Source organism: Artemia sp. Qi Xiang Cuo, chromosome 10, assembly GCF_049724085.1.
Source record: "Artemia sp. Qi Xiang Cuo chromosome 10, ASM4972408v1, whole genome shotgun sequence".
Classification (NCBI taxonomy): Eukaryota; Metazoa; Arthropoda; class Branchiopoda; order Anostraca; family Artemiidae; genus Artemia; species Artemia sp. Qi Xiang Cuo.
Window position 1 is genome coordinate 60,869,829 of NC_142803.1, and position 72,089 is coordinate 60,941,917.

At 35.1% G+C, this 72,089-nt stretch overlaps 1 protein-coding gene across 7 annotated transcripts; it reads left to right on the plus strand.

Moving 5' to 3' along the window:
- The first annotated feature begins 6,211 nt into the window (after nucleotides 1-6,211).
- Nucleotides 6,212-56,021, plus strand: LOC148947983 (uncharacterized). 7 transcript variants are annotated; one of them, XM_089095626.1, is made up of 4 exons: nucleotides 6,212-6,324; nucleotides 14,904-15,039; nucleotides 42,122-42,289; nucleotides 54,685-56,021. In XM_089095626.1, exons 2-4 carry the CDS (start codon nucleotides 14,997-14,999, stop codon nucleotides 55,449-55,451), a joined length of 978 nt encoding a protein of 325 aa, XP_088951752.1. In that variant the 5' UTR covers nucleotides 6,212-6,324; nucleotides 14,904-14,996; the 3' UTR covers nucleotides 55,452-56,021. The 7 variants fall into 7 exon arrangements, with proteins under 7 accessions (XP_088951752.1, XP_088951750.1, XP_088951749.1 ...); XM_089095624.1 differs by having other exon boundaries at nucleotides 6,225-6,458; XM_089095623.1 differs by having other exon boundaries at nucleotides 6,225-6,444; nucleotides 54,685-56,020.
- Nucleotides 56,022-72,089: the final 16,068 nt, after the last annotated feature.

The following is a 72,089-nucleotide window of genomic DNA, read 5'->3' on the forward strand; positions in this document are numbered from 1 at the left end:
TTTTCAAGTTTTAATGCTGTTCCTTACTTTCAGTTGAATTTGTATTTATTTAATATTTGATCGTTTTTAAATAATACCGAGGAATACAGCTCCCTCTCCATTTTGGCGGATGATTTAGGGTGAAAAAAATTTCTTATCGCATTTCATTTTGAAAAATGCTTTAATTTCGTATTTTTTTTTAATCATGCCGAAAATCCCCTCCTTGCCGAAAAATTTCTTAGGGGGTACGCGGCCGACCAACCAAAAAATAAAACAACTCGTTAACTCTAGGACTGGTAATTTTATTTATATTTTAGCTATAGTTTACTTATTACCGGTAGCTGAGAAAGGATACGTAAAATGTTTTTTGGATAAAAAGGGGTAAATTGTCTAAATAAATTTGAGAACCGCTGCTCTAGACAATTCCAACACGTTAAAAATTTCCCTTGGACAGTTCCCCTTAACATTCCAAACTGAATCGGCAAAGAAAAAGTAAAACAGATAAAACGAATTTGGTACACAAATTATGACAAATTCACATTGTGAAATTTCCTCTGAAAAGTTGATCCCCAGAAGCTTCCCGACCTACGGAAAAAACTCCCCCTGGAGGATCCCTCTAGTATAATATTCACCCCATCTCCCCCCACCCCATACTCCAGACCCTACAAACATTGAGAATCAAAAAATTGTAACAGCCACTTCTAGACTACCATCAAGTACATTTACTTCTAGTGATGGTACTATGATCTCTGTAGGATCACCCCAGCAGAGTGACCCAAATTGTCAACTACCAGATAGTGTAAACCATCTGGCATGGGATGATTTCCAAGTTGTCCAAAAACATAAGAAAAAGAATACCAAAAACCGTAAGGTTGATGGCCTTAGACTATCCGCAACTTCAGATGATTCAACAGCCCCAACACCTGATAATGAAATATCCATCCCAATGTTTGCTGTAGTAATTGCACCAGCTAAGACAAATACAAATACCCCACTCCCAAAATTTGAACCCAAAAAACACATTGATTTTCTGAGAATGAACATTTTTAAGAAGTTGAAAAAGGAATTTGACCTATTCTTTAATAGAAGTGAAGAAGCTGAAGTATTTGCAAATGATGCAGCTTGTCTGACTCCTTTACTGGATCTGAAACTGATTGGTAACATGCCAGTAACCTGCAAACCAAAAGAACAAATTATTTAAAAAGAAACTAGGCTAGTCATTTATAATGTATCAAATCTATATGGGGATAGTGATATCCAAGAAGGCCTTACTGATAATGCCCTTTCAAACTACCAATTAAAGTCAACAACAAGACTTAAGAAAAGAAATAATAAAAATGAACTAGTACCTAGCAACTCAGTTCTGTGTGTATTTGAAGGAGATTATTCACCAGAAAAGTTATTCTTATTTGGGGGAAGAGTTGCCTTTAGACACTATGATGAAAAACCAATCCAATGTAAACATTGCTTAAAATTAGGGCACACACAAAAATTTTGCCCATTTGCCACAACTCATGTTTGTAAAAATTGCACTTTGAGGGGTCACTTGGAAACCAATTGCCAAAACCAAACAAAATGCACAAACTGTGGTGGTTCAGACTTTTCTGAAAACAGAATTCTATGTACCAAATACAAACAAAGAAGTCATATTATGAAAATAGCTCAGGAGAAAAATTTACCAGTACCTATAATTGCAAATGCTATTAGAAAAGAGACTAGACAACCTCAGCTAAACTTTTCCAACACACCCTCCAGAACATCAACTCCGGCCCAAGATCAGAGAAGACATCCACAGCAAGTATGGAAAAAAAATACCCTCTACTAGCTTTAATGAGACTTACTCCCTGTCAACTACTGAGTCTTCCATAGGTTTGACTAGCCCTTCTTTCCCCAGACTTGACCAAAACGTAGGAAGACTTTCAACAGGTTCATCCTCTATGCAAACAATAAGACCGACCTCCTTATTTATTAGAGGCACTGAACCTCCCAGAAGAAATATAAAACCCCCAACACCCACAATTTTAGTTGGTAACCAACTTAGAAATTTGTCAAAATTCATTATTACACAGGAACTTAGTCAAACATCAAATTATGACATACAGATGAAAGGCTTATTAAGTGAGAAAGCACTAGAGAAGCACTTTCCAGAGTCCTTGCTGAAAGAAGTAACACATGAATTTATGGAGCTAGTTGCTATAGTTGCTGCCAAAAATATTCAAATCCCCCAATGATTAAAAAAATGCCCACCCAACTGACTAACAAGATTAATATCAAAGATAAACTGATTGTACTGCAGTGGAACACATTCTCACTGAATAAAATGAAAATAATGGAACTCTGCTCATATTTAAATAAAGAGAAAGTGGATATAATTTGCCTCCAAAAAACAAATCTTAATAATCTTAAAAGAGTGGCCATACCAGGATATAAATGCTACCGCAAAGATAGAGATTCTGGCAGAAAAGGAGGGGGGTGATTATTTTTATCGATGAGGATTTAGTTCATTCACCATTACCATTATTGCAACATGATCACGAAGTCGATGTGGTGTGAGCATCAATTACTTTAAATTTAGGTGATACACTAAGAATTAAATCAATGTACAACCCAAAGGGTGACGTAGATGTATTTAATATTTTGTCAACTGAAGCAGAAGGGCAAAACCTCTTTATTTTTGGTGACCTAAATGCACACAGCCCATATTGGGAAGATGTTGAGCAGTCAAATCAAGCTAGGAAAAATGTGGAAAGACTGTTATTGGAAAATAATCACATAGTAGTTCTAACACCATATAATTTACCAACATATTACAATTCCAAAAATAACAAACATTCAACCATAGACATCCAACTAGGTCCTGCTTTGGCTATTGATCAGGTGTCAATTAGTAGAGTACCAGATCTACATAGTGATATAAAGACAATTATCTCACACATGTCTTGTGAAACAAAACCACGTAAAAGGAAATTTATTAACAAGAAAGGTAAATGACCAGTGTTCAAGCAAATGCTGCAAGAAGCTGATTATACTCTGCTGGAAAACTCTTTCCTAATTGATGATAAAGTGAAAACCCTAACAAAAATTATCATGGATGCCGCCCAAAAAACAATCCCTAAGACAAACAATAATGATTGGACCTCCCATGGCAATAAAAGAACTAAAGACTGGTGGAATGATTTATGCAATGCTGCAGTGGAAGCTAAACACATAGCAAGAAAGGCATTCCAAAGACATCCATCAATGATCACAGTAATTGAATATAAACGCAGCTCGGCAATAGTGAAAAAAACATGTCTACAGGCTAAAAAGGAGACATGGAATAAATTTATGACTAGAGTAGACCATTGCACTGCAGTATCTAAGATTCACCAATATGTAAGCAAGATGAATGGCAGCAAAATGGCACTTGATGATCACAAGTATGAAATAAAACACCGGGGTCAGCTGATAACATCTGACAATTTAAAAGCTGAGATATTTGCAAAAACATACATGAAGAATAATGTAGAAACTTTTTCGCCAAACCCACCTTTATGTATCCTCTCTTCAGTAGCACAACATAAGAAGTCTTTAATCTCACCTTTTGAATTACTTGAGCTAGACACAGCCATTGAAAAGTGCAATCAAAATTTAGCACCAGGGCATGATAAGATAAACGTCAAATGGCTGATTGAATCACCCCATACCGTCTGAAAAGATCTTCTGGAATCATGTTATATGTCATGGAGAGAAGGGAATTTCCCTGATCCCTGGAAGATTGCCCTCATTCACCCAATCCTCAAACCTGGGAAATCTCCCAATGACCCAATATCTTATTGACCAATATCAGTCCTCCCCACCATGGGCAAGATATTTGAACGTATGATTTTAAAGAGATTAGAATGGTTTGCAGAGGTCAATCAAATGATACCCCAATCCCAAACAGGTTTCAGAAAGGGTCACAGTGCAATGGACAACATAACCAGAATTGAAGTAAACATAGCAGAGGCTCTGCAAATTGCTGAATTTGGAATTGCTGTGATGTTTGATTGGAGAGATGCTTATGGAAACGTCAAACACAAGAAGTTACTAGAAGTTATGAATAATAAAAATTTTCCATCGATAGTGGTATCAATGATAAATGATCTACTTTGTGATCGATCTTTTCAAGTTCAGATAAATGACACTCTGTCTTCAAGAAAACAAGTTAAAGATGGTCTCCCACAAGGAACTGTCATAAGTCCTCTTTTATTCACACTGTATATTTCAGAATTGATACTTGAAAGTCAGTGGAAAAATAGAGTATTTGCTGATGATCTCCTGGTGCGGAGTAGAAACAAAAATATTATCTTACTCCAAAGCATACTTCAGGAAGACTTAGATGATTTTTCCCTGTTTTTTAAAGCTTTTGGTCTACCAATTTCGGTCCTAAAAACAAAGGCAATAGTGTTTTATAACTAACAGACAACTCCCTCTAAACCCATAGTGACAGACGGGAATAAAATAGCTTATATGCCATCTGTCTGTCTAGTGGTCATTACCCTTGACTGCCGTTTAAAATGGCAACCACATGTGGAGATGTTGAGAATTTCAATCTTAAAGCGACTTATCATCTTAAAGCGACTTGCAGGATCTAAATAAGGATCCTCACCAAAACTGATTATTGATTTTTTTAAACTGTATATTCGCTCAAAAATGGAATATGGCATTCATTTCCTTGTAAATGTTCCTGCAACTATATTCAAAACTTTTTAGACACTCCAAAATTCAGCCATAAGAATTGCATTGGGACTGCATAAACATACTGCAGTAGATAAGCTGAAAGAGCTCTCTGGACTACCTGCTCTGAAAGATAGAGCTACTATGCAGAAAAACCGTTACTTTACAAAAATACAATATTATGGTGATAAACATGCAGTCTTTCCAGCCACTTTTGCAAACTCTAGCAAGCCTCAGCACCATAAGTCTTCTTGGTGTCAATGCCTGAAAGATCATCCAAATTGGAAAAATGAACATGCAGATAGCTACCCTTTTCCGAATTCCCCGCCCTGGGAACTCGAGGCCCCTGAGTGCCCCCGAAGGCTCCAACTGCTCCCGAAGGATAAATCTTTTTATAATGATCGGTTTGTTTGTCAGCTTTTTGCCAATAAAATTTCCTCATTATTCCCCGGACATACTCAAGTTTATACTGATGGCTTAGTAAAGGGAACAAATACAGGAGCAGGGGTCTGCATTCCGTATGTTTCCTTGAATATTTCAGTAACTCTCCCATCCAACGCTTCAATTTTGTCAGCAGAGTTGTTTGCCATTCTAAAAGCACTGGAAGTTATGGTCAACCTTAGACCAGCTTCAAAAAAATTATTAATTCTCACAGATTCTAAGTCTGCCATCCAAATAATCAAAAAAATAAATTATGAGGCTGCTGATTCAGATTTAAAATCTGTTAGAGATTCTCTCCTAAGCCTTAAGAATATGGACACTTCAGTTTGCTTCTACCATATCCCTAGCCATAAAGGACTGACCCACAACATGACAGCTGATAGGCTAGCTAATGAAGGAGCAAATGCGTGCCCCCTTCCAGACTCAAAACTTGGGAACCTTCGAGACATTATAAAACACCGTGGAAAAACAAAGTTCACCCCATTCCTGAATTCCCCATTTCAATCAAGGGAAGATTCGGTGTGGTATTACAGGTTAAAATCTGGATACCTGTTGCTGAATTCTCTTTGATTCCAATGGAATGAATCTCCATCATTCACTGCTCTGTAGGTGGTGTAAAACATCAGTGGAAACCCCCCAACATATCTTTTTTGAGTATTTGGTACTGGCACCACAAATCACTAAGATTAAACTAAGCTGCCAGAAAATGGGTGTTCCAGAATCATTTGATACCATCATCAATTTAAAACTCCATCCTAACACTGAGAGACCAATTTATAACTTGATGATTCAGATCAAGAAGACAACAAGAGAACATTGATAGAATTCTACAGTGCAGAAGAGAGCGAGAATGAGTAGGAACTGGTACTGGTACTAGAAGAGAGCGTACTGGTACCGGCCGGCCTATGGCCTTAAATTGCTGGGCACAGGTAGCTCAGGTACTCGCGCTTCCCACAACCCATCATCAAAATTATGGCTTCAAATGACATGCCTAGTGGAGTGTATTTTAATTTTCAGGTACTGCTTTTACAAAGATATAGAATTACTGCTAACCATTTCAAAAACATAACTGAGCTGAAGAATAAGAAGGATTGAAGATACAAAATCAAAGGGGTGAAAGGACTTCATGGTAGTCCATATACCCGCATACAAATTCTGGAATGGAATGTTGGTTATTACGTAAATAAGCCCAACTGGCCTACGGAAGTATTTTTTAGACTCATAGTACATTCAGGTACTCCAGTCTGACTCAGAGTAGCCTAACAGGAAAGCATTCACATGATGTGTTCATGCATAAATCTCAATCCGGAATATCTGAATGAGTCAGTAGGTGGCCCTAGGTCTACTTTCTTCATCATTTAATACTCTTTGTGTCCTGTCTGCTGCAGTAGATAAATTTGGGTAAAATTCTACTTTTGGCTATCTTGGACAGGGGTTATGTTAGGAAAATGAAACTTTCAGGGATGGGTCTATAGGCTAAATTATGTCCCGGGAAGGTATTTTGAAATACCAACATCCACTCCTTCTCTCTTTAGAGGATCCTGACCTTTAAAAATTTGTGTGTTATAAAAGTGAAACCTTGCAGAATAGATCTTCTGCTTAGATGAAGTACAACAAAAGTGTTTTCAGCTTCTACAACTTTGCTCAATCCCAATTTATAAGGTTTTAAAGATATGCAAATACATTTCCTAAATTTTGAAAAACAATATTTACATGGCTCAAAATTCTACTCAAATAATAGGAATTGTATCTTAGGAACTAGACTAAAGCCAGAGAAAAAGAAACTGATACCTGAAAATTAAGGTAAAATGTTGTTTTGTCAAAATTTTAATAGGTATAGACCTGTCATGTGTGCAAATTTCAGGACCTTCTAGAGAGAGAAGGAGTGGAGGTAGGTACTTCAAAATACCGTCCTGGGCCATACTTCACCCTGTAGACCCATCCCTGAAAGTTTCATTTTCCTAACTTAACCCCTTTCCAAGATAGCCAAAAGTAGCTAAGGTAGAATTTTACCCCTGAATATAACAGTAATTTCCAGTGGAAACTCCTTTTAGAACTTTAGGGTGAAGGTGAAAATTAGCTACCCCTGTAGCATAGGGTGCAGAAGTCCTGCCAAGAGAACCAGGATGTGTAGTAAGAAGAGAGTTCTTTATATCTTGCTTCTGCTGGACAGTATCTGGGCAACTTTACAGCCCAATTGGCTAAATAATATACAGTAAGAAATAAGCTGTTTTTATAAGGGGTCACTAATCTGTACCTTTATGGTCCTATATTCCAAATTTACTGAAATGACTGTTATATTCAGGTAGAGCATTGAATGGTGAATCCCATGGCTTATAAATTTCTTATCTATTTCATAATTGTCCTAAAATCAAAATTTACCCCCTTCTCTGCACCTTTACCAAAATCAGATGTGACTGTTATTTTAGCATTAATTTTCAAAGTGGCATTTGTGAATTAGGTCTCTTGTAATCCAACGTAATTTTCACAAATCAGGCTGTATAAATGATATTAGTAAATTAATGACTCTACACTTACATTTCAAACCTAGAAGAGTTTCTTCATTACTGTGATAATGCATCAGTTCAATTAAAAAGTCTCAAATTTTCCATTGACAATATGTTGGCAAAAGCATGTTTCACTGTAATTCTGAATATTTAGCTTTTGTGATGTCAGATTGTGGAGTCCTTTTCCAACATCTCTTCTAAAAAGTCTGTCTCCAAAGGCCTTCCTCAAGGTGCTGTCCTCAGCTGTTTCCTGTTTTCACTATATTTATGGGATCTTAATTTACCCCATACAAATATTCAGTTTGTAAATGATATAGTCCTGTGGTCTACCTCAAATAATTTTGAACTGGCCCAATCTAAGTTACAAAAGTCGCTTTATGCCTTGTAACATTTCTCCAACAATTCATGCTTACCCACCACCCCATCAAAATCAGCTATAGTACAGTTTCATAATAAGAGAGACTCCCAATCTGCCCTATTAACCCTAAATGGTGTTGTCATCCAAGAGCAACAACACATCAAATATCTAGGCCTCACTCTAGACCAAAAACTAACTTTCAGGCTCCATATTGAAAATGTGAGAATAAAATGCCTCAGAAAAATGTGCATCTTACAAAGGCTACTTCATACGCCTTGGGGTTGCCATGAAAAAACCAATAAATTTCTATAAGACTTATATCAGATAACAGATTGATTATGGACTAATTGTCTATGGCTCATGCTCAAAAACCCTATTAAGCAGTCTGGAGACTGTCCAAAATACCATGAACCATGCCATACTTTGCCTCAGGAATCACACCAAAACCAACTTCCTCCTCAGCAAAAGTGGTCTCACCTCTATTGCTATGTGTAGAGAAAACTTACTTGCCTGCTACTTTACAAAAATTGAAGGTAACAGCTCCCATAGATTACATGATTGGCTAAGAAACCCTAGTACTTTTAGGGGCCTTGCACAGGAATTTGCAACCACCCAAATGACCTTCCCCATACCTTCATCTTCTTTATTTCAAATATACCCCCAGATACCATCCTGGGCTAACCACTACCCAGAAGTGAACCTTATGTTTGTGCCATATATTAAGGCAGATCTTTCCCTTGCCTATTTAAAATCATTATTCCATGAATTTGAGTCTCAGAGATATAACCACCACCTCCCAATTTTTGTGGATGGCTCAAAAATGGAATCTAGGACTGCTTGTGGAGTCCACTTCCCATCTTTATGTATAGCAGCTGCAGAAGGGCTCCAAAATGATGTGAGTATCATGACAGCCAAAATAGCTGCCATCAACATTGCATTGGAAACCATTATAAAGATGCCAAACCCTCCAAGAAACACCCCTCTTATAATTTATTTGGACTCAAAATCAGCCCTTGCCTCAATATCACCAGAGTATTCAGACTACCTGACAATGATACTCATATCTCTACCACTCTTTTACTATTGAACCAACTACATAAACAAGATATATCCACAAAGTTTCAATATATCCCAAGTCCTAAGGGTATTAAAGGAAACCACAAGGCAGATGAAATAGCTAAATCTGCCCTTCAGCTTGAAATAATATCTGGAAGGCCTATCCCAGTGAGAGATATAAGCCATTGGTGCCTAAAAATTTATCTAGCAAACCAAATCCCACCAAACTTTTCTCTATGTGTATCCCAAAAGATTCAAAGATGTACCATAGATTACAATCAAGTGCTACTGGTCTTAACTGCCAAACTTATCATTTCTAAATCACAACCACTCCAATGGTAACCCTGCCTCTTTGCCACCTATGCCAAACCCATGACAAGACCATCAACCATATTCTTTTTGTGTGCCTTGTGGCAACTCTTAACCATAAAAAAGAATGGCTAACTTTATCCACTATATTCAAGTGCCTTAAACTAACCCCTAATAATGACCAACTAACACAAAGCAAACTCTCTTCAATTGATGATGCCAAATTGTTCAAAGCTGTCTTTAACTGCTTGAATATAGGTGGTTTTATCAATGATATATAAATTCTTTTATTAAATAACAATAGACTAATTTTATAGTTGATTTCCCTGGATGCCCCTGACATAATCAGACAATACAAAAAAGGTTAAGTGGATTTTTCCAAAGCCTATAACTGAAGAAGAAGAAGAAAATAACTTAATATTTAGTTTTATGAATTGATGCATGGGTATGCTAGTATTTATCTTTCAAGTTGGGAGCTGTGGTTTCTGGGTGCTGGGTGCTAAAGTATTAATGAATTTGGGTTTTTCGGGTGCTGGGCTTTAAAGTATTGTTGGTTAGAGTGTTGGGTTAAAGTAGCATATAGTGGAAGAACACTCAAAATGTATTAACTACAATTTTCTGCATAATATGAAGTAAGAATTATTTTCTTAACATGTTTCCTTCTCAATAGTTATGCACTAATACCAAGCAAGAGAGTGATGTAATGAAGATGGAGATAATACATAAGGAAATATATTGTTTGAGCTATGTATTTGTACATTAGGGAGTGGGCAAGGGATAAGGTAAACTGAGGAACATTAAGGATTGATAGTATTATAGGATTTCTTGTTATTTTCAGATTATTGTGTTTTCCTATTGAGCAGGCCTAACAACAAAAACACACAAAAAAAAAAAAAAACAAAAAAAAACAGAACAAAAAACTAAAAATTAGACACTGACAATGGTCATTCCAGTGGTGTAATTTTCGTTTTGCTCTGGTACCACTTTCAAGGGCTTTCAGACTTGTTTTGAAAGTTCCAGCAAGTGTATTTACAAAATAACACTTCAGCGTAAAATTAAGACTCATCAAAATAATACAGTATTTATCATTTCTGAATCAGCAACAAATGCTAGTTTTTTCACCAGACTTTTTTTTTTTTTTTAATACAGTACATCTTTAAACTTTTTGTTAATATGCGCTGTTTTGAGCCCATTTCATGATACAAAATGGTATATCTCTGGGAAGCAATTATTATATTTGGAAAGAGTATAAGAAAAGGAATCAAGTGATATATTTACTTTTGACCGAGTTAGAATATAAGAAAAAGGAAAAATTTAAATCACTCTTGTGCATGACCTCTTCTGGACTAGGATAAACAGCAGGGTATGACCCCCAGTGCTTGAACAAACATCTTGATTGAAATGTATCTTTCCTAATTATTGACAACCTGCTCCAAATAGTTGACATGGTTTATATAGGCTTAAGAACCTTGAGTTGCATGGTTGTAAGGACTAGGCTAGGCTAGCTTGGATTGGCTTGTCACAATACCATATCAGAAGACTTTGTTTTTCAACATTCAAATTTAGCCAAACAATAAGGTAAAGTTGCAAAATACTGAATCCAGAAGAAGGCATGCTAGAAGATAAAGGGAGAGAAAGGTATAGATCAACCTACAAAATCAGCTAAACATTATATAAAGAGTTTAGGATTACAGCAAAGGTTCCAACAATTTGAAAGTGCAATTTTTAAACCAGTGTCAAAATTCTCCTTCAAAACAGGACAACTCTGCTTAGTCATGACTTGGAACACCATCTCTTCAAGCCATTGTTATATTTTGAAAATGCAAAACATAGACACTTTACACCCAGATAAGAAAAGAATATTCAATTCAATCAGTTTCCTGTTTTTAACTCAAAATGAGCTCCCAATAATTTTTTAGCTTTGTAATGTTCAAACTGTCATAACTTAATAATTTTTTTTTTTTTTTTTTTTGCAAAAAAGAAGTTCGGGATCAGCACCAATGCATCAAGATACATGTGATCTTCTCTAAAATGTACCCACACTGGCTTTTTCTTGACTAATTAAATAAGAATGACAGCAAATATTATATTGACAAAACTATTTTCCAAGTATCAAATATTCTTCTCTGATGTAGTGGAATACCAGGCCAACTAAAAATGTTCCTTCAGCTGAATTCAAGTGTAGATCTTGGCTTCTATCATGATATTCATTTCTTTTGTGAATATCTTATAGTAACCTTGTCAAAATTTTCAACAGGCCCTCTCAAAATATAGGTGATTATGTCAAAACATCTATGAACATGTAAAACATAAGAAACAATTGTTGAAATTTAATGGTCCTCTGACAAAGACATTGTTGTCAAACTTGTGGGTACTTTCTCAAACGCAAGAGATTTATTCCAGACGATTTATTCCAGAGGTGATTATTATTCCAAACAATATTTCATATGAAAAACGTTTAAAAATGATACAAAACACTAAAAAAATACAATTTAAAAAGGTTTTTAAAATCATAGTTTTGCTGATTTGATGCTAGATGCTAGGATTTTCTATCATTTGAGGAACTGTCACTTGGCCTCATACCATGTTCATATTTTAAAGCATTTGACTTGGTTGATCACAACATCTTAATCTGTTTATCACTGAATAAATTTGAAATAGACCCTCTCTTTGTAAATTTTTTATATATTTTCTTTCAAATAGATCCCAAGTTGTAAAAAACAAAAAAAATCCCTCTGAACCCCTTCCTACCTAGTGTGGAATTCCTCAAGGAACCTTGCTTTTCACTGTGAACAACAAAAAAATCTTTGCTGGATTATTTAAACTGAGAGGAAGTGGGCCAATCCAGATAGCATTTGGAGATGCTATTCTTGAGGTGTATATGCAACACTCTGAAAAAAAGAAAACAGTCATGTGACCTAGGTCACACGATTAAACTCCATATGAATATCGAATTTTGTTCCTATAATTGAGGCAATTTTTTCAGTTTTTCTGCTTCCACTATCTAAATAGTGTTTTATACATTAAACAAAGTTGAAGAGAAGCAAAAAAAATAAAATAAAAAGAATAGGCATGTCAAATGCACCAGGATCTGCTCACAAGCATTCCCCAAGTACGTCAAAACATATTGAACTGGGTTCCGACTTACATTGATAAAAGGTAATTTTTTTTTTTGTTCTGGCAAATTTGTTGGTGAAAATGCTTCAATTTCAGAAAATTGGAGTTTTTTACCTTTTTCTGATGAAACTTTAAATTTCTAATCAAGCAGTTAGATTCCTGGATGTTTTTGCTACACAATGAAACCCTTTAAATTTACCATCCTAGAGTAAAAAAGGTGGTTTTTTTTTTTTTTTTTTTTTTTTTTTTTTTTTTTTTTTTTTTTTTTTACAAAAACTCAAATCATTGATGCCTTTACCCTAAATCAGGCCAATTGGAGCAGAGGATGTTATTTGTTTTTGATTATAGCATATAACATATTCCTCTGGAAAATTTTTTCCTGGAAAATTATTCCCAAATGTAAAATTGAGGAGGCAAAGGGAAACTAGGATAAATAATGAACCCACAAAAGTGTTTGATTGTATATTACCTATTTTGAAGAAGAGTTTGTGTGTTGTTTAGGGAGTGTGAGGGGGGAGGTGGTCAGATGCTTCAAAAAGTGCACTTTGATGCCAAAACATCCTAACTCTCATATTCAGACAAATACAGTGTGAGTTCTAGGGGGAGGGGGGAGCTTTGAATTAAAACCTAATTTTTATAAATGTCTTGGCTTATTTACAGTCTATGCCTTTATTATTGGTGAAAGAGAAAGGTAGTAATATTGCTTGTAACCCAAAGATTCTAAAAAGCCACCAAAGGTCAGTTCCCTTTTGAGGAAGAAGAAGTAAAGGTAGGTGCTTCAAAATACCTTCCTGGGAAATCATTAATGCTCTGGATATATTCCTACGAGTTTAGCTGAACTAAACTAAAAAATATCAAGCCCCTAAAAAAGAGTCTTACATATAACATGGTAAGTTAGTGGTTGGCTTCTACAGAAGGAAATATTGTATAATTCTAAAAACAAATTGAAAAAAGTTTTAAAGACTTAGGTTATTTATATTATTATTTTAGCATATCACTTCATTTTACCCAATTTTAATACATAGCCAAAATTATATATTTCTGTTTCCTTCTGGAGAAACCCACTACTAAACTAGTACCCAAAAAATTGGCCGTTTTTCACTCATCAATGTGCTAAGATCTTACATCTCTTGTCAGAAAATGCTTAAAAGTGAAATCTTTGAACTAAGATCTTACATCTTTTGTCGTTTATGCAAACGTCTTTCATCATTTTGCTCTCTGATCAGCGGCCTGAGAACAATGATGAGTATATCATCAAAGTTCTCTCATCATTGTTCTATATAGCAGAAAGATGGTGTCTTTCACACTTTTTTGCTAACATCAGTGAGCTGTAAGATCTTAGAACAAAAATGAGCTAAAAAACGATAATCTTTGCAGAAAGATGCAAGATCTTAGTGCTAAAAAACGGCCCTATTTACCATCCTCTCATTATGACTTAAGATAAATATAGCATGGGTTCTAAGAGGGGAGAGGGGGGGCGGTAGAAATCAATCTATATTCTATCTTGATTTCTGAGCTTATCTATGGTCTGTGCAATGCCTTTATTATTGGTGAAAGAGGGGGGGGGGGGGTAATAGTACTCCTTCTACTACAAAAATCTGTTTCTATCAATTATAAAATATTATATTGACAAGTCTAACAGCACAAAGAAGAAAAGGGCAAGATAGGGCATCTTGAGCCTTGCTATAATGTTTTTTCAACTTAAAAACTTGGGGTTTGACTTCATGTTTATTAGATTAAGTTAAAGTATAATAATATCATAAGGCTTGTCAAGTTATACAAGTGAGAATAATTCTGTGCTTCATATTTTAATGACTGCGCGCACATCGAGTGTTTTTGTTCACTCTGTTCCTCCCCTCCTAATTCAAAATTTGAGGTCTAACTGACATACACCTGTCAAATTCACAAGGACTGGGTTTTATCAGTGATGGTAGCAATTATTATTTTTGGAAAGAGAATTGCATGGAGAAATGTGGGATAGTAGGCCTAGTTTTTTTTATTATTGTAGTTATTTCATTAAAGAAATCTTCTATACAAATATCTTGTTCCTTGTTGAGTTCAGTGGTTTGTATTTGTTCTGAAAAGTTCTTTTTGAAGTGTCTTCTATCATAACCCAAAACCGAATGTTATGTTCAGCAATGCAATATTTGTTCCTTAAAATTTTTACCAATAGATATCTTACTAATTTAATCTCTTGAAAGGTGTTCCGCCCTTTTATTCTGTTTTACTTTTTATGCTCGACAGCTGTGTCGTTTTTCAAAGTAAGCATATTTTTTATACTTAACAGTAAGTCTGTTTTCTGTGCTAATGTCATCTTTTTGCTTCATTCTGTTCAGTTCTAGAGAGTTTTCTTTTACGGTATGTTTGTTTTCGTATGTTCCTTCCTGTTTTTAGAATCCTAGAGCTATTCAATTATAGTTCTTCTAACTGTTTTCCAGGTTTCAATATAGTATTCAGTTCTGCTAATTATTCTGAGCCTGAACATTTGAAATTACCCGGAAAAGTAGTGTTTTTGACTTCAATGGTAAAGCATGGATACAAGTGACCTCTCCAAGTCTGCTGATATTAAGCAAGGTAGTATATGTTTCTGGTAAATAATCCATATAATTTTCAATTTGTTTTTGCTATTTTTTCTAGAAAGCTACTTCCAAAAAAGAAGTTTAATTTGGAGAATCACCTACGAAAACCATGATAGAGGTTAGGTTACCTTCTATAGAGGTTTAAAGCTCATATCTACAAGTCTGTGATATTTTGTATTTTTCGCCAGAAGAAAGATCACAGAACTGTTTTTTTTATATATATTTATTCACACTGGTAACTGCATTGAATAATTAGTCCTAAAAGATTAGGGCAGGCTCATTTCAACGGAAATTAAAGGCTTAGCGCCCTTTTTAAGTGACCAAAAATATTGGAGGGCAACTAACCCCCCTCTCACGCCGCTTGAGATAACTTGTGAGTTTTATTTTTCACTTTTTTATTTGGTTTTGGTTTGGCCTTAAATGTCTTATTACTTTTTTCCCCTTGACAAACTTCATATGGAAAGCATGATCATAGAGACTTCAGAGGAGGCTCATTGATTTGAAATCGAAAATTGTGGTGTCTGTTTTAGAAGAAGCAATTGGATGGTAACCAGGCCCTCTTCCTTGCCTTTTTTTTCTTTCTGCTGCTCACTCCTCGCAACCTGCAAAGAGATTTCATCATAATTTTGATGTAGCCATTTTGTTTTAAGAATTTGAAAGGTCTGTTGAAAGTGCCTTCGAGGGTTACATAACCCCCAAAAACCTTTGACGATGACTGTTAATAACTTGTTAATAAATGAAAATGATGAAAATACCTTCGAGGGCTACATAACCCCCAAAAACCTGTTACGATGACTGTTGATAAATTGTTAATAAATGAAAATGTTGAAAATGCCTTCGAGGGTTACATAACCTCAAAACCTGTGACGATGACCGTTAATAAATTGTTAATAAATTAAAATGTTGAAAATGCCTTCGAGGGTCACATAATCCCCAAAAATTTGTGACGATGACTGTTAATAAATGAAAATGTTGAAAATGCCTTCGAGGGTTACATAACCCCCAAAAACCTGTTACGATGACTGTTGATAAATGAAAATGTTTAAAATGCCTTCGAGGGTTACATAGCCCCCAAAAACCTAGGACGATGACTGTTAATAACTTGTTAATAAATGAAAATGTTTAAAATGCCTTCGAGGGTTAAATAACCCCAAAAACCTGTGACGATGACTGTTAATAAATTGTTAATAAATGAAAATGTTGAAAATGCCTTCGAGGGTTACATAACCCCCAAAAACCTGGGACGATGACTGTTAATAACTTGTTAATAAATGAAAATGTTGAAAATGCCTTCGAGGGTTACATAACCCCCAAAAACCTGTGACAATGACTGTTAACAAATTGTTATTAAATGAAAATGTTGAAAATGCCTTCGAGGGTTACATAACCCCCAAAAACCTATGACGATGACTGTTAATAAATTTTTAATAAATGAAAATGTTGAAAATGCCTTCGAGGGTTACATAACCCCCAAAAACCTGGGACGATGACTGTTAATAACTTGTTAATTAATGAAAATGTTGAAAATGCCTTCAAGGGTTACATAACCCTAAAAACCTGTGACGATGACTATTAATAAATGAAAATACCTTCGAGGGTTACATAACCCCCAAAAACCTGGGACGATGACTGTTAATAACTTGTTAATAAATGAAAATGTTGAAAATTCCTTCGAGGGTTACATAACCCACAAAAACCTGTGACGATGACTGTTAATATATTGTTGTTAAATGAAAATGCCTTCGAGGGTTACATAACCCCCAAAAACCTGTGACGATGACTGTTAATAAATTTTTATTACATGAAAATGTTGAAAATGCCTTCGAGGGTTACATAACCCCCAAAAACCTGTGACGATGACTGTTAATACATTTTTGTTAAATTAAAATGTTGAAAATGCCTTCGAGGGTTACATAACCCCCCAAAACCTTTGACGATGACTGTTGATAAATTGTTAATAAATGAAAATGTTGAAAATGCATTTGAGGGTTACATAACCCCCAAAAACGCGCGACGATGACTGTTAATAACTTGTTAATGAATGAAAATGTTTAAAATGCCTTCGAGGGTTACATAACCCCCAAAAACCTGTGACGATGACTGTTAATAAATTGTTAATACATGAAAATGTTGAAAATGCCTTCGAGGGTTACATAACCCCCAAAAACCTGTGACGATGACTGTTAATACATTGTTGTTAAATTAAAATGTTGAAAATGCCTTCGAGGGTTACATAACCCCCCAAAACCTTTGACGATGACTGTTGATAAATTGTTAATAAATGAAAATGTTGAAAATGCATTTGAGGGTTACATAACCCCCAAAAACGCGCGACTATGACTGTTAATAACTTGTTAATAAATGAAAATGTTGAAAATGCCTTCGAGGGTTACATAACCCCCAAAAACCTGGGACGATGACTGTTAATAACTGGTTAATAAATGAAAATGTTGAAAATGTCTTCGAGGGTTACATAACCCCAAAAAACCTGTGACGATGACTGTTAATATGTTGTTGTTAAATGAAAATGTTGGAAATGCCTTCGAGGGTTACATAACCCCAAAAACCTGTGACGATGACTGTTAATATATTGTTGTTAAATGAAAATGTTGAAAATGGCTTCGAGGGTTACATAAACCCCAAAAACCTGTGACGATGACTATCAATAAATTGTTAATAAATGAAAATGTTGAAAATGCCTTCGAGGGTTACATACCCCCAGAAAACTTGTGACGATGACTGTTAATAAATTGTTGTTAAATTAAAATGTTGAAAATGCCTTTGAGGGATACATAACCCCCAAAAACCTGTGACGATGACAGTTAATAAATTGTTAATAAATGAAAATGTTGAAAATGCATTCGAGGGCTACATAACCCACAAAAAATTGTGCCGATGACTGTTAATAACTTGTTAATAAATGAAAATGTTTAAAATGCCTTCGAGGGTTACATAACCCCAAAAACCTGTGACGATGACTGTTAATAAATTGTTAATAAATGAAAATGTTGAAAATGCATTCGAGGGTTACATAACCCCCAAAAACTTGTGACGATGACTGTTAATAACTTGTTAATAAATGAAAATGTTTAAAATGCCTTCGAGGGTTACATAACCCCAAAAACCTGTGACGATGACTGTTAATAAATTGTTGATAAATTAAAATGTTGAAAATGCATTCTAGGGTTACATAACCCCCCAAAACCTGTGACGATGACTGTTAATAAATTGTTAATAAATGAAAATGTTGAAAATGCATTCAAGGGTTACATAACCCCCAAAAACCTGTGACGATGACTGTTAATAACTTGTTAATAAATGAAAATGTTTAAAATGCCTTCGAGGGTTACATAACCCCAAAAACCTGTGACTATGACTATTAATAAATTTTTAATAATTGAAAATGTTGGAATTTACTTCGATGGTTACAAAACCCCAAAAACCTGTGACGATGACTGTTAATAAATTGTTAATAAATGAAAATGTTGGAAATGCCTTCGAGGGTTACATAACCCCCAAAAACCTGTGACGATGACTTTTAATATATTGTTGTTAAATGAAAATGTTGAAAATGCCTTCGAGGGTTACATAACCCCCAAAAACCTGTGACGATGACTTTTAATAACTTTTTAATAAATGAAAATGTTTAAAATGCCTTCGAGGGTTAAATAGCCCCAAAAACCTGTGACGATGACTATTAATAAATTGTTAATAAATGAAAATGTTTAAAATGCCTTCGAGGGTTACATAACCCCAAAAACCTGCGATGGTGACAGTTAATAAATTGTTAGTAAATGAAAGTGTTAAAAATGCCTTCGAGGGTTACATAACCCCCCAAAAACATGTGACGATGACTGTTAATATATTGTTGTTAAATGAAACTGTTGAAAATGCCTTCGAGGGTTACATAACCCCCAAAAACCTGTGACGATGACTGTTAATAAATGAAAATGTTGAAAATGCCTTCGAGGTATAAATACCCCCCAAAAACCTGTGACGATGACTGTTAATATAGTGGTTTTAAATGAAATTGTTGAAAATGCCTTCGAGGGTTACATAACCCCCAAAAAACATGGGACGATGACTGTTAATAAATTTTTGTTAATTGAAAATGTTGAAAATGCCTTCAAGGGTTACATAACCCCCCAAAAACCTGTGACGATGACTTTTAATATCTTCTTATTAAATTAAAATGTTGGAAATGCATTCGAGGGTTACATAACCCCCAAAAACCTCTGACGATGACTGTTAATATATTGTTGTTAAATTAAAATGTTTAAAATGCCTTCGAAGGTTACATAACCCCCCAAAACCTGTGACGATGACTGTTAATAACTTCTTAATAAATGAAAATGTTTAAAATGCATTCGAGGGTCACATAACCCCCAAAAACCTGGGACGATGACTGTTAATAAATTGTTAATAAATTAAAATGTTGAAAATGCCTTCGAGGGTCACATAATCCCCAAAAATCTGTGACGATGACTGTTAATAAATTTTTAATAAATGAAAATGTTGAAAATGCCTTCGAGGGTTACATAAACCCCAAAAACCTGTGACGATGACTATCAATAAATTGTTAATAAATGAAAATGTTGTAAATGCCTTCGAGGGTTACATACCCCCATAAAACTTGTGACGATGACTGTTAATAAATTGTTTTTAAATTAAAATGTTGAAAATGCCTTTGAGGGATACATAACCCCCCAAAACCTGTGACGATGACAGTTAATAAATTGTTAATAAATGAAAATGTTGAAAATGCATTCGAGGGTTACATAACCCACAAAAAATTGTGCCGATGACTGTTAATAACTTGTTAATAAATGAAAATATTTAAAATGCCTTCGAGGGTTACATACCCCCAAAAACCTGTGACGATGACTGTTAATAAATTGTTAATAAATGAAAATGTTGAAAATGCATTCGAGGGTTACATAACCCCCAAAAACTTGTGACGATGACTGTTAATAACTTGTTAATAAATGAAAATGTTTAAAATGCCTTCGAGGGTTACATAACCCCAAAAACCTGTGACGATGACTGTTAATAAATTGTTAATAAATTAAAATGTTGAAAATGCATTCTAGGGTTACATAACCCCCCAAAACCTGTGACGATGACTGTTAATAAATTGTTAATAAATGAAAATGTTGAAAATGCCTTCTAGGGTTACATAACCCCCAAAAACCTGTGACGATGACTTTTAATAACTTCTTAATAAATGAAAATGTTTAAAATGCCTTCGAGGGTTACATAACCCCAAAAACCTGTGACGATGACTATTAAAAAATTGTTAATAAATGAAAATGTTTGAAATGCCTTCGAGGGTTACATAACCCCCAAAAACCTGTGACGATGACTGTTAATATATTGTTGTTAAATGAAAATGTTGAAAATGCCTTCGAGGGTTACATAACCCCCAAAAACCTGTGACGATGACTTTTAATAACTTCTTAATAAATGAAAATGTTTAAAATGCCTTCGAGGGTTACATAACCCCAAAAACCTGTGACGATGACTATTAATAAATTGTTAATAAATGAAAATGTTTAAAATGCCTTCGAGGGTTACATAACCCCAAAAACCTGCGATGATGACTGTTAATAAATTGTTAGTAAATGAAAGTGTTAAAAATGCCTTCGAGGGTTACATAACCCCCCAAAAACCTGTGACGATGACTGTTAATAAATTGTTTTTAAATGAAAATTTTGAAAATGCCTTCGAGGGTTACATAACCCCCAAAAACCTGTGACGATGACTGTTAATAAATGAAAATGTTGAAAATGACTACGAGGGATACATAACCCCCCAAAACCTGTGACGATGACGGTTAATATATTGTTGTTAAATGAAATTGTTGAAAATGCCTTCGAGGGTTACATAACCCCCCAAAAACATGTAACAATGAGTTTTAAAAAATTGTTAATAAATGAAACTGTTGAAAATGCCTTCGAGGGTTACATAACCCCCAAAAACCTGTTACGATGACTTTTAATAAATTGTTTTTAAATGAAAATGTTGAAAATGCCTTCGAGGGTTACATAACCCCCAAAAACCTGTGACGATGACTTTTAATAAATTGTTAATAAATGAAAATGTTGAAAATGCCTTCGAGGGTCACATAACCCCCAAAAACCTGGGACGATGACTGTTAACAACTTGTTAATAAATGAAAATGTTGAAAATGCCTTCGAGGGTTACATAACCCCCCAAAACCTGTGACGATGACTGTTAATAAATTGTTAATAAATGAAAATGTTGAAAATGCATTCGAGGGTTACATAACCCCCAAAAACCTGTGACGATGACTTTTAGTACATTGTTGTTAAATTAAAATGTTGAAAATGCCTTCGAGGGTTACATAACCCCGCAAAACCTGTGACGATGACTGTTAATAAATTAAAATGTTGAAAATGCCTTCGAGGGTCACATAATCCCCAAAAATCTGTGACGATGACTGTTAATAAATTGTTAATAAATGAAAATGTTGAAAATGCCTTCGAGGGTTACATAACCCCCAAAAACCTGTTACGATGACTGTTGATAAATTGTTGATAAATGAAAATGTTTAAAATGCCTTCGAGGGTTACATAGCCCCCAAAAACCTGGGACGATGACTGTTAATAACTTGTTAATAAATGAAAATGTTTAAAATGACTTTGAGGGTTACATAACCCCAAAAACCTGTGACGATGACTGTTAATAAATTGTTAATAAATGAAAATGTTGAAAATGCCTTCGAGGGTTACATAACCCCCAAAAACCTGGGACGATGACTGTTAATAACTTGTTAATAAATGAAAATGTTGAAAATGCCTTCGAGGGTTACATAACCCCCAAAAACCTCTGATGATGACTGTTAATATATTGTTTTTAAATGAAAATGTTGAAAATGCCTTCGAGGGTTACATAACCCCCAAAAACCTGTGACAATGACTGTTAACAAATTGTTATTAAATGAAAATGCCTTCGAGGGCTACATAACCCCCAAAAACCTGTGACGAAGACTGTTAATAAATTTTTAATAAATGAAAATGTTGAAAATGCCTTCGAGGGTTACATAACCCCCAAAAACCTGGGACGATGACTGTCAATAACTTGCTAATAAATAAAAATGTTGAAAATGCCTTCGAGGGTTACATAACCCTAAAACCCTGTGACGATGACTGTTAATAAATTGTTAATAAATGAAAATGTTGAAAATGCCTTCGAGGGTTACATAACCCCCTAAAACCTGGGACGATGACTGTTAATAACTTGTTAATAAATGAAAATGTTGAAAATGCCTTTGAGAATTACATAACCCCCCAAACCCTGTGACGATGACTTTTAATAAATTGTTAATAAATGAAAATGTTGAAAATGCCTTCGAGGGTTAAATAACCCTAAAAACCTGTGACGATGACTGTTAATAAATTGTTAATAAATGAAAATGTTGAAAATACCTTCGAGGGTTACATAACCCACAAAAAACCTGTGACGATGACTGTTAATAAATTGTTGTTAAATGAAAATGTTGAAAATGCCTTCGAGGGTTACATAACCCCCAAAAACCTTAGACGATGACTGTTAATAAATTGTTATTAAATGAAAATATTGAAAATGCCTTCGAGGGTTACATAACCCCCAAAAACCTGTGACAATGACTATTAATAAATTGTTATTACATGAAAAAGTTGAAAATGCCTTCGAGGGTTACATAACCCCCAAAAACCTGTGACGATGACTGTTCATACATTGTTGTTAAATTAAAATGTTGAAATTGCCTTCGAGGGTTACATAAACCCCAAAAACCTTTGACGATGACTGTTGATAAATTGTTAATAAATGAAAATGTTTAAAATGCCTTCGAGGGTTACATAACCCCCAAAAACCTGGGACGATGACTTAATAACTGGTTAATAAATGAAAATGTTGAAAATGTCTTCGAGGGTTACATAACCCCAAAAAACCTTTGACGATGACTGTTAATATGTTGTTGTTAAATGAAAATGTTGAAAATGCCTTCGAGGGTTACATAACCCCCAAAAACCTGTGACGATGACTGTTAATATATTGTTGTTAAATGAAAATGTTGAAAATGGCTTCGAGGGTTACATAAACCCCAAAACCCTGTGACGATGACTATTAATAAATTGTTAATAAATGAAAATGTTGAAAGTGACTTCGAGGGTTACATAACCCCCAAAAACCTGTGACGATGACTGTTAATACATTGTTGTTAAATTAAAATGTTGAAAATGCCTTCGAGGGTTACATAACACCCCAAAAGCTGTGACGATGACTTTTAATAAATTGTTAATAAATGAAAATGTTGAAAATGCATTCGAGGGTTACATAACCCCCAAAATCCTGTGACGAAGACTGTTAATAAATTTTTAATAAATGAAAATGTTGAAAATGCCTTCGAGGGTTACATAACCCCCAAAAACCTGGGACGATGACTGTCAATAACTTGCTAATAAATAAAAATGTTGAAAATGCCTTCGAGGGTTACATAACCCTAAAACCCTGTGACGATGACTGTTAATAAATTGTTAATAAATGAAAATGTTGAAAATGCCTTCGAGGGTTACATAACCCCCAAAAACCTGTGACGATGACTGTTAATAACTTGTTAATAAATGAAAATGTTGAAAATGCCTTTGAGAATTACATAACCCCCCAAAACCTGTGACGATGACTTTTAATAAATTGTTAATAAATGAAAATGTTGAAAATGCCTTCGAGGGTTAAATAACCCTAAAAACCTGTGACGATGACTGTTAATAAATTGTTAATAAATGAAAATGTTGAAAATACCTTCGAGGGTTACATAACCCACAAAAAACCTGTGACGATGACTGTTAATATATTGTTTTTAAATGAAAATGTTGAAAATGCCTTCGAGGGTTACATAACCCCCAAAAACCTTAGACGATGACTGTTAATAAATTGTTATTAAATGAAAATATTGAAAATGCCTTCGAGGGTTACATAACCCCCAAAAACCTGTGACAATGACTATTAATAAATTGTTATTAAATGAAAAAGTTGAAAATGCCTTCGAGGGTTACATAACCCCCAAAAACCTGTGACGATGACTGTTCATACATTGTTGTTAAATTAAAATGTTTAAATTGCCTTCGAGGGTTACATAATCCCCCAAAACCTGTGACGATGACTGTTGATAAAGTGTTAATAAATGAAAATGTTTAAAATGCCTTCGAGGGTTACATAACCCCCAAAAACCTGGGACGATGACTTAATAACTGGTTAATAAATGAAAATGTTGAAAATGTCTTCGAGGGTTACATAACCCCCTAAAACCTGTGACGATGACTTTTAATAAATTGTTAATAAATGAAAATGTTGAAAATGCATTCGAGGGTTACATAACCCCCAAAAACCTGTGACGATGACTGTTAATATGTTGTTGTTAAATGAAATTGTTGAAAATGCCTTCGAGGGTTACATAACCCCCAAAAACCTGTGACGATGACTGTTAATATATTGTTGTTAAATGAAAATGTTGAAAATGCCTTCGAGGGTTACATAACCCCCAAAACCCTGTGACGATGACTATCAATAAATTGTTAATAAATGAAAATGTTGAAAGTGCCTTCGAGGGTTACATACCCCCCAAAAACCTGTGACGATGACTGTTAATACATTGTTGTTAAATTAAAATGTTGAAAATGACTTCGAGGGTTACATAACCCCCTAAAAGCTGTGACGATGACTGTTAATAAATTGTTAATAAATGAAAATGTTGAAAATGCATTCGAGGGTTACATAACCCCCAAAAACCTGTGACGATGACTGTTAATGACTTGTTAATACATGAAAATATTTAAAATGCCTTCGAGGGTTACATAACCCCAAAAACCTGTGACGATGACTGTTAATAAATTGTTAATAAATGAAAATTTTGAAAATGTATTCGAGGGTTACATAACCCCCAAAAACTTGTGACGATGACTGTTAATAACTTGTTAGTAAGTGAAAATGTTTAAAATGCCTTCGAGGGTTACATAACCCCAAAAACCTGTGACGTTGCCTGTTAATAACTTGTTAATAAATGAAAATGATGAAAATACCTTCGAGGGCTACATAACCCCCAAAAACCTGTTACGATGACTGTTAATAAATTGTTAATAAATGAAAATGTTGAAAATGCCTTCGAGGGTTACATAACCTCAAAAACCTGTGACGATGACCGTTAATAAATTGTTAATAAATTAAAATGTTGAAAATGCCTTAAAGGGTCACATAATCCCCAAAAATCTGTGACGATGACTGTTAATAAATTGTTAATAAATTAAAATGTTGAAAATGCCTTCGAGGGTTACATAACCCCCAAAAACCTGTTACGATGACTGTTGATAAATTGTTGATAAATGAAAATGTTTAAAATGCCTTCGAGGGTTACATAGCCCCCAAAAACCTGGGACGATGACTGTTAATAACTTGTTAATAAATGAAAATGTTTAAAATGCCTTCGAGGGTTACATAACCCCCCAAAAAACTGTGACGATGACTGTTAATAAATTTTTAATAAATGAAAATGTTGAAAATGCCTTCAAGGGTTACATAACCCCCAAAAACCTGTGACGATGACTGTTAATAACTTGTTAATGAATGAAAATGTTGAAAATGCCTTCGAGGGTTACATAACCCCCAAAAACCTGTGATGATGACTGTTAATATATTGTTGTTAAATGAAAATGTTGAAAATGCCTTCGAGGGTTACATAACCCCCAAAAACCTGTGACAATGACTGTTAACAAATTGTTATTAAATGAAAATTTTGAAAATGCATTCGAGGGTTACATAACCCCCAAAAACCTGTGACGATGACTGTTAATAACTTGTTAATAAATGAAAATATTTAAAATACCTTCGAGGGTTACATAACCCCAAAAACCTGTGACGATGACTGTTAATAAATTGTTAATAAATGAAAATTTTGAAAATGCATTCGAGGGTTACATAACCTCCAAAAACTTGTGACGATGACTGTTAATAACTTGGGTTACATAACCCCCAAAAACCTGGGACGATGACTGTTAATAGCTTGTTAATAAATGAAAATGTTGAAAATGCCTTCAAGGGTTACATAACCCCCAAAAACCTGTGATGATGACTGTTAATATATTGTTGTTAAATGAAAATTTTGAAAATGCCTTCGAGGGTTACATAACCCCCAAAAACCTGTGACAATGACTGTTATCAAATTGTTAATAAATGAAAATTTTGAAAATGCCTTCGAGGGTTACATAACCTCCAAAAACCTGGGACGATGACTGTTAATAGCTTGTTAATAAATGAAAATGTTGAAAATGCCTTCAAGGGTTACATAACCCCCAAAAACCTGTGATGATGACCGTTAATATATTGTTGTTAAATGAAAATTTTGAAAATTTCTTCGAGGGTTACATAACACCCAAAAACCTGTGACAATGACTATTAATAAATTGTTATTAAATGAAAATGTTGAAAATGCCTTCGAGGGTTACATAACCCCCAAAAACCTGTGACGATGACTGTTAATAAATTGTTATTAAATGAAAATGTTGAAAATAACTTCGTGGGTTACATAACCCCCAAAAACCTGTGACAATGGCTATTAATAAATTGTTATTACATGAAAATGTTGAAAATGCCTTCGAGGGTTACATAACCCCCAAAAACCTGTGACGATGACTGTTAATAAATTGTTAATAAATGAAAATGTTGAAAATGCCTTCGAGGGTTACATAACCCCCAAAAACCTGGGACGATGACTGTTAATAACTGGTTAATAAATGAAAATGTTGAAAATGCCTTCGAGGGTTACATAACCCCCAAAAACCTGTGACGATGACTGTTAATAAATTCTTAATAAATGAAAATGTTGAAAATGCCTTCGAGGGTTACATAACCCCCAAAAACCTGTGACGATGACTGTTAATACTTTGTTATTAAATTAAAATGTTGAAAATGCCTTCGAGGGTTACATAACCCCCCAAAACCTGTGACGATGACTGTTAATAAATTGTTAATAAATGAAAATGTTGAAAATGCATTCGAGGATTACATAACCCCCAAAAACCTGTGACGATGACTGTTAATACATTGTTGTTAAATTAAAATGTTGAAAATGCCTTCGAGGGTTACATAATCCCCAAAAATCAGTGACGATGACTGTTAATAAGTTGTTAATAAATGAAAATGTTGAAAATGCCTTCGAGGGTTATATAACCCCCAAAAACCTGTTACGATGACTGTTGATAAATTGTTGATAAATGAAAATGTTTAAAATGCCTTCGAGAGTTACATAGCCCCCAAAAACCTGGGACGATGACTGTTAATAACTTGTTAATAAATGAAAATGTTTAAAATGCCTTTGAGGGTTAAATAACCCCAAAAACCTGTGACGATGACTGTTAATAAATTGTTAATAAATGAAAATGTTGAAAATGCCTTCGAGGGTTACATAACCCCCAAAAACCTGGGACGATGACTGTTAATAGCTTGTTAATAAATGAAAATGTTGAAAATGCCTTCAAGGGTTACATAACCCCCAAAAACCTGTGATGATGACTGTTAATATATTGTTGTTAAATGAAAATCTTGAAAATGCCTTCGAGGGTTACATAACCCCCAAAAACCTGTGACAATGACTGTTAACAAATTGTTATTAAATGAAAATGTTGAAAATGCCATCGAGGGTTACATAACCCCAAAAACCTGTGACGATGACTGTTAATAAATTTTTAATAAATGAAAATGTTGAAAATGCCTTGGAGGGTTACATAACCCCCAAAAGTTAGGACGATGACTGTTAATAACTTGTTAATAAATGAAAATGCCTTCGAGGGTTACATAACCCTTAAAACCTGTGACGATGACTGTTAATAAATTGTTAATAAATGAAAATGTTGAAAATACCTTCGAGGGTTACATAACCCCCAAAAACCTGGGACGATGACTGTTAATAACTGGTTAATAAATGAAAATGTTGAAAATGTCTTCGAGGGTTACATAACCCCCCAAAACCTGTGACGATGACTTTAAATAAATTGTTAATAAATGAAAATGTTGAAAATGCCATAACCCTAAAAACACAGGTTTTTAGGGTTACATAACCCTAAAAACCTGTGACGATGACTGTTAATAAATTGTTAATAAATGAAAATGTTGAAAATACCTTCGAGGGTACCATAACCCCCAAAAACCTGGGACGATTACTGTTAATAACTTGTTAATAAATGAAAATGTTGAAAACGACTTCGAGGGTTACATAACCCCCCAAAACCTGTGACGATGACTTAATAAATTGTTAATAAATGAAAATGTTGAAAATGCCTTCGAGGGTTACATAATCCTAAAAACCTGTGACGATGACTGTTAATAAATTGTTTATAAATGAAAATGTTGAAAATATCTTCGAGGGTTACATAACCCACAAAAACCTGTGACGATGACTGTTAATATATTGTTGTTAAATGAAAATGTTCCAAAAACCTGGGACGATGACTGTTAATAACTGGTTAATAAATGAAAATGTTGAAAATGTCTTCGAGGGTTACATAACCCCAAAAAACCTGTGACGATGACTGTTAATATGTTCTTGTTAAATGAAAATGATGAAAATGCCTTCGAGGGTTACATAACCCCCAAAAACCTGTGACGATGACTGTTAATATATTGTTTTTAAATGAAAATGTTGAAAATGTCTGAGGGTTACATAACCCCCAAAAACCTGTGACGATGACTGTTAATAACTTGTTAATAAATGAAAATGTTGAAAATGCCTTCGAGGGTTACATAACCCCCAAAAACCTGTGATGATGACTGTTAATATATTGTTGTTAAATTAAAATGTTGAAAATGCCTTCGAGGGTTACATAACCCCCTAAAACCTGTGACGATGACTTAATAAATTGTTAATAAATGAAAAAGTTGAAAATGCATTCGAGACTTATATAACCCCCAAAAACTTGCGACGATGACTGTTAATAACTTGTCAATAAATGAAAATATTTAAAATGCCTTCGAGGGTTACATAACCCCAAAAACCTGTGACGATGACTGTTAATAAATGAAAATGTTGAAAATGCCTTCGAGGGTTACATAACCCCCAAAAACCTGTGACGATGACTGTTAATAAATTGTTAATAAATGAAAATGTTGAAAATGCATTCGAGGGTTACATAACCCCCAAAAACATGTGACGATGACTTTTAATAAATTGTTAATAAATGAAAATGTTGAAAATGCATTCGAGGGTCACATAACCCCCAAAAACCTGTGACGATGACTGTTAATAAATTGTTAATAAATGAAAATGTTGAAAATGCCTTCAAGGGTTACATAACCCCCAAAAACCTGGGACGATGACTGTTAATAAATTGTTAATAAATGAAAATGTTGAAAATGCCTTCGAGAGTTACATAACCCCAAAAAACCTGTGACGATGACTGTTAATACATTGATGTTAAATTAAAATGTTGAAAATGCCTTCGAGGGTTACATAACCCCCCAAAACCTGTGACGATGACTGTTAATAAATTAATATGTTGAAAATGCCTTCGAGGGTCACATAATCCCCAAAAATCTGTGACGATGACTGTTAATAAATTAAAATGTTGAAAATGCCTTCGAGGGTTACATAACCCCCAAAAACCTGTTACGTTAACTGTTGATAAATTGTTGATAAATGAAAATGTTTAAAATGCCTTCGAGGGTTACATAGCCCCCAAAAACCTGGGACGATGACTGTTAATAACTTGTTAATAAATAAAAATGTTTAAAATGCCTTTGAGGGTTAAATAACCCCAAAAACCTGTGATGATGACTGTTAATATATTGTTGTTAAATGAAAATGTTGAAAAACCTTCTAGGGTTACATAATCCCCAAAAACCTGTGACAATGACTGTTAACAAATTGTTATTAAATGAAAATGTTGAAAATGCATTCGAGGGTTACATAACCCCCAAAAACCTGTGACGATGACTGTTAATAAATTTTTATTAAATGAAAATGTTGAAAATGCCTTCAAGGGTTACATAACCCCCAAAAACCTGGGACGATGACTGTTAATAAATTGTTAATTAATGAAAATGTTGAAAATGCCTTCGAGGGTTACATAACCCCCAAAAACCTGTGACGATGACTGTTAATACATTGTTTTTAAATTAAAATGTTGAAAATGCCTTCGAGGGTTACATAACCCCCCAAAACCTGTGACGATGACTGTTAATAAATTGTTAATAAATGAAAATGTTGAAAATGCATTCGAGGATTACATAACCCCCAAAAACCTGTGACGATGACTTTTAGTACATTTTTGTTAAATTAAAATGTTGAAAATGCCTTCGAGGGTTACATAATCCCCCAAAACCTGTGACGATGACTGTTAATAAATTAAAATGTTGAAAATGCCTTCGAGGGTCACATAATCCCCAAAAATCTGTGACGATGACTGTTAATAAATTCTTAATAAATGAAAATGTTGAAAATGCCTTCGAGGGTTATATAACCCCCAAAAACCTGTTACGTTAACTGTTGATAAATTGTTGATAAATGAAAATGTTTAAAATGCCTTCGAGAGTTACATAACCCCCAAAAACCTGGGACGATGACTGTTAATAACTTGTTAATAAATGAAAATGTTTAAAATGCCTTCGAGGGTTACATAACCCCAAAAACCTGTGACGATGACTGTTAATAAATTGTTAATAAATGAAAATGTTGAAAATGCCTTCGAGGGTTACATAACCCCCAAAAACCTGGGACGATGACTGTTAATAGCTTGTTAATAAATGAAAATGTTGAAAATGCCTTCAAGGGTTACATAACCCCCAAAAACCTGTGATGATGACTGTTAATATATTGTTGTTAATTGAAAATGTTGAAAATGCCTTCGAGGGTTACATAACCCCCAAAAACCTGTGACAATGACTGCTAACAAATTGTTATTAAATGAAAATGTTGAAAATGCCATCGAGGGTTACATAACCCCCAAAAACATGTGACGATGACTGTTAATAAATTTTTAATAAATGAAAATGTTGAAAGTGCCTTCGAGGGTTACATAGCCCCCCAAAACCTGTGACGATGACTTTTAATAAATTTTTAATAAATGAAAATGTTGAAAATGCTTTCGAGGGTTACATAACCCTAAAAACCTGTGACGATGACTGTTAATAAATTGTTAATAAATGGAAATGTTGAAAATACCTTCGAGGGTTACATAACCCCCAAAAACCTGGGACGATGACTGTTAATAACTTGTAATAAAGGAAAATGTTGAAAATGCCTTCGAGGGTTACATAACCCCCAAAAACCTGCGACGATGACTTTCAATAAATTGTTAATAAATGAAAATTTTGAAAATGCCTTCGAGGGTTACATAACCCTAAAAACCTGTGACGATGACTGGTAATAAATTGTTAATAAATGGAAATGTTGAAAATACCTTCGAGGGTTACATAACCCCCAAAAACCTGGGACGATGACTGTTAATAACTTGTAATAAAGGAAAATGTTGAAAATGCCTTCGAGGGTTACATAACCCCCCAAAACCTGCGACGATGACTTTCAATAAATTGTTAATAAATGAAAATATTGAAAATGCCTTCGAGGGTTACATAACCCACAAAAACCTGTGACGATGATGACTGTTAATATATTTTTGTTAAATGAAAATGTTGAAAATGCCTTCAAGGGTTACATAACCCCCAAAAACCTGTGACGATGACTGTTAATAAATTGTTATTAAATGAAAATGTTGAAAATGCCTTCGAGGGTTACATAAAACCCAAAAACCTGTTGAAAATGCCTTCGAGGGTTACATAACCCCCAAAAACCTGTGACGATGACTGTTAATAAATTGTTATTAAATGAAAATGTTGAAAATTTCTTCGAGGGTTACATAACCCCCAAAAACCTGTTGAAAATGCCTTCGAGGGTTACATAACCCCCAAAAACCTGTGACGATGACTGTTAATAAATTGTTAATAAATGAAAATGTTGAAAATACCTTCGAGGGTTACATAACCCCCAAAAACCTGGGACGATGACTGTTAATAACTGGTTAATAAATGAAAATGTTGAAAATGTCTTCGAGGGTTACATAACCCCAAAAAACCTGTGACGATGACTGTTAATAAATTGTTAATAAATGAAAATGTTGAAAATACCTTCGAGGGTTACATAACCCCCCAAAACCTGTGACGATGACTGTTTATAAATTGTTAATAAATGAAAATGTTGAAAATGCCTTCGAGGGTTACATAACCCCCAAAAACCTGTGACGATGACTGTTAATAAATTGTTAGTAAGTGAAAATGTTTAAAATGCCTTCGAGGGTTACATAACCCCAAAAACCTGTGACGTTGCCTGTTAATAAATTGTTAATAAATGAAAATGTTGAAAATACCTTCGAGGGCTACATAACCCCCAAAAACCTGTTACGATGACTGTTAATAAATTGTTAATAAATGAAAATGTTGAAAATGCCTTCGAGAGTTACATAACCTCAAAAACCTGTGACGATGACCGTTAATAAATTGTTAATAAATTAAAATGTTGAAAATGCCTTCGAGGGTCACATAATCCCCAAAAATCTGTGACGATGACTGTTAATAAATTTTTAATAAATGAAAATGTTGAAAATGCCTTCGAGGGTTACATAACCCCTAAAAACCTGTTACGTTAACTGTTGATAAATTGTTGATAAATGAAAATGTTTAAAATGCCTTCGAGGGTTACATAACCCCCAAAAACCTGGGACGATGACTGTTAATAACTTGTTAATAAATTAAAATGTTTAAAATGCCTTCGAGGGTTACATAACCCCAAAAACCTGGGACGATGACTGTTAATAACTTGTTAATAAATGAAAATTTTGAAAATGCCTTCAATTGTTACATAATCCCCAAAAACCTGTGACTATGACTGTTAACAAATTGTTAATAAATGAAAATGTTTAAAATTCATTCTATTGTCACATAACCCCCAAGAACCTGGGACGATTACTGTTAATAAATTGTTTTTAAATGAAAATGTTTAAAATACCTTCGAGGGTTACATAACCCCCAAAAACCTGTGACGATGACTGTTAATAGATGGTTAATGAATTAAAATGTTGAAAATGCCTTCGAGGGTTACATAACCTTAAAAACCTGTGACGATGACTGTTAATAAATTGTTAATAAATGAAAATGTTGAAAATACCTTCGAGGGTTACATAACCCCCAAAAACCTGGGACGATGACTGTTAATAACTTGTTAATAAATGAAAATGTTGAAAATTCCTTCAAGGGTTACATAACCCCCAAAAACCTGTGACAATGACTGTTAACAAATTGTTATTAAATGAAAATGTTGAAAATGCCTTCGAGGGTTACATAACCCCCAAGAACCTGTGACGATGACTGTTAATAAATTTTTAATAAATGAAAATGTTGAAAATGCCTTCGAGGGTTACATAACCCCCAAAAACCTGTGACGATGACTGTTAATAAATTGTTAATAAATGAAAATGTTGAAAATGCCTTCGAGGGTTACATAACCTTAAAAACCTGTGACGATGACTGTTAATAAATTGTTAATAAATGAAAATGTTGAAAATACCTTCGAGGGTTACATAACCCCCAAAAACCTGGGACGATGACTGTTAATAACTTGTTAATAAATGAAAATGTTGAAAATGCCTTCGAGGGTTACATAACCCACAAAAACCTGTGACGATGACTGTTAATATATTGTTGTTAAAGGAAAATGTGCCTTCGAGGGTTACATAACCCCCAAAAACCTGTGACGATGACTGTTTCAGATTAAGATTCAATCGGGTTTAATTAAAACAAATAGAAATAAATAAAAATAAATAAACTTCTCTATGCAAAAAAATGCACGTTGAGTCCCTTAAAAAAATAACGATTCCTCCTAATCACGCTTTACGACTCTCGCTTTACTCCTCAACAAAACCACATCCCTCAACCATACAAGTCACTATCTAAGAAATTCCCCCCTTCCTCCCCAAAAGCACAGCTACTTTAACCATACAAAAAAAAAAAAAAAAAAAAAAAAAAAAACGAGATAATAATGATAATAATAATAATAAAAAAAAAAAAAATAAAAAAAAATCTCAATTATTAATAAACTATTTAATGAATATTCAATAAGATATTTTTTCACATTATTTTTAAAAGACCCAAGAGAGCTCCTACATCTCAGCTCTTGTGGAAGCATGTTCCACACTTTCGCGCACGCCACATCCGGTGCAAAATCCGACCGTACTGTAGGTGTTCGTCTCACCAGAAGGTTTGAGGCAGATCTCGTGTTCCTAGGATGCTGTTCCGATACCAACTGGAATAGACTGTGGAATGCTGATGGAAGTAATCCGGAGAAAAATTTGAAAACGATAACTGAGCACGATAAATGATAAAATGATTCACGGGAAAGAAAATCGTCCATATTTACGATTATTTTCAGGACATGTTTGTGGATTAAATCAAGCCTTTTCACGTGGGATGTGAATTTTGACTGCCAAATTGACGCACAATACTATAGATGAGGCTTGATGAGTCCATTAAAAAGTAGACAAAGGGTTTTTTGAGAGAATGGGTGTTTCAGTTTCCTGATAATGCCAAGATTACGGGAGAGCTTCAGCTCCACTGTTATGTTAATAAATTGTTTTTAAATGAAAATGTTGAAAATGCCTTCGAGGGTTACATAACCCAAAAAACCTGTGACAATGACTATTAATAAATTGTTATTACATGAAAATGTTGAAAATGCCTTCGAGGGTTACATAACCCCCAAAAACCTGTGACGATGACTGTTAATACATTGTTGTTAAATTAAAATGTTGAAAATGCCTTCGAGGGTTACATAACCCCCCAAAACCTTTGACGATGACTGTTGATAAATTGTTAATAAATGAAAATGTTGAAAATGCATTTGAGGGTTACATAACCCCCAAAAACCTGTGACGATGACTGTTAATATGTTGTTGTTAAATGAAAATGTTGAAAATGCCTTCGAGGGTTACATAACCCCCAAAAACCTGTGACGATGACTGTTAATAAATTGTTTTTAAATTAAAATGTTGAAAATGACTTCGAGGGTTACGTAACCCCCAAAAACCTGTGACGATGACTGTTAATAATTTTTTAATAAATGAAAATGTTGAAAATGCATTCGAGGTTTACATAACCCCCTAAAACTTGTGACGACGACTGTTAATAACTTGTTAATAAATGAAAATATTTAAAATGCCTTCGAGGGTTACATAACCCCAAAAACCTGTGACGATGACTGTTAATAAATTGTTAATACATGAAAATGTTGAAAATGCATTCGAGGGTTACATAACCCCCAAAAATTTGTGACGATGACTTTTAATAACTTGTTAATAAATGAAAATGTTTAAAATGCCTTCGAGGGTTATATAACCCCATAAACCTGTGACGAAGACTGTTAATAAATTGTTAATAAATGAAAATGTTGAAAATGCATTCGAGGGTTACCAACCCCCCAAAACCTCTGACGATGACTGTTAATAAATTGTTAATAAATGAAAATGTTGAAAATGCATTCGAGGGTTACATAACCCCCAAAAACTTGTGACGATGACTGTTAATAACTTGTTAGTAAATGAAAATGTTTAAAATGCCTTCGAGGGTTACATAACCCCAAAAACCTGCGATGATGACTGTTAATAAATTGTTAAAAAATGAAAGTGTTGAAAATGCCTTCGAGGGTTACATAAACCCCCAAAAACCTGTGACGATGACTGTTAATAAATTGTTTTTAAATGAAACTGTTGAAAATGGCTTCGAGGGTTACATAACCCCCAAAAACCTGTGACGATGACTGTTAATAAATGAAAATGTTGAAAATGCCTTCGAGGGATACATAACCCCCCAAAACCTGTGACGATGACTGTTAATATATTGTTGTTAAATGAAATTGTTGAAAATGCCTCGAGGGTTACATAACCTCCCAAAAACCTGTGACGATGACTTAATATATTGCTGTTAAATGAAAATGTTGAAAATGCCTTCGAGGGTTACATAACCCCCAAAAACCTGTGACGATGACTATTAATAAATTGTTAATAAATGAAAATGCCTTCGAGGGTTACATAACCCCCAAAAACCTGTGACGATACAGAATGGAAAGAAGAGAAAAGATCCAGTGGAAGGATATTTAAAATTTGATACATACTTTTTGTTGATGATTTACCAGGGTAAGAATACAGGTTAGACAGGCAATTTTTCTATATATGCAGTTTTATTTCGTTGCCTCTGCAGGGGAAAAATAAGAATTTAAATAGTATTAAAAAAAAAAATTGGATATTAATTTATATATGAATGCACTAGAAAATGATAATGAGATTTCAGGGCAAAAAACGGCAGAACAAATTTCAGATGATTCATCATGCCAATATTTCTTGCCAGTTTTATTCGAAGATAAATTGCATGGCTTTTAAATGATAAACTTGAATCCAGTATTATCCCGAGATATTTAACGTCATCAACTCTTTCAATTTCAATGGGTAGGCCTTGAATATTAATCATCATAATTTCTGGTGCTGTTTTCCCAGTACGAGAGAAGATGATGAATTTTGTCTTAGTACAATTAATAGTCAATTTATTTCTCGAAAACCATAGGATAAGCCTCGACAGTGCTGATTCCAACCTAAGCTTCAAAGATCTAGAGTCGGGGCTGCTGACATTGCATGCCGTGTCATCGGCGAATAATATGTTAAGGTCAATATCATTGATGGTATTACTGATATCATTAACATAGATAAGAAATAGGAGTGGACCCAAAATAGAGCCTTTTGGGACTCCGACTGACTGAGATTGAGATACTGATGAGGAAGAAGTATCACCTCCGTCTACAAACTGATTTCGGTTTTTTAGGTATGACATTACTAAGTCATTAACTGGGCCTCTTATGCCGCAGTTATCAAGTTTAGTATGCAATATTTTATGGGAAATTGTATCAAATGTCTTTTTAATGTCAATAAAAATTGTAGCAGGAATATCACCTTTGTCGAGGGCGTCATGAACAAACTGAGTCATTGCCATAATAGCTTGCTCAGTAGAGTGAGACTTCCGGAACCCAAATTGCATCGGACTAAAAAATTTAGATTTCATTAGAAAGCTGACTATACGGTTATATAGGCACTTTTCAAGCAACTTCCCAAATGTAGGCAGGATCGAATGAGGACAGGATGTAGACAGGCCGATAGTTTGTTGGGTTCTTCGGGTCTCCTCCTTTATACAAAGAGATAATTCTTGCAGACTTGAAACAAGAAGGAAATCTTCCGGTTTTAAAACAGAGGTTGAACACATGGGAAAGCGGGTTTACAATATTTGGTGCTATGCACTTAATAAGATTAGTCGATGACCCATCGATCCCTTCCAAAGATCTATTCTTTAAAAAGATTGTTTAGAGTAAAAGCTCATCAGGGGTTTCAGGAATAAAAAAAATGAAGCAACTATTAGGCGGGGGTAGATATGATTGACAGTCCTCTCCACTTTCATTCTCCAAATGATGGCCCAGGTTGTTTCCAGCAGTTGACGTGGTTTCCTCACCAATTTTCGCAAAGTGTATATTTAATGCATTGATAACTTCCACTTTCCCTGTAGCCAGTTTAGTTCCATCTTCAGCTATTAATTCATCAGGAAGATCATGGGTCTTATGTTTTCCTAAGCACTTATTAATTATTTTCCATGTCTTCTTGGGGGACCCCTCTGCTTCAAAAAATGCTTCGGCGAAGTAATGACTTTTTGCTGATCTTAAAATTTTTGGTAAACAATTTTTGTACCTGCAAAATTTATCTAATTTAACTTCAGATGTAGTTATAGAACATGACTTATGAAATGTTGTAGTATCTTTTACCGTTAAAAACGATAGAATATACATAAACGTCATAATCATTCGCATATAATTTTCTATCGATATTCGGAGGAGAGGGACAGCATTATTAAAACAGCGATTAAAATAATTCACAAAACATTCAGCAGCAAAATCAGGGTCCGAAGACTCTAAACAAGAAGAAAAGTCACTTGAAGAAAGCAATACATTAAGTTTACTTAAGGAGTTTCTATTAGTCATCCTCATTTTCTTTTAGTAGGCCTATTAAACTCTGTAATCAAGTGAAAGTTGGTCACAAGCATCAAATGGTCTGAAAAATCTTCAATAACCACATCACTAGACTTAGTTCCAGATTCGTAAACAAATTATCAATAAGGGAAGCAGAATCTTTCGTTATTCTTGTTGGGACTCCATAAGCTGGTGAGAGACCACCGGATAAGTAAACTGATAACAAATTAGCCCCTTCAGAAGATATTCCGTGGAAATTACCACTTGAATTATTAGAATTATATAAATCAATATTAAAGTCACCCATTAAAACTATTTTTGGATATTTTTTCGAGGCAATATGCACAAAATCATCAAAAAGTTCCATGAATTTTGAAGCAGGAGAAATTGGAGGCCGGTAAAAAACACAACACAAAATTGTCATACCATCTACATCTATTTTAACTGCCAAAAATTCAAACGCCATTTCTAGATATAGGTGATCAAATTCGCTCACCAAATCTGACTGAATTGTTGATTTAATGAAAAAACCTACCCCTCCCTGTTTTTTATTAATCCGATTCCTATAAAAAAAAGCATAATCCCGTTCATTGATAAATTACTCCGGTAAATTATTGAAAAATGTTTCACAAGAGGTGAAGACATCTATATTATGATGAGACATAAACAAGGATCTTCGATCAACGATATTTAATAAACAATGACAGTTCAACAATGCAATTCTAAAAGTAGAACCTTTATTTAAAATTTGGGTGGGGAGTAGATACTTATTTTTCGGGATAGAATGAACCATCATATCAAAAACATCATCATTGCATAATTTCTCAAATATTTTACCTAAATCAAGTGGGAGCTCCTCAAAATTACGGATTCTATTATCCATTATCTCGATGCTGGGTATACTTATTGACAAAAAGTGACTTACCAACCATACGGAGAGTTAAAGGAGACACAATTGTAACCAGAACTTCATCTGAAAGATACAAAAATAAACAAAAAACTAGAAACTATATAAAATTAAAAAATTAAGTAATAAAAAACATGAATAGTGTTGAGAAAATTATAGAATCTAAATTTCACAGTTTTTAAAACAAAAAAAAAAACAAAGTAAGGAAACACCACATAATAAAAATTATGATACTTTTTCGAACGGGCCGTCGAAAATGAGATAAGCATAATCTTTAAGCAATCATATCTTATCAAATTACTTAACAACCAGAGCACTAAACACAAAATAACAAAACACTCCACAAAATCATATAAATCTAAACTCAGATTACTACTATCCTACTCAGTTATTGATCAGCTCTCTCCCATATCACCGAACAATTTTTTTTATCTCAAGCCATACGTGGGTTCCTTTATTTTTAACCCGAGAAGCAATAATCATTCCAAACTCCTTCATCTCTTTTGCTTTAGGGAGGAATCCTGTGCGTAAAGTGTTAAGTGCTGGAGGAAGGTCCATGCAAATTCTTATTCCAGAGCCCTTCAGCTTAGATACGTTTTTCATAACTAAATACGCTTCAGCTTCATTCCTGAGCCTATTTAGCACTGGATTAACTGCCAGTTTACGTGTCTGACTTTGATTACGGCGTCTATTCGTTATACTAACAGTTTTTCCACCTAAGCGGTAACATTTGTTAATTGACAAAGATGACTCAATTTTTAAGGTATTCTTAAGTAGATCTTTCACGTGAGCTTCAAGGGATTGATTCGGATTAATATCTGTAGGTAAGCCGTGTATGATCAAGTTCGAACTTTTTTCTTTTACTTCAATTAGTAGCATTTGACGCTCGAGCAACGAGTTCTTCTGCTTTTGCTCTTCCAGTGACCTTTCTAATTCGGCTATTTTTCTATCTCTTTCTAAAGCCTCATTCTTTAACTCCTGTATCTCAGAAGACAAATTGTTAACTGCAGTTATTAAATAACCCTGCTAACTAAGTACTCGGTCTAATTTTTTGTTTTGGAGCTCATTAGCTTGGTCGAACTTGACTTGGGATACGGGAATATTCATTATATAATTTGGCGATATGCCCGAACACAATTTTTTTTTTTTAAACATCATTAAACGATACTTACTCGCAAGGGGGGTGATTGACTACCCCCCGAAAAATACAAAGAACGTGTTGTTGAAAGAAAAATTTCTGTTGAATCAATTTCAGTTCAGGTATCCAGTAATTGCACAATTTTAATCCTTTCATTCACTCAAATGTTTTTCAATTAGGATAGCTATCAATTTCATATTCTGGTCTTCACAGTACGGGAGCTAGATTATATTGTTGTTAAATGAAAATGTTGCAAATGGGTTCGAGGGTTACATAACCCCCAAATACCTGTGACGATGACTGTTAATAAATTTTTATTAAATGAAAATGTTGAAAATGCCTTCGAGGGTTACATAACCCCCAAAAACCTGTGACGATTACTATTAATAAATTGCTAATAAATGAAAATGTTGAAAATGCCTTCGAGGGTTACATAACCCCCCAAAAATCTGTGACGATGACTGTTAATAAATTGTTAATAAATGAAAATGTTGAAAATGCCTTCAAGGGTTACATAACCCCCAAAAACCTGTGACGATGACTGTTAATAAATTGTTAATAAATGAAAATGTTGAAAATGCCTTCGAGCGTTACATAACCCCCAAAAACCTGTGACGATGACTGTTAATAGATTGTTAATAAATGAAAATGTTTAAAATGCCTTCGAGGGTTACATAACCCCCAAAAACCTGTGACGATGACTGTTAATAAATTGTTAATAAATGAAAATGTTGAAAATACCTTCGAGGGTTACAAAACCCCCCAAAAACCTGTGACGATGACTGTTAATAAATGAAAATGTTGAAAATGCCTTTGAGGGTTACATAACCCCCAAAAACCTGTGACGATGACTGTTAATAAATTGTTAATAAATGAAATATAACACCCAAAAACCTGTTACGATGACTGTTAAGAAATTGTTAATAAATGAAAATGTTGAAAATGTCTTCGAGGGTTACATAACCCCCAAAAACCTGTAACGATGACTGTTAATAAATTGTTAATAAATGAAAATGTTTTCGAGGGTTACAGAACCCTCAAAAATCTGTGACGATGACTGTTAATAATTTGTTCTTACGCATCTTTTATAATGGAGATTGGTGATTTTTGCAATTTTTCAAGGAAAGCTAGGTGTATTAAGCTCAAACTTACAATCAGGGAAGTTTAGGAGGATGTTGAACTAAATGAATTTAATACTGTTTGCATCCATAGTGCTTTCATATGGAAGTGGTAGTTGCACAAGGTTTGAAGGGGACTCCTTCAATTTTATTTTTGTAAAAACACAGTTTTAGTTCCTTAGATAAGAGTCAAAAGTGATCAAAGGGGAAATAGCTCTCCTTCCTTGCCCTTGTTTTTCAACTGACTACCTGTACTCTGCAAAAGCCCTAAAGCAAAATCGAGCTTTTCTTCAAAATAGTCAAATCTTCCAATATGTATGCCTCCAGGGATAAAAAGTACCCAAGAGCTCTGGGGCTAGGATTATAAAAAAGACAAATTGGCATTTGTTCAATCGTGGATTTTATAATGGCTAACGGGTTCTGTGCAAAATTTTAGGAGTTTATTAGAGCATTTGGGGGATGTTGAACTAAATGAAACTAAACTGTGTATATTTAGTTTGTTGAAAGGGCATTTATACAAAATTATAAGATCAGTCAAGGGTATTAAGATCAGATTTTCATGGTATAATAAGCACAATGTTGAAGTAAAACAAAAGCTAATTTTAAAGCGAGTCGTTTTGGCTTAATGTTAACTAATTCCCAGTGGATAGGCTATACTATTCTGAAGTATCTTTGACTTGCTGCTCTTGTTTGCAGTGATGATTTTATCCAGATTTCTTGTTTTAAAGTAACTTGTCTAATGGATATTTTCAGAAGAGATGAAACATTTTTTGTTTAAAACCAATCAAATCAATCTTTCTAGATTGCTATTTTTTTCAGAAGTTGAAGCTGAAAATGAGACCCTTGGAACAAAAGACTTGAATCAACTTTCTAATCCTGATCAAACCCCCAAGACCACCTTGTCCATTTTAGAGCCTGTTGAAGACCCTGAATTCGGCTTCTACGAAATGGCTTCTATGGCTTTGAAGAAACCAGTTACCTCTCCGGGTAATAAACTATATAACTTGTGTTGATACTGATTGAATATTGTGTATTATTAGTCAGAAATGTACCCTTTATTATAGGCAGAACTAAAGTGGAAAACTCTAAAATTAGCTCATGGAAATTACCATTTGACCAATTTGGCAGCTTTGCAAGTTCTCTGTGATGCCAAACGGCTTTGGCGGACAAGCTAGCCATGAAAAGGGACAAGAAATCACCCCTTGCCCCCACAACCCAAAGGGCAAGGGTTTTAAGTTATGCAAGTTGCTCGTTGTTTATATAAGGTTGGTTATTGGGAAAAGGAATCATCTTTGATCCTAGCCAAAATGCTAACTGTAATTTCTTATATTTTTAAATGGTAACAATATAAAGAACTATTAAATTTTCTTGTTTCAGTAAAGCGCAAATGACAACATAGGCTTGAAAAATTCTACGGTTAGGGAAGTGGGCAGTAATCCATTTTTTGGTAGTTTTTGTTTGTTTTAACTTTTACTTGAACATTCAATTTGATTTTACTCGCTTTAAGGTTAATTTATTTATCTATATCAGGGTCTATTATCTTTTTGCATCATATGATCATTTATTTTAATTTCTGTTTTTTGGGGAGGACTTTATTTGTTCTTTGATAGTAATTTCTAGCCCTTTTGAGCTTGAATTAATATTGTACCCTGTTTATGCTGGTCTTAACTTTAATATCGCATTTTACTTTTCGTTAAAAATCTTTAATGTTTGGAAGTAGTAGAAGTTGCAGTCACAAGTTGACGCATTCAGAGTTACAAGTTGTTGCACTAGCTGTCTAAGTTTCAAGTTGTCACAGTCGCAATCACTAGCAGTTGAGTCGTATTCTTTTTCGCTACGTTTGTAATCGCAAGTTGTTGCAATCGCAATCGTAAGTTGTCCCAGGCGCAAGTAGCTGTATTCGTAAGTTGTCATAGTTGCAAGTAGTCACGGTTGCAAGCGTAAGTAGCCTTAGTCGTAGTCACAAGTTGTAGCAGTTGCTAATATTCCCAGTCACATATAGTCAAAGTCAGAAGTAGTCGTAGTGGCAGATGCAAGAAGCTGTACTCGAAGTCACAAGTGTTCACATTTGAAAGTAGAGCTAGTTTTAGTCGAAGTTGGCAAATGGTTGCAATCGCAGTTACTAGTTTCACTTTAATATCTTTAGTCTTTTCTGACATACCCAGGAATAAATATCCCCTCCCCATTGCCGAATGAATAATCCTGTTTCTTTTTGTAAACAATAGGCAGATTGTATAATTTAAATCTCTTCCCTCGGGGACGGCTAGAGAGATGGCTTCCTAAGAGTTATATTTATTGAAGTTGCTATTTCAGAATTTTGATCAGTGTTAATGGGGGAGGGGCATATAAAATGGATAAGGTATGTCCTTTGCCCCTTTAAGGATTTTTCAACTTGCTCTGAAAGTTTTAACTGAATACTCCCAGACGTTCTAGAGATAACATTGGTTTGCCCTTCAACAACCAGTATGCACAAAGTAGTTGTAGATGAAAGTAGTCGCAAATACAGCTGTGGTAGAAGTACTACTAGTGGCCCTGAAAGTTTAAAGTTAATACCCTTAGCCGTTGTTATGATATTGCTGATCCCGTCTTTTGTTAGTCTGGACACATACAATGTCTTTCAATTTAGTTCAGTATCCCCCTTGACATTCCCTGAAGTTTCACCTTAACTTGCCTTATCTTGTTCGGAGTCACCCGGGATCAAGTATTCTCCTTTTCTCAATGGTAAATCCTTTATAATAATAATAATTTACATCAACCCTCTTTACATACATGAAATGCACTTAGAGGAGTACAAAACTGTAGAAAAATCAAATAAAAATGGAAAAAATAAACAAGAAAAAACTCACAAAAACAAAGAACATCTCAGCTACTTAAGCAACACAGTTAAGCTAAACAACTAGGTGGAAATTTGACAATATTTTCTTGGCACTTATAGAACCTGTCCACATGCTGGTCCATTTTTGAAGAAATATCAAAAACCCCATATCTACTTGAAATGTACCAGTTGCGAGTTCAAAGCGGCGATTGCAGAAGATAGATATATAGATAGATCGTGTATTTCTAAAGCCCAAGGGTCAAATACACAAAGAAATTTATAAAAAGAAAAAAAAATAAAGAAATCACCAACAAAACGAATTACAAAGCACACAGAAACGTAATGCACAGCGAAAAACACCTAATGTAGCGAGAAAATAATTGTAATTCTATATTATAATTAACAATTAACTGCATAAACTTTTCATTCTTTCTAAGCTTTTTATCTATGTACACACTAACACGAAATATTGTGGTTGGATTACTGCTTTGTAGAATACCAGGAAGCAGCAAAAAATGCCATGTAAATATTTTCCCCTGAAATGAGAGAGCACCGGGTACTTCCGGAGAAAATGGCCCAAGTCTTCATCCTTATCTCTACAAAGTGGACAAACATACCGCCCTTCAGGACCAACTATCTTTTTGTTGAGCATCTTTTGCTTGCTCTTGATTGAAAGCCAATTCGCCCTAAGCTGAATCCATCGACATGAAATCTTAACCGGTAAATTAAATTTAAAATAAACTTCCTCTCCAAAACTAGGCTTAATCTGTTTATAAGGTTTCAACGTTATATAATTTAAAACCAGCCCTTGCCAATACTGAATTTCTTGATCCTCTAAGATAAATCGTACCTGGCTTTCTAAATCTGTTGGTAAATCACGGGACCCAAGACCATCATTCCATGAGTAAGGCATTCCCATTTTTTGTAGTAATGACTTAATTTGGGACGGCCACGACGTTTTCAAACCATAATTCAACTTCTGATAATATGCTACCCCTACTAGTCTATCTTCATTTCTCCTAATTAGCTTCAACCAAAATCTAAGCATCAAAATAGACCAACGTAGCTTTAACGATATTTGAAAAAGCGGAAGGATGAATATCTAATTTTCTTGTTCTCAGATAGTGTCAAAAAACTTCATAAAGGGACCAAGAAGAAGACAGGCAGGGCGAAAAAAGTGTTGTAATGGCTGCCCAGGGTCATTTTATGAAACTTGCCTTTAACTCGAGCAAGCAGCCCATACGATTTTCTAAGCTTTTCTTTCAACGCCAAGATAACAAGTGTATTAGTGGTTATAACATTTGGTCCAAACGGGAGACCTAAATAATTCAGAGAGGACGAGGCAGAAATAGTTTCTAGTCCAACATTGGTAGTAACGGAGGGTTGTTAAGACAAACCATAGACGAGAAGCTCAGTTTTAGAGGAGGCGACTTGAAGCTCCATCTCATTAAGACCGGAGCAAACTGTATGAACTGTATTTTGTTCAACCTCGAAATCACCTGATAATAGAAGGAAATCGTCTGCATAACAGAGGTGGCTGACATCAATATGGGGCTCAATAAGAAATGGAGGAATATTTTTAGTAACGGTTCTGATGGTATTATTGAAGAGTTGGACTAAGCACAGAGCCTTGTTTCACACCTTTCTGAATTGTGATGGATTTGTTCAGCTAGTTACCTAGCTGCACCCGTTGGACATATTACCTTTCCAATTCCGTAAGAGAAGGCAAAGAAAAGGGTTTATTCCATTTCTCAATAGCGAAAAATTGCATATGAATGAATAATGGAATCAAACGCCTTTGAAATGTCGATTGCACATACACACAGGTTCTTTTTCAGCATCCTATAGCAGTCTAAAATAGCTATAAAAAAGTTGCGTGTGCGTTTGGCACACCCAAGCCTTCGTGAAATACAAACTGGTCGTCCCCATGAACTTTGTGTTTATTTCTTGGAAGATTAGTTAAAAAAAACTTTTTCCACAAAATAAGTTTTTCAAATAAAAGTAAAGAACTCCATTAAACAAAAAATGACCAAAAATAAGATCAAATAATCTACCAATCGTGAAACTACCACAAATCAGCAACGATAAATAAATGAAACCCAAAACGAACAGAAATTACAATAATTAACCGAGTCAAACTCAAAACGAGCAGAAATTAACATAAGTTGGGTGCAAAACCCCGATGCCCTCCCAAGGCCAGAACAAAATTTGCACTTTACCCCTTTTGAAGGTTCTACGACAACGCCTTCTATAAAAACCTTATATGCCCCTAGGGCATAACTTAAAACCCTTGTCCTGAGGGTTGTGGGGGAGTATCCTCCTCAAAAATATATTTTCAATCTGGAAATCAGCTACGCTGAACAAAATGGCTATCTGAAAATTTTTATTGGATGTATTTGGGGGAATGAGGGGCGTGGGGGGGGCTAGTTGCCATCCAATCATTTTCGAATATTAAAAAGGGCACTAGCCCTTTGAATTTCCAACCGAATGAGCCTGTTTTGAAGTTTCTACGACAACGCCTTCTATAAAAACCTTATATGCCCCCAGGGCATAACTTGAAACTCTTGCCCTGAGGGCTCTGGGGGAGTGTCCTCCTCAAAAACATATTTTCTATCTGGAAATCAACTATGCTGAACAAAAGGGGTATCTCAACATTTTGATTGGATTTGTTTGGGGGACTTGTGGGTATGGGGGGTGGGCTAGTTGCCCTCCAATTACTTTCAACTATTAAAAAGAGCACTAGCCGCTCGAATTTCCAATCGAATGAGCCCTTTTCGAAGTTTCTTCGACGACTCCTTCGATACGAAGTGCCCGGGTATGGAGAAAAAAACAAAAAAAAACACATTATGCCCACATCGTTCTTTACTTAGGCAGCGCTAGCGCGCTGCCTATGATCAGCGTTTACTATTTGGAGCAAATAGTAATTGGCTCTGTACGATTCACAAATCTTTGGATTTTTGCCCTTCTTTAAGACACAGGTAACAAGACCTTCCGAAAGAGCAGTTGGAATATATTGCAGTAGAAATACAAGCCTGAAATAATAGTGACAAATACCGTATAAAGTGGGGTAGCGTAATTTTTTTTAGTTTTTAACCCTTACCCCGGGGGCTGTGTATGACTTGCCATTAGTGGAGGTATAATGTAGACCTTTTGACTATATGAGCAAAAGGTTTTTTTTTATTTTTTTTACTCTGGTCAGTGTAGGGGGTGGTGTCTAAGCAAATAGGGGAGGGATTGACTGCCCCCTGATTACTTTCGAACATCATTTTAAAGATGCCCATAAAATTTCAACTTATTTCCCCATCACCTGCCATGAGATATTGCTAATGCCAGCATCAACTATTGTGAAAGCCATCATCCACATAGTTTGTTTTAGTTTTATTCTATGTCTTCCTCACTTTTCCTGAATTTAGTTGTAAATAAAAGTAGTTACGGTCCAATCGGGAGGTCGCAGTTGTGAGTTGTCGTAGGTAGTCTTAGTTGAAGTTGCAAGTAGTTGATGTTCCTTGTAACCTGGTTCGTAATTGTAAGTAGTCACAGTTATAAGCTGCCGCTGTCACGCATATTTTATGTAATATTGGTGGTACTGAAAGTTTTGAGTTAATACCCTTATCGTTTCCTAACTTATTGCTGATACTCCTTTTTGATAACTTGATAATACATAGTGGCTTTTGATTTTGATCACCATACTCTTCAACCGGAGGCTTTTGGGGCTACGGCATCTCTGGAAGTCTAATTATTTGACCGTTTGTCTATTTTGAATTGTTTTCTTTGATTTCTACCAGCGTTGAGGGGCGGCGGGCATCTATAAATGGCGAGGAGGCTAGTTGTCCTCCAAATTACAAAATCCATAGTGATATAATATCTTGAATTGTTGGCATTTCCTGGAATTAATATCACTATATATTAAATATTCAATTTATTCTCTTTAGTTCTTTTTAGTCATCTTGATTGTTGTTAAATGATTAATTTTCATTTGTTGTCACTGTTTTGAGAAACTAAGCATACTGTGGAGATAACATAATAAGAGCTAATGCTTCATTGTCTTGTTATTGATTTTTTTTCCAGAGCCACTTCATGTGAAATGGATGGCCGTATAAACTTTACAGGGGGCTCAAGCGATTGGGAACTGAAAGTCATAGTTGCCTTGTTCAGAGTCAAAAGCGATCAAAGGGCAACCTGCCTGCTCCTAAATCTTCTTTTCCCGAAGATATTTGATCAAAATTTCGAGGTTGTTATTTTTTCTAAATAGTCCAAAGGTCAAATAACTGTGCTTCGGTCCATAAACTCCCATAGCCCCGGTGCTAGAGGTGTAAGTTATGTAAGTTGTCCATTCTTCACATATAAAGTTTTTTTTTTCTTGTATCAAATAGTTTGCAGTAACGAACTGTAAGTAAAGAGTGACCTGGCTAAACAACAAACAAAACTAAAAAGTAATATTTGCAGCAGTTAATCCATCAAAAGACTAGGTTTTTTATGCTAATTACAAATATATAAAATTCATTAAGTTTAATATTACCCATTGTTGGAACCCTTGGTCCCAGTTTTTTCAGATAAATGTCCCTCCCAGATTAATTTCCTTTGGCCCCTTAATTATTTTCCTTCCTTAAGTAATAAATATTAATTTTCCTATTATATTTCTGACGCTATTTTGGGTTCTCTTAACTGCGTACGTGCTTAATAGACCACGAGGGAAAAATTGCGCAGTTAGGGAGGTCGGCCAGTAGATTAGTAAGTCCAAGGATTGGCTGGAAAAATTCATTACCACCCTCGTAACCCCCGCCGCAGCGTGCGGCTAGCGGGCTGGGAGGAAGTGTCCATTTTTTTAGTCAGTTCTTTTTATACCGCGTGATTGTTAATGCAGTAAGATTTTTCTATGTACTCCTTTTAACTTTTCAGCTTAGGTCGGATCTAAAAAGGTTAGTTAGAAATTTTATCGGTAAACTTTGGCTTTAAATGTGGCCATAGACCATCCGATCACGTTAGTATACGGAACCGTTGGAGTAACCTCGGAAATCCCACCGATTTGGGGCCAAAGAGGGATCTTCCCCCTCCAGTAAGTGGCATAGCAACTCTTTGCACCTTTTTTGCCTCTAAAAGTGGTGACCCCGCACGATAAGCCTCCAATAAGTGGTGCCAGTGGTACCCACACATCCAATAAGTGGCGGCAGAAAATCCTTCAATAAGTGGTGGCAGCGAGTTAAGGTCCTATCAGTAAATCTGATAATAAAAGAATTCCGCGCTTTCGAAGAGACAGGTTAATTTGGCCTACAAAGTAGCCTATTTTGGTGACATAAAAAGGCAAAATTACGCATTTAATTATTAAAATTATGAAAGTCTATAATGGGCTGTGGGCCTTGTTAGACAAAAATAAAAAGAATAACGTGAAATTAATGAGTTGAGTCTAAAGTGGGGAAATCTCCGTATTTAAAAGTATTACAGGGTTTAAGGACAGATAAGAAAATGTTGAAAGTTGGGTTATTATTTGAGTGAATTGGCGGACTTAGAGATAATCTTCAGTGACGAAGGTTATAAGAGTATTGAGGACGGCAAATTAGGAGAATTCGTCAGTTTGAGCGCATATTGGACAAGGAAGGTGAAGGCACCTGCCCTATTGAGTAATCTGCCCAGGAGGAGATTATATTTGAAATACTAGTATCCAGGAGGAATACGTGATTTGTATTACAGGGTAGTTCCCCTGTTTCATTTTAGTCCAGCTAATTCATTAGTGGAATATTCGCGCGGTTTATTGATTATTTTCTCGGCCAAGCCCTGTTAATTTGTTTTTCAGAGATATATTTCATTCACATAAAACTGCTTGCTGTGACAGATTTCTTTATTCCCTAATGAAGTCTAGATATTCCAGTTATTTGAAAAATTGTTGAACCTCATTACACGGAGCTGATAATTCACAATAGTAATTGCGAACCATAATTTTTGCGTGACAGTTTTTGAATTTACCAAGATTGACTAATTGAATAAGAGATAATATAATCAGAGAGAAGTGTACGCGGTAAAAAGAGAGGGTACGAAATAAACAAAGAAGAAATAATATATGAAAAAAACAAGACGAACTCATCCCTCAGAGGCTGTTCCAAATGAAGGGGAGTTACCGGATAGAGATATTACATATATATAAAAATTTAATTAATAAAAGTATTTTAAAAGATAGACTGACAAAATAAATTTTGAATTATGCCGGACATAGATGAGATTAAAAGTGGAAGTGAATCCAATAGAAAAAAGAGAGAGAGAGTTAGAAAATAAAGGGAGAAAGATAAGAGACAACAAATATTAAATTTCATGAAGGAAGTGAGAGAACGAGATAGACGAGCCAGAGAACGAGAAGACGAAAGAGATAGACAAGAAAGAGAGGAAGAAAAAAGAGCTAGAGAAAAAAAGGAAGAGGCTGATGGAATAGCCAGAGAACAAAAAGTGGGGATTGGAAAAATAGCTATAGAGATAGAAGACAGCGATCACCAAGACTTTAAAAGAACACTGATAGGCCAAAGAGAAGCCTGCTGGGGAATTCTAGAAAGTGATACTTTATCACAACTAACTTCTAGACCGTCAAATAGCCATAATAATTTATCTAAGAATCAATTGGGAGAAAACGAAAATTACCAAACATTAAACACTTTTACGAGAAAATATAATACTTCGCTAACTACGGGGGGAGATGAACCGGGCCATAAAACAAATGAGAAGGCTGTGCCACCCTGTTGGAAAAACGAAATACTTGATACGCGGGTTCAAAATGTCGATGATCCACAAAGGGGTGCGGAAATAAATAGAAAATATAATATTGAAAATAAGACGTGCGAAATTGATTTTTCAGGAAAATTTGCAAATAATAGAAAACATGAGACCACTTTTAATGAATATGAGACGCGAACAAGTACAGGCCAAAATGAAACACCGATTGTACCAGAGAGAAATGAGACAGAATTTATTGTACGCGCTTTTCCTCGGAAAGTTCGAGAGATTTTAGTAAAATATGAAAAACCGAATGTTAGAGTTAAATTCCCATTTGAAGATGAAATAACTGTTACTGCGGTAAGAATAAAAAAGACTAAAAGAGAGAAGAAAGATATTAAGCGGAACTACAATAAAGAAAGATAGTCGAAGATGGACACTAGAGTACAGTTCAGATTTCATGACGATTTATTTAATGCTACTACAAAAGAAAAGAAAACTAAGAGAGAGAAAAGAAATATTAAACGGAGCTACAATGAAATTATTCAGTCAAAGATAGTGGACACTAGAGTCCAAATTAGATATAACGGTGATTTATTATTTTGCGCGAATGACAGAATTGAGAAAAGTAGAGACGAAAAGAGGAATGCAAGGAAGAGACAAAATTGGGAGATTAAGCCTGCAGTGGTGAAAAACAAAAAAATGTTGGATGGGCTGTGCCTTGAAAACATGGGGAATAAGGGGGGAAAAGAGGACAAAGACCCATGGGAAATAAAAGAAGATGGTTACAAAAGAGAGATGAATGACCTACAACGGGTTGGGGGAAAGTTGGGAGATATTAAATGTCGAGCCGGATTGGAAAAATTTGGAAACGAATCTGAAATTAGTATTATCAATTTAAAAGATATGTCGATCCTTTATGAGGGGGAGGAATCTCTTGGGGAAGATCCCCTGCGGGAAGTCGCAAAAGGTAGCCATTTTCCTCAATGCACAACTGGCGGACAAGTTGTGATCTATTTACAGAGATTTTGCCTTTCTGATCTGGAGTCCTTGGGGGATACTCTCTCCCAGTCACTTCACACTTCACTCGAACTTTGGTCCAGCAGCCCTTTTCATAGCTGTTATTCTTCATGGGAATCGAAAATTATTTTCGGCAAATTGTATTGAGTGCGAGATGTGTCTAAATTTTGTTTTCAATTAGCATCAACGTATATTCTTCAGCTAACTATCCCAGGGGAGGGAAACCAGAAAAGAGCGATTCAAGGTTCGCTCAGATTTTTACTTCATTTTCCTGAACCCTTATCGTTTTCAAAGGCCTGTGTATTTTCCGCCTTAGACTATTTGAAATTATGCCAAGAGGCAATTTACTGTTTTCTTGAGATGTGGGGTTGTTTACACAGATGAAAATTAAGAGGCTAGTGCAGCCAATTTTTCACGATGGCTGGCATCATCGAAAGTGCCAGAAATTGATTCTCTGCTCCTCTCAACTGTAAAGTAAGTAGATCTCGACTATTGTTGTTATTGATTATCCTGTTCACAATCAATTAAAAATAGAAAAGAATATGTCATACTGACCGTATTGAACACGGCTGATTACGAGGCAATACGGATACATCAGGACAAAATCATAGTACCCTATACTACTCGGAAGGGCAGAAACCCTCGCACGGCAGGAGCTCTCAGGAAGAAATGAACCTGGAAGACCAGAGGAAGATGACAAAAAAATTTAGTGTTTATTCTAATTTGATTTTGTGTCTGAATTTCCAGCCAATCCAACGGGGATGTGGGCCATTTATCTTAGGAGGGAGGTGTTGGAGCCCTTGGTACCAGTTTTTTTAGACAAATGTCCCTCCTAGATTTATTTCTTTCGGCAGCTTAATTTTGTTCCTTCCTCAGGTATTAAATATTAATTTTACTATTATTTTTTGACGCCATTTTGTGTCCTCTTAACTGCGTACGTGCTTAATAGACCACGAGGGAAAAATTGCGCAGTTAGGGAGATCGGCCAGTAGAATAGTAAGTCCAAGGATTGGCTGGAAAAATTCATTACCACCCTCGTAACCCCCGCCGCAGCGTGCGGCTAGCGGGCTGGGAGGAAGTGTCCATTTTTTTAGTCAGTTCTTTTTATACCGCGTGATTGTTAATATAGTAAGATTTTTCTATGTACTCTTTTAATTTTTCAGCTTAGGTCGAATCTAAAAGAGTTGGTTAGAAAACCTTATCGGTAAACTTTGGCTTTAAATGTGGCCATAGACCATCCGATCACGTTAGTATACGGAACCGTTGGAGTAACCGCGGAAATCCCACTAATTTGGGGCCAAAGAGGGATCTTCCCCCTCCAGTAAGTGGCATAGCAATTCTGCGCCATTTTTGCCTTTAAAAGTGGTGACCCCGCACAGAAATCCTCCAATACCCATCAAAAGCTATGAGCCTGAGAAAATTAGCCTTTTTTTCTCAATGTGGAATTTTGACTATTTAGCCAGAAGAAGCATCATGGATACACCTTTTTTAGTTCTCTTTTTGTTGGTTTTTCACAAGGGTTAAGGTATTTGTTACCATACTGTTACTTGGGTATTATTTATAGAAGAGATTTTGATTAAATTTCCGGGGGAGGTGATTTTCCAGCAGGCAATTTAAACGGGGAGAATTTGGACACTTAAGTATTATAGCGGCAACAGTCAAGAATTGAAGTTAGGCTAATCCTAATGAAAAATACCAAAACATGATGAAAATATAATACTTTAGAAACAAGTTTGGGCTAAAGTGTCATTTGGCACTTGCAGACGGTAGAATTTATAAAAAGAACGTAGATATGAGCAATAGCTTTTGTATGAACTATTAAACAACTCTGTAAGCTGTTCTGGTAGCCCGCTAGCCCCAACATTTGAGAAATGGCGCCAAAATGCCATTTTTGGTGTCATTTGGCAATTGCAAAAGGGGAAATTTATATAAAAAAAACGTAGATATGAAGAATAGCTTTTAATTGAGTCATTAAACATCTCGTTATGATGCTCTCGTAACCCGCTAGCTCTGGTAGAAAAAAAGGAGACACATTAGCGCTACCAATTCAAAAAAGGTGGTTTTCCTGGCTATTCAAGGTGGAGGACTGTAATTCTCATGTACAAGGTTTTAGAACATGCTGATCCCAATGGTCCCCTTTTCACTGTGATCTGACGTTTAGAGGGTTTGGGCTTTCTTCGAATTCACCATAAATTTATTTCCGCAGTCAACTTTTACTTTAAATACTAACCGAAATAATAATTAGCATTCCTGAATCAGTGTCAAATGACAATTTTTCTCATTCGGCAGTTTTTTTTCAAATGGGTTTTTCAACTTTTTGTTACTGTGGGCTTTGGTTTGCTCTTTACGAGGTTGTGGCTATTACTGCAACCATGTTAGTCAACCATGTAAGTCGTGAGTTTTGGTTTGTCTTACAAGTGTCATTTTAGGTTTTATTGTAATTCTTGTGGAAAGGAGCAATAGTAATAAAAAAATGTGAGGGAGCAGTTGATATATGTGAATAATGTCTAAAAACTCAAGAAATGAAAGGGCAAAGAATCTCAATACTTTGACAAATTTGCAATTGCAAGATATTTTAACACTTTGTCAGATTTATTGCTGGGTTGTAGGCACAGTTTGTAACTGAACCCTCAACCAGATTGATATCTAAATAGTCTACAAATTCAGATTCCATTTGTTGCTTTATTTGGTTCAGAATGTTCATGTCTTTAGCATTAAGAAAACGGCTATATTCTTACTGAATGTATTTTGCATTCCTTTGTTTTTCCTAATCTTGCCTATTGTTAGATAATATTTGAGTTCAACTACCCGTTGATCTTAATCCTTGTTATTTCACTTTTATTTTTTCTAGATATCACTATACCTTTTTTGTCTGGTTCTGTGCATCTTAAGCAAGAAGCGCATTTTGATAGTGACTTTGAACTCTCGACTGATTTCTGTGAAATTACTGAAGATGATTTGACGAAAAACAAGAATCTTGGAGAAGAGCCAAGTTGTTTGGTGAACGTGTTGCCGCAAGAACGAGCTGAGGGAAAAGCTTTCGAATGTGGTATATGCAAGAAAACTTTTGCTCGCAAATCTGTTTTATCTGTACACATAAAAATTCACACTGGACAGAAGCCATTTAAGTGTCAAATATGTGCAAAAAGTTTCTCTCTTAAGCATGTTTTATCTAGACACCAAAGAAGTCATACTGGAGAAAAACCATTCCAGTGCCTTGTATGTGGCAAGTTCTTTGCTTCTGCTTCTAGTTTAAGCATACACCAAAGAAATCATACTGGGGACAAACCATTCGAATGTAAAGTGTGTGAAAAACACTTTGTTTCTAGTTCTCATTTATCTAAACATCAAAGAACGCATACTGGGGAAAGGCCATTCGAATGTCAACTGTGTGAAAAGCGCTTCATGTCTAGTTCCCATTTATCTACTCATCTAAGAACACATACTGGGGAAAAACCATTCGAGTGCCAAGTATGTGAAAAAAATTTCCCTTCTATTTATTATTTATCTAGACACGAAAAAACCCATACCGGGGAAAAATCCTTCGAGTGTCCAATATGTAAAAAAAGGTTCACTTCCAGTTCTTATTTGACTATACACCGAAGAACTCAACACTGAAAAACCTTTCGAGTTTAGTGTATGAAAAAAAAAAGTTTTTTACTAATCAGTCTTTAATCAACCCCGAAAAGACTCACAAGAAAAAGAAATTTTGCAAGCGAAAGCTTTATTTCCAGCTCCAATGTATTGAAACTCGAAAGAAATCATGATGAGAAAAATAATCTTTTCGAGTGCTTGAATGTGAAAAGGTTTCAATGCTTTCATAGGTTTTTTTTTGTGCACAAAAGAAGTTACACTCGAGAAATGCCTTTTGATTTTGCTAATGTGAAAACATACATAGTAACTAGAACATTTTTCAGTTTGACATTCTGGCCTCGTCATTCTAGACTTTGAATTAGTACAAGCTTTTGTTCTATTTATACTTCATCTAAACACCTAAGAACTCATACTGAGAATAAACTTCCATTCTTTCAATCATGTTCATAATTTTTGTGTGCGCATAATGCATTAAACTTGAGAAACCCCGTTTATTGTGCTGTACAAGAAATAAAGATCAAAGTTTTATGAATATAATCTATCTCTTCTTTCTGTGCATGGCATTCTAAGTTTTTCAGTGGACAGCAAGAGGATGTGTCGACCAAATTTTCACTCTTAGGATAATAGTTGAAAAGTGCCTGAGTTTTCAAACACCTTTGGTCCTCAGTTTTATAGATTATGAGCAAGCGTTCGATTCCGTTGACAGAAGGGCTTTAGTGAAGATCTTGTCCTTGTATGGTATACCAGACAAATACACTGAAGTGATTAGTGCTATATATGAGAATAACACTGCTGCGGTTAAGGTTGGAAATGAGGTTAGCAGTTGGTTTTGTCTTAAATCAGGAATTAAGCAGGGTTGTGTTCTATCCCCCTTAATATGGATTATTTTGATGGACTTTGTTTTAAGGAGTACAGGAAAGGCAATGAGAGAACACAGAATCAAATGGGGAGGAAAAAGTCTCCTGGACTTGGAGTATGCTGATGATTTAAGCATCCTAGATGAAAGTGTGAGCAAAATGAAGGAAGTTTTAGAGGTTTTGCAAGTTCAGGGTGCTAGAATTGGTTTGAAAATTAATGTTAGGAAGACTAAGTCACTAAGGCTAGGAAAAAGTGAAGATTAAATAGTGACGCTGGGTAATGAAAAGATTGATCAGGTGGGCAGCTTCACTTACCTTGGTAGTATTATTAGTAAAGATGGTGGGAGCAGTCAAGAAATATAGAATAGCCAAGGCTCAGGGTGTTTTTTCACAGTTAAAAAAAGTCTGGAAGAATAGGAAGATAAGTCTGCAAACCAAGATTAGAATATATGAAGCTACAGTGATGACAGTGGTCAAATATGGCTCTGAAGCATGGACGCTCCGAAAAGCGGATGAAGATTTGCTAGATTTTTTTCAGAGAAATTGCTTAAGGATTGTTCTGAGTACCCAGCTGACTGACTGTATTTCAAACAATAGGCTATACGAAAAATGTGGTTCAATACCGCTCTCTAGGGCTATAATGAAAGAAAGGTTGAGGTGGCTAGGGCACGTTGTGCGGATGAAGGATGACAGATTGCCGAAGATTGTTCTTTTCGGCCAACCGTCTAGGGCTAAAGAGAGAGCAGCTCGTCCCCGTCTGGGGTGGCAGGACGTAATAAAGAAAGATTTAAAGGAAATGGGAACTTCGTGGGCGGGTGTAAAAAGGTAGACTTTGAATAGATTGGGATGGAGGAGGAGCGTGCGTAGCTGTGTTGGCCTCAGGCGGCTTGGTGCTGCGGTGAGTTGTTAATAGTAGTAGTAGTAGTTTTTATATAATCTGCAACGTTCAAAATCTCATGTGGGGAAAATGATATTTTATTTTAAATTTCAAATCCTTTTGTTTAATTTTGGGGAAAGTGTGATTTTCTATTATTTTTTTTTTCGCAGTATAGCACTAATTAGGGAAATCTGGCACCCATCCATGCAACGCGTTCAAAGAACAAAGTGTAATATTAATTTGTTTGAGTAGATATCGTAGTAACGGCCCATGACTAGACTATCTGCCTAAAGCAATTTCTCAGACCCTGATATCTCTGCTAGTGCTGCCTAAGTAAGTAGCGGTGTGGACAAATTGTATTGTTCCTAATTTGTTTTACCAAGGCACCTTGTATGGAAGAAGTTACCATAGAAACTTGGAAAGAGTTCATTCGATTGTTAATTGAAAGTTTTAGAGCCCTTCTTAAAGGGAAAAAGTGTTGGAGGGCGACTACATCCACTTCCACTTACTTTTTTCCCCCAGAGGTATCTAGTAAAATTTTGAAAAGCTATCGTGTTCACCATAGCTAAAACATCCAAATTATCAAGTTGAAATTTCTAAAGTATGTTGGGGAGATACTGAAGAGAGATTGGAGAGCAACCCCCTCCCTTTTTGCCCTTTTTAGGCACCTTCTTTGCTCAAAGTTGATAAAATTTAGAAATTTTAATTTCGATCAAACTAGTCAAAAGTTCTAATAGATATGCCTCCAGGGATACCACACCCTTCACAGCCCCGGGACAACGATTATAAACTTTGCGATTTCCCGTTCTGTACAACCATAATTTGTCACTAGGAAAAGGATGTTCCATTCTGGGTGCATCTACAAAGGCTAAAAATATTAAGGTTATACTTTGGAGGGCTAAGGTTAAACGTTGAGGGCTTATTTATAAATTGAACCAAAAGGCTATGAGTGCATCCAGATTATCAATAAGAAGGATCTGCAATATTTCAACAACAGCTGGGTGCATTAACTTGAAACTTTAAGTACGTGTTAAGAGGGATGTTGAAAAGTGGTTGGTGGGCTACCAGTCCCCTTCCGATGTCCTTTTAAGTTGTACTCCCTCCTAAAGCATTTTGTTCAAAATTTTGAAATACCCATCATGTTCAAAAAAGTCAAAAAATTATTTAAAGGTGTTCACATAACCCCCCATAGCTTTCGAGGTGGATACTAAACACAATAAAGCACACTGTGTGAATGTTGGTTGTCAAAGGGGCAGATCAGGAATATTTAAGGAACAGCTGATGGTATTAAGTGGAGAATTTCAGGGGAAGGTGAGGAGCAATCACAAGGCAACCAGTCCCCTTTGGCCCTTTATCCCGAAAAGACTCCTCCCTCTCCACCCTCTCTTGACTCTTTAGGTGCCCCTCTTAACACTTATACAAATTTTAGAAAGCCATTTTTCTCAAAATAGTCACAATGTCTAATAGCTATGACTTCAGATATGCAATGCCCTAACAGCCCCTGGAGCAACGATTGTAAATAATCTAAGCTGTCTATTTTTAACACGCAGGCTATATTATTAGGAAATAGGATATATGACCCTGGATGTGTCAGGAAAAACTACGGTAATTGAGGCAAAATTTTGGAGATTGTCAAGGGTTATGCTGAGCAAAACTAAAAAAATACTATCTGTTTCGGCCCACGGCATTAATTATCAGATAAATGTCCTTTTTTAAGTAACTCTTTGTTCCACCCTTTCATGCTTACTTGTAAATAACACGTAATCTTTCTTTGGCCTTTCCTTGGTAAATTACCATGAATCCTGCTGAGTATCTTGACTTGAAAAATAAAGGTCTGGGGATGACTCAGCGAGTGATTAAAAACCAGGGTTTTTCGATTAAACACCACTGGGGTAGAAAAGGAGGGCTTGGACAATTAATCCTAAATAGTGGGTATTCACAGTCTCACCCCTTGATGTTTATTGTTGGCTGGACCCTCTTGGGCTCCGCGCGCGCTTTCGCCAGAGAGAGAAAAGACTTCCTAGAGACACTGGTGGCAGTGACGCTTGTAACACTACCGAAATACTTATACAGAATCCAACACGTGTTTCCGAAGATTTTAGCTGGTTTAACTTATACAGTAGCCTGTGTAAATTGCGTAGAAAAACACAAAAATAGTAAACCCTCATGTTAATTTAAATTTGACGAGCTAGGCTCTAAACTAGGACAAGCGCATTTTATCACCAAGGATACCTTTGATGAAAGGGCATTAGGCTTATTCTAAGGAATTGTAGAATAAAAAAAAAATATCGAGACTAGTACATCTCCGTATTTTGGTGTGCGTATTATTCTTTACCGTATTAGAGCAATATCAGCTCGTGGTTTGGCATTTATTGAATCCACAACTGTAAAATTGGAGAATTAAAAATATTTACGAATAAAATTATATTAAGATTTCATTTCAGTTTGATATTTTAATACCAATATACCGGAAATTAGAAACCATTAAAATATCACTAACTAATAGGAGATGAATCCGCAAGAATAATATGTTCCATACCTCTTAGGAAAAGACATGAACTGTGTAGACCAAATAAAGAGATCTATACGTTAACTTTAGAATAAACAGGAAGTTTGCTTCCCTCAATACGAACGAAAGGTAATTCAACCTTAGGTTTAGATAAGTTTAAAACGCCCTCAAAAAGTAAAGAAATAATTTTACTCCAAGACGCTCTCCAAAGTGACTCATAAAGACGTCCACGAATGGCTAGGTCCCCAGCATGGACAAAGGTTTAAAATATTCTTTTCTTAGTAAATTTGTAGCTGACAACACAATTTAGCTATGATGAAAGTCAATATATCACTTTATGCCTTTTTTATCCTCTTTCAAAATTCAGTAATTATTTGTTGGGAAAATTACGTTTTGAGTCCTCAATGGGGCCCATAATGGTTAAACAGTCGGTAGTAATAAAAAGTTGTAAAGCAAGTTTTTGAAGAATCTGTAATGATAATTATCGGCATTTACAGTCAATTCAAGAACGATAATTATTATTTTCATTAGTCTTAAAGGTAAAATGATATTTTGAAAACAAATTTGCAGGAATTTACGAAAAGAGTCTGAACCGTATAAAATGACATCATAAAACAACTGACGTCATTTATGATTAAATTCTTGCTTTTTTGAAATTTCAGCAAACTTGTTTTCATCATTACGTTTTACTATTAAGAGTAATGAAAATAATAATTACCAGTTCGTTAGTTACAATTGGCGATTCTCACGTCAGTTTTTTTAGAAATACATTTTAAAACTTTTGGTTACTATGGGCTTTTTTGAACTCATTTAGCCCTTTAAGGGCTCAAAATATTATTCTGACCAGGAGCAATTACTGAAAAGTGAAATAAGATAAAAAAAAAGGCATTAAGAGACGCATTTACATTCATCATAGCTAAATTGTGTTGTCAGTAGTAAATTCAACCTGTTCTTTTGCAATGAAACTCACAATATTAATTAAACTGATTAATGAACATTTTTTAATAAAGAAATTATTCAATAGAAACATAAAGAGTAAGACTAAATTAGGAATGGAAAGAAAGTAAGTCAAATACTTTTCGAAGCTTAAAACTACCACAAATCATCATCAACAGATAAATGAAATTCAAAACGACCAGAAATTACATTAACTATCCGAGTCAAACATAAAACGAGCAGAGTGTTGAGCAGGGCTGACACCCACCATGCTTTCTAAGGACCAGATCATAATTTGCACTTTACTGAAAACAAATACATTTCAAATGTTTTTTTTTACACTTTAGTGAATCCAAAATCATTAAGACTTAGGAATGAATTACAATATACACATATTAAACTGTCGATCCTCGTTTGTTTATTTTTTCAGTAGTCTTGGATAAGATCCCCCTGTTTCAATATTATGAGAAATAGAGACATTCAGCTCAAAATAAGGATTGCTTGCAGTAAATCGCAAATTAGATACTTGTCTTTACATAGCATTAGGAGTTTCAGTCTTACTCATTTTAGTCTCTGCCCATTCTGAATTTGACTCGGTTATATACTGTAATTTTTGTTCATTTTGGGTTTCATTTGTTTACTGATGGTCTTTTGTGAGTGTTTTATGATTCAAAAATCAGGTGAGTTTATTTCTGTTAATTTTTTGTTTAGCTGTTTGCTTTTGTTTGAGGGACTTATTTTGTGAAAAAAAAACTTTAAAAAACTAATCTATACACACCACTATATGTAAAGATTAGCTTTCGAATAAACCATTATTTATTTATCTACAACCATTTTGTAATTCCCTTTCAAAAGTAAAAATACAAGCAAAAAAAGACGCAGGAAGGATGATTCCTACTTGTAATAAGGGTTTACGTTACTTCTTGCGATATGCATGTGATAAACCAAAGGGTTTCCGGCAATAGCGATTTCTTCTTCCTGTTTTTTTCCTCAAGGAGAAAGAATAGTTTTTCTTTCTTTCTTCGTCAAAGTAGAGTGAGCTGCACTGATGCCGCCAGACTAAACGGTGGCGTGTCATCGAAATTTCTCTACACTTGTGCGTCTTTCATCGGTGGCACGTTGTCGACAAATCGGCATGGCGTCGACATGACGTCGACAAATCGGCATGGCGTCGAAATGATACATTAAATTACCTTTAAAATTATTAGGCAGAAAACTGCCCAGACCCCCCTTACACCAACAATATAGCTACAAAAACGATTTTTTCTACCTCCACCAGCATTACTTAGTTTCCCTTTCTTTTTGAACAATCCTCTTATCTTTCTTTTTCTATGGTTTCTAGCTGATCCTTGAAGTTATTTTTTTTAATTGTAACATTATTAATACAATTTTTTTCCTTTTCTTTTATGTAATAGCGGCAAGTCTATAAATTTAATTTAATCTAAAAAATTCTGAAAGAAAAACTTTTAGAAATCAATTATCATTTTTTCATTTTGTCATGGCAACATTCAATGTCAATCTGCCGATTTATTTGAAAATAAGAATTGTTGTCAGATAAAATAAATATTGCATGAGTATATTCATGATTTAAGTTATTATTTACAGTTTTCTAGGCTATAGGAGGTGGGATAAAGAAAAATTCAAGATAGGGTAACTTCTCTATACTGATAGTTTCACTAGCATATCATAAAGATTGTAAACATCATTTAGCCTAAATGTCAGTCCTTTTTGGAGGAAGAAAGAGCAATGGCAGGAGCTTCAAAAAGCTGTCTGTAAGATTATGAATGTGAAAGGACTGCATGGTAGTCTATATACCCTCATACAAATTCTGGAATGTGAATGTTTTAAATGCCTTTCTGCAGGATATCCACCATAGGAGGGAAGGTGCCCAATGGATATTCTTAAAAAAATTACATTCTATAGAATGTAAAAATAATATCCAACTACACTTAGTATCAAGATAAAATATCTAGCTAGACAAATAAAAACATTTTCAAGACTCTTGCACCTTTACCCACTTAGCTGAATATTTGACTGTCTATGCAATATACAGAATATCTACCTAGTTGGATAATAACATAGCTTAGTCTTTTGGATATATATTCAAATAGGCAGATAAGAAGATTCTCTAAGCAGTTTTGGGTTAATATCCAACTAGCCAGATAAATTGTTTCTCTTAGGAACAGCAAGAATATCCACCTAGCTGGATAATAATGTAGCTTAGTGTTTCTGGTATATATATCCAACTAGGCAGATAAGAAGATTCTCTAAGCAGTTTAGGGTTTATATCCAACTAGCCAGATAATTCATTTCTCTTAGGCACAGCATGAACATGTAACTAGGTGGATAGCCTAGGGTAAGACACCCAGTAGTCGGCCACCTGCCTATTCTCGGACAGAATCTTTGATAGGAATGAATCATCAGCCTATTCACGGACAAAAGTCTCCAATTCCCAGTCACCTGCGATGCATTAATCATTTTAAAAACTTTTTGACATTTAAACTACTCTAATTACTGTATTATACCACCTAGAAACTTAATTTTTTTACAGTTAAAATCCTGCTTCTTTTCTGAACAAGTAGGTTACTAATTCAAATAGTTTCAATTGTACATTGCTTCCTATTTTTAAATTTACTAAGAAGTGTCAAATCTTCCTATAGACGGACATATAGGAATCGCTCATGTATATAGTTATTACGCAATATTGTTTTGTTCCGTTCATTGATTTCCTGTTATCGCTTTTGTCGGGTTTTCGTCTGCTTGTTGCTAGGCCTATAGGCAGAACCTGCTAATTCATGTTTTGGCAAATTCATGATTCATGATGGCAAACAAAACATTAAATTGTAATAGGTTTATTAATATAAGAAATTTTTTATTTAAATTTGATTTTCAGAGAAGATAATAATTCAGATTGGAATTATTGAGAAAAGTGATTATCCTTGTTATTCAATGTGGGCAGGTGCGGATGAAGGATTTTTTTTTTGGGGGGGGGGGCAAAAGAGTTGGAGTCTATAAAAAAATTACGGGGTGCAACGTAGGTTGATCTGATAAATTTGCATCAGGAGTAAGTTTAATTAACGTAAATTTGAGTTAATTAAGTAAATTATGCTCTTTAATGCTCTTTTTTATGCTTTTTTATGCTTTTTATGCCTTTTTTGTATGCTGATTACAAATATAATAAGCATTTCTAGCGGAAATGAATTTCAGCCCCCCCTATATATGCCAATTCAGGGTATACATTACTCCATAAGGGGGGGGGGGCAAATTTTGTTTCTGATGTAAATCGGAGGTAAGTTTAAACGTAAGTTTAATAAAAATATTAAGATTGAAATTATTTATAAAATTGATTTTCCTTGTTATTCAATTAGGACAGGGGCGGATCAAGGATTTTGTGTTTTTTTGGGGGGGGGGGCAGAATAGGTGGATCCAATAAAAAATTTAGGGGGGTGCAAAATCGGTTGATCCAATAAACTTGCGTCAGGAGTAAGTTTAATTAACGCAAACTTGAGTAAATTAAGTAAATTACACTACTTTAGGCTATACTAGGGGGGCGTGCGCCCCTTCGCCCCCTCCCCGCTGGATCTGCCACTGAATGAGGGGAACTGGTATTCCCCTGTACAATGTTTTCAACTATGCAAGATTCCAATGGTGCACTTTTCATATTGATCTGACACTATTTTTGATGTGTTTTAGGCTTTTTTTAGAAATCACCATAAACTTTTTTTTGGAATAAACTTTTACTTTTAAAACGAACCAAAATAATATTTACAATTCCTGAATCAATGTCCCATGGCAACTTTTTCTTAATAGTAATTTTTTTTCAAAATTTTATCCTTTGAAACGAGGCGGGATTTCTTAATTGCTTTTGACACCTGTTTTTGTTTGAGAAGTTGCATATTGATTCCTTTTTTTCTTTATTTTTGCCGTGTGTCAAAAATGGAAGGTTGTATCAAAAAGAAATCAAGTTTGGTTCATGCTAATGAAATAAAGTAAAATAGGATGGATATGCAATAATTTGTAAACAAATTTGGGCTATATATTTCGGCTCAACGGAATTGTTGTTGTCATTTTAATGACAAAAAATATCATTTTAATAGCGGGAAACTTGATTTTAATAACCGAGTAATGGGAAATTTTCTGCGGGAGAACATTTGTACTAGGGGGCTGGTTATTTGTGGGGAAATTTCCATAAGGGATGGAATTTCTGTTTTTTCTGGGGGGAGTTGGGCTAAACAAAAAAAAACATAATTGGGTACTTACGCATTATGCGGGCACCGCATAATTTACAAGTCTGACCATTATTTTTTTGGGGGGGGTCAAACCCCTAACCCCCCCCCCTGGGTACTACCTTGGCCAAGGGAACAAATTTGCTATTGTACAAGGAAACCAGTCACGAAACCTGTCAAATAGGCTATTTGCAAGAGATCGCTATAGATAAATGACTGCAAAGCCGTGGTTTCTCAATAAGTGTCAATATTTACATGATTTATTTTTGTGGTTTAAGGGGGGAAAAATATCGAGGGGAGGGGTGGGTTCGTATTTAAGCGACTGTATGCGTCTCTCCCCCCCCTAAGATGAACATATATATCCAACTAATGTCTATCCATTATTATAAATTCATAATGGTTTTTTTTAATGTCTTCAGCGCTCTGGTTGTATGGGAAATTTTAACCTCGAGGGGTCCTTCTGGGTTGCACCCCCCATAAGCTAACGGATAACAGCTAATGGTGGCGGATCTGAGGAGTGGTGAGGGGGCGCGTGCCCCCTAGCGAAGTCTAAGCATATCATATTCTTGATGCGCTACTTGAACGTCAAGTAAAGTGTATTCTTAAGAAAATTTATTTAAAAAAACAAAGTTTTTTCCGAAGGAAGCAAAGAGCAAAGTTGAAACTTAAAACGAACAAAAATTATTACTTTTACAGCCTATCTAACATATATCAATAAAACTAGTACAAATAAAACAACTAATTGTGTTTCTCTAGGATTTTAGGATTATAAAAACTAGCGCTTTACTGAAAACACAAAAGTCAAGTATAAAAAACAGGATGATTTAAGAATCAAAATTGAGCATGTAGCCTAACAACACTAAACAAATCGAAAAGGCATTTCATAGTCTTACACCAGTCCTAATACTATCAAGATGGCTTTACTTCAACTTGTTTACAGACTAATTGTATGTCCTTTTCAGAACCAAAACGAGAGCCAGTCATTGAACTCAGCCATTGTGCAGAAGTAATACCAAATTAAACGTAAAAAAAAAATAAAGCAAAATACTAATCTGTATTGTTACTTTATCTTTAAAGGGATTGATCCAAAAAGGGATTGATAATATTTGTATTCTGTAAAACGCGTCCTTAATTGTTTTGCTTTTACTGTAACAAAACTCTTATATTGTTTTGCGTTTTCAGTAAAGCGCTAGTTTTGTATAATCCTAAAAGTATAGGGAAACATAATTAGTTGGCTTATTTGTACTAGTTTTATTGATATATGTTAGATAATCTGTGAAGTACTAATTTTTGTTCGTTTTAGGTTTCAACTTTGCTCTTTACTTCCCTCGGAAGTAAAGAGCTTTGTTTTTTTTAAATTAATCAGGGAAAGCAGCATGTCCATTTTGAACTCCAATGTCACTTCTGAACCCAAACTGATTGTCGCTGAGGGAACACAACCCTTTCAAGAAGTTTACTAATTATCAAACAAACAGTAATTGTGTACGTAGCTCTAGTTCGTAGCCGTGTTTGGTGGCCGAGTTTCGATGAAGATGTTGAAAGGTGTATAGTTATTTCGCGCCTTTCCAAAAGAAAGTAGTGGTATCAACTCACGAAAATGTAGGTCAAAGTCACGAAAACTTTTAATAAAAATAGCAAGAAAATACTATTCTCATTGAAAATGCCAAATTAAGAATTTTTCAAAGTCTGCACGGGGAGAGTGGTGGCAAAAAATATTAGAAAGGGGAATGAAGGCTTGGGGGGAAAATATTTTTGAAATCTAGGGGCACAAAACGTTTTTTTTTTAGTTTTCTTGATGAAAATCTCAAGAAAAAGCCATTCCTAAATGAAAGTACCAAAAAGGATGTTTTTCCAAACATAGGAGGGTGGCAAAAAAACCCTAAAGAAGCAAATACCCCTGCTCCCCAATTGACGGCACTACACATAGAATATACACGTATAAATATTTCTGGTCCTTTTATATCTTCAAAATTCTTATAAAACAAAAATCGCGAAGAAAAAAAGAATTTTTTGTTTGTCTTCGCAGTTTTTTGTTTTATCATGATTAGCCAGTGTGGTCTCAGAAATTATTTACAAAATTCTTATTTTACATTGTCGTGTACAAGGAAGAAAAGAGATAAGTTTGTTTTATTTGATGTTTTCCAGATTTTTTTTATTTGTGAATATTTCATTTGTGTATTTCACTAGTTCAAAATTTCAATTTGAATTAGTTCATTAAGAAATACAGTGAACAAGCTATGCCAAAAGATGAACAAGATACGTCGTTTCAGTACAAACTGATTAGTTGTTATTTACAGCTTATCTATTTTTGTCCATTGCATGCCTTGAGCTTGATAACAATTAAATAAAAACAAGTTATTTTTCAAGATGAAAGTAAAGAGCGACATTAAAAATTTAAACGAAAAGAAACTATTGCATATATGAGGGGGAGGGGTATTCCGTGGGGAGTATTTTCGGCAGAGGAGCACTTTCTGCGGGGTAAATTTTTGTGTGGGTGGGGGGAGATTTCCCGTTTTTTTCTGTGGGAGGATTTTTTTATGGGGGGGGGGGGGGTAAACAACTAAGTCCTTAGAAGCAGCATGAAAAGTCAATAATTTTTCAAAATTCAAATTCCAATTTTCAATTTTTCAAAGTTGTCAAAATTCCCTTTTTAATTTAAGTTTAAATTTATTTGTTTAGTTTAGTTCTTATTTGTTTTAAGTGATTTGATAAGGAGCGACAGATGTCGCTCCTTACTTTCAGTCTAAAAAACTTGTTTTTTTTTATTTAATTTCTGATCGTTTTTTAGTTAATGCAGCTTTTATTTGCATAAAAATTTTACCTTTCTTTTGCTAAATGGATGTCTTTACAAATTAACTTACGTAACTAACTTCTATATTCGTATATTTTTCTTCTGGCAAAACATACAAAGTTGCAAAGTTTTGCAGATATGAGCTTGAAACCTATGTAATAAGGTTTTCTGATACGCTGAATCTGACGGTGTGATTTTCATTAAAATTCTTTCACTTGTAGGGGATGTTTCCCCCTCTTTCAAAAATCGGGTAAATTTTTCAGGCTCGTAGCCTTTGATGAGTAATACTAAACTTAATAAATTTTATATATTTAGGATCAGCATTATAAACACATTCTTTTGATACATTTATTTACATCAAAATTCCGTTTTTAAAATTTTCGATTACCATTGAGCCGTATCGCTTGTTTTTTTATTGTTTTTTTATTACGTATATGTTAATACGTATATGAAGGGGTTCTCCCCTTAGTCAATACCACGCTCTTTAAGTTAAAATTTAAAAAAAAAATTTATTCAAAAACCCCTGAATCACAAAGGCCGTTTAATTAGAAGGGATAGCTCTTTTGAAAGCACTAAAAAAAACTGTAGCGTAAAGAGCGAGGTATTGCGTGGGGTGAGACCCCCCTCACTCACTTTTTTATTCATTTTGTTTTTTATTTCTAATAGTGCTTCTTAAATTTCATTTGAAAAAACTTTTTTTTTATTTAATTTCTGCTCATTTTTAAAATAAAGATTGGAAATTTGGCGCCCTCGTCCGCGAAATGTCCCTTCCCCCAAAGAACCATCCTCTACGGAAATCTTCTCCATAGTAACTCCCTCCTCTCGCCCCCCCTCCAGAAAAAATCCTTCCTGAAAATGGTTGTATACTTCCCAATAACCAATAAATCCTGCTGGCAAGTCCGGCGCCCCCGTCATGGCAATTTCCCTGCCCCCATGTAAACTTCCTTCATGATCATATCCTCCAACATAACCACCGACCCACCCTTCCCTCCCACTACCAGAAAAAAACCTCCTGAAACTTCTGTATACTTCCCAATAACCAGTACTATATGTTAACATTGGGTAAAGTTCATAACTTTTAGCCCTCCCTCTGGGAACTTCGGAGGATTAAGTCATCCTAACAGACATAGTTATCATATTTTCGACCAAGCTGAACAAAATGGATATCTCAAAATTTTGATCGGGCGACTTTAGGAAAAAAATAAGCGTGGGAGGGGGCCTAGTTGCCCTCCATTTTTTTGGTCACTTAAAAAGGGCACTAGAACTTTTAATTTCAGTTCCAATGAGCCCTCCCACGATATTCTAGGACCACTGGGTCGATACGATCACCCCTGAGGAAAAAAAACCCAAATAAACACGCATCCGTGATCTTTTTTCTGGCAAAAAATGTAAAATTCCACATTTTTGTGGATAGGAGCTTGAAAACTCTACAGTAGGGTTCTCTGATACGCTGAATATGCTGGTGTGATTTTCATTAGGGTTCTATAACTTTTAGGGGGTCTTTACCCCTTTTTTTGAAAATCAGCCAAATTTTCTCAGGCGCTTAACTTTTGATGGGTAGCACTAAACTTAATGAAAGTTATATATTTGAAATCAGCATTGAAATCTGATTCTTTTGATATATCTATTGGTATCAACTAGAGTTTCGGTTACCATTGAGCCGGGTCGCTCCTTACTTCCAGTTCGTTAACACGAACTGATTGAACAAAAATAATAACGTCCACATTTTGACAGATAGGATATTGAACCTTCCGCAATAGGTATGTCTGAAAAGTTGAATCCGTTTGTGGGATTTTCATTACAGTTCTCTGACTTTGGGGGGGTTTCCCCCTTTTTTTGAATATAAGTCACATTTTCTCAGGCACGTAATTTTTGATGGGTGGGACTAAACTTGATGAAAGTTATATATTTGAATTCAGCGTAAAAATTTAATTCCATTGATGTATCTACGGGTATCAAAATTCCGTTTTATAGAGTGTTGGTTACTATTGAGCCGGATCACTCCGTCAGTACAGTTTGTTGACACTAAATTTTTTAAAAAAACTTAACTATTAAAACTTTTGCCCGTCACCTACAATACCGTTTACTTAAACATTGTGAAAATTACTAATTAATTCCCCCCCCACTGCTCACCTAGGCGAGGATAACCTCCCCGGGTAACCTGTATGTATTACTATTTTCTTCATTTTGTAAGTAGTGCATAAGAAATGTTTACTGTTTCTATGTGACTAAAATTGATCGTTTCACCGATGGTTTTAAAATTTGGTCAACTGTCATTTTTCATTCGAGAATGATAGAATTGTTTCACTTGCCCAGAACTCCCGTAATATGAATTTATAATTAAGTCAACGGTTTGAAAGGAAAGAGAAGAGTAAATGATTGTCTGGTTAACAGGCATTCAAAATCGAGTATCAGAAAATGTCAGATATGAAAGTGAAGAGCAAAGTTTGCACCTTTAGAGGAAGAGTGGAAGCGATAATGAGAACAAGTCCAAAATGAAAATAAGTAAGTATATGTAAATATGACGGCACTAGACCCTTAGGGCCCAAACCAGCGGTCCTGATCTCTGTTTTGTAATACAACATAACAATAACGATAAATTATTTTTGGTACTTGTTAAATATTATCTTGTTAGATGGGCACCCATAAGGGGCGGGGGGGGGGGTCAAGGGGGTGGTTGCCCACCCCGGGCTGAAGGACGGTGTCATATATGCCCTCGGGGGATACCTTACAACCCTTGCCTTTTGTGTTTTCAGTAAAGCGCTAGTTTTTTTTAATCCTAAAAGCATAGAGAAACACAATTAGTTGGTTTATTTGTACTAGTTTTATTGATATATGTTAGATAGGCTGTAAAAGTAATAATTTTTGTTCGTTTTAAGTTTCAACTTTGCTCTTTACTTCCTTCGGAAAAACTTTGTTTTTTAAAATAAATTTTCTTAAGAATACACTTTACTTGACGTTCAAGTAGCGCATCAAGAATATGATATGCTCAGACTTCGCTAGGGGGCACGTGCCCCCCTCACCACTGCCCGGATCCGCCACCATTAGCTGTTATCCGTTAGCTTATGGGTTTTGCAAAACGGAGTGACAAATCTAGGGGGAAAGCCCCCCGCCCAAATTATATAGGACGAAGGTAAAATAAAATAGGATGAATTTATAATAATTTAGAAAAAAATTTGGGCTAGGCCTATATATTTGCACATTAGGGGGGGGGGGGGGAATCATACCATATATTAAATACGTAACCAAACCTAACCTAGGTACCTTGTCCTCCTTTAAACCACAAAAATCAATCGTGTAAATATTGACACTCATTGAGAAACCACGGCTTTGCAGTCATTTATCTATAGCGATCTCTTGCAAATAGCGTATTTGACAGGTTTCGTGACTGGTTTCCTTGTACAATAGCAAATTTGTTCCCTTGGCCAAGGTAGTACCCAGGGGGGAGGGGGTTAGGGGTTTGACCCCCCCCCCCAAAAAAAAAAAAAAATAATGGTCAGACTTGTAAATTATGCGGTGCCCGCATAATGCGTAAGTACCCAATTATGTTTTTTTTGTTTAACCCACCTCCCCCCAGAAAAAACCGAAATTCCATCCCTTATGGCAGTTTCCCCACAAATAACCAGCCCCCTAGTACAAATTTGCTCCCGCAGAAAATTTTACATTACTCAGTTATTAAAATCAAGTTCCCCGCTATTAAAATGATATTTTTTGTCATTAAAATGACAACAACAATTCCGTTGAGCCGAAATAAATACCCCAAATTTGTTTACAAATTATTGTATATTCATCCTATTTTATTTTATTTCATTAGCATTAACCAAACTTGATTTCTTTTTGATAAAAACTTCCATTTTCCACACACGGCAAAAATAAATAAAAAAAAGAATCAATATGCAACTTCTCAAACAAAAACAGGTGTCAAAAGCAATTAAGAAATCCCGCCTTGTTTCAAAGGATAAAATTTTGAAAAATATTACTATTAAGAAAAAGTTGCCATGGGACATTGATTCAGTAATGTTAAATATTATTTTGGTTCTTTTTAAAAGTAAAAGTTTATTCCAAAAAGAAGTTTATGGTGATTTCTAAAAAAAAGACTAAAACACATCAAAAATATTGTCAGATCAATATTAAAAGTGTCCCAGTGGAATCTTGCATAGTTAAAAACATTGTACAGGGGACTACCAGGTCTCCTCATTCAGCAACAGATCCAGTGGGGAGGAGGTAAAGGGGTGCACGCCCCCCGAGTTTAGCCGCAAGCAGTGTAATTTACTGAATTTACTCAAATTTGCGTCAATTAAACTTACTCCTGACACAAGTTTGTCGGATAACCCTATTTTGCACCCCCGTAATTTTTTATTGGATCCCCCTTTGCCCCCCCCCCCCAAAAAAAAATCCTTGATCCGCACCTGTCCTCATTGAATAACAAGGTAAATCACTTTTCTCAATAATTTACTTATGTAACT

Bases quoted from the DNA above. Each gene is read 5' to 3' on its own strand.
- LOC148947983 (XM_089095626.1), top strand. From the start codon at position 14,997: ATGGATACAAGTGACCTCTCCAAGTCTGCTGATATTAAGCAAG. The intron at 15,040-42,121 runs GTAGTATATGTT...TATTTTTTTCAG, and splicing joins GTCTGCTGATATTAAGCAAG to AAGTTGAAGCTGAAAATGAG. The intron at 42,290-54,684 runs GTAATAAACTAT...TATTTTTTCTAG, and splicing joins GAAACCAGTTACCTCTCCGG to ATATCACTATACCTTTTTTG.